Raw genomic sequence first — 72,089 nt, 5'->3', positions numbered from 1 at the left:
GTTACTCATAGGGTCGGATTGTGCATGCATTTCAGTGGGCTTGGCAGACAGATATATAATAGCAACTTCTGGCTCGGCGAGGAAAGCAACTGGAAACTACCTCACCACTCATTTCCCTAGTACGCCTCTTCAGTGATGCCTAGGCCATCTATGACAGCTGATGGCAGAGCTGTTGAGGATCCAACCAGCCTTAGGGCTGAAGACTGAACATACATACATAAAGCAGCCTACGAGGCGAGTGGCTGAGCGGTTTTCGTCACTTAGCTGTCAGCTTACATTCGGGACATAGTGGGTTCGAATCCCACCATCAGCTGCCCTGAAGCCGGTCCCGTGGTGTAGAGGTAGCGTACCTGCCTCTTACCCGCAGGCCCCGGGTTCCTTCCCGGCCAGGTCAGGGATTTTGAATTCCCCCCCCCCCCTCAAAACTTTCATGGATTGTACAGAGGTGGCTTTCCTTTGCTTCTTTTGTATATTTTACACGACGCGTGATTAAGTGGGTCTACGATAGAATAATTCCGGGATTAAAGGCGCCTACCTGTTGTGCACGAAAACTAGTCACGTCTAGTCTATAGCCGCAATAACGGAGACTGATTTATATTCAGGAAAATATTTCATGTGTGGGAGAGCGAATGTTGTTTAATTAGACCACTCGTATTTCCTCTTCGTCAATATTGCTGTGCAGCACGCGAGAATGCTGTGTGTTTAGCAAACCGCTGAGTGTACGTCGTCAATCCTTACCTACAGAGGAATAAAACGATCGAACCAAACAGCACTGTGCACAAGCGAGTTCACAGAGAAGCGAGCAATGTGCGTTTTCATTTCCTATATTAATCCCTGAAACTTGTGCAGCGTTATGAGTAGCAGTTTCAGATGTAAACAAAAATGAATGAATGGAACTGACTGTTAAGAGAGGAAGTGAATAGGTTCTCAAAATTCACACAGTGGGGTCGCTACTTTGGCCATTGTCGGAATTAACCGTTGATTTATTTTAATTTTAATTCGGTGTCACGTTCATGCGCGTGTATGGAAACGGCCGGACATCCAGCCTCTGCTTAGAACATGTTTGGAAGTTCAACACTCTATCCACTTCCATCTTCATGTCCTAGTGAATAACCAACCCGAAGACGTCAGAGTTTGAATTCTTGAATTCTCCCGTTGGTAGAGATAGAGTTGCCATTCACCACCCTATCCACTTCTATCTTCATGTTCTAGTGAATAACCAACCCGAAGACGTCAGAGTTTGAATTCTTGAATTCTCCGGTTGGTAGAGATAGAGTTGCCATTCACCACCCTATCCACTTCTATCTTCATGTTCTAGTGAATAACCAACCCGAAGACGTCAGAGTTTGAATTCTTGAATTCTCCGGTTGGTAGAGATAGAGTTGCCATTCACCACCCTATCCACTTCTATCTTCATGTTCTAGTGAATAACCAACCCGAAGACGTCAGAGTTTGAATTCTGGAATTCTCCGGTTGGTAGAGATAGAGTTGCCATTCACCACCCTATCCACTTCTATCCTCATGTTCTAGTGAATAACCAACCCGAAGACGTCAGAGTTTGAATTCTTGAATTCTCGGGTTGGTAGAGATAGAGTTGCCATTCACCACCCTATCCACTTCTATCTTCATGTCCTAGTGAATAACCAACCCGAAGACGTCAGAGTTTGAATTCTGGAATTCTCCGGTTGGTAGAGATAGAGTTGCCATTCACCACCCTATCCACTTCTATCTTCATGTCCTAGTGAATAACCAACCCGAAGACGTCAGAGTTTGAATTCTGGAATTCTCCGGTTGGTAGAGATAGAGTTGCCATTCAACACCCTATCCACTTCTATCCTCATGTCCTAGTGAATAACCAACCCGAAGACGTCAGAGTTTGAATTCTGGAATTCTCCGGTTGGTAGAGATATAGTTGCCATTCACCACCCTATCCACTTCTATCTTCATGTTCTAGTGAATAACCAACCCGAAGACGTCAGAGTTTGAATTCTGGAATTCTCCGGTTGGTAGAGATATAGTTGCCATTCACCACCCTATCCACTTCTATCTTCATGTTCTAGTGAATAACCAACCCGAAGACGTCAGAGTTTGAATTCTGGAATTCTCGGGTTGGTAGAGATAGGGTTGCCATTCAACACCCTATCCACTTCTATCTTCATGTTCTAGTGAATAACCAACCCGAAGACGTCAGAGTTTGAATTCTTGAATTCTCGGGTTGGTAGAGATAGGGTTGCCATTCACCACCCTATCCACTTCTATCTTCATGTTCTAGTGAATAACCAACCCGAAGACGTCAGAGTTTGAATTCTGGAATTCTGGGATTGGTAGAGATAGTTTGCCACCTTTTGTCAAAAGACATAAGGACACGTCACTGAACATGCGGAACATTTTGTGGAAATAAAGGTCACTGTTGATATACACCGCCCGACGATAAACATTAAGCACCGAGAAGGAGTGGTCCAATATTATTCCGTTTCGATATACATGCATACCGTTGATGTGTGAGTAAATGGTTAGATTTACAAGGATCTGCAATGTGTAGAACGCCCACCAGAGTGCATAGGTGATGGCACAGTCCTGTTGTTGATATGTTGTTACCAGTCAACTGCTGTGAATCAGACAGTTAAGCAAGACGTGTAGAGAGGTCTACGTACACTCCAAATCCTTAGTATCTCGTGATCAGAAATATTCATTTCAAGCAAGAAATAAGTTCAGCCCTCAGAATCACCCAGTACCTGCTTACACACACTCTCTCTCTCATTGGTCAGGTCCACCAGACGCGTTAAAACATGCACACATCTGAAGAGTGAGGGGAGGTAGAGGAAACGGAAGTACGAGGATATCTAGCATAAACGAAACACCCGCGGAGGGGAAGGTACTTGCTTCCCCGCCTGCCCACGCATCCCACTAGAACAACAATGAAGGAAGAGGGGAATGAAGGGAGGAACCACACGCCTCCTTCAAGGTAAAAGGCGTAATGTGTATGTCAACTGATTGATGGTCAAATTCTCCAGTTTCTTTTTTAATTCTTGTGTCCGAGGTCTGGCTGGAATGTTAGCGGTCTCGACTATGACTTCATTATCAGATGGCATCGCACACAAACACTGTAAGAATGAATGACCCTTATTTTCGTCAATATAGGCCTCGTTAAATACTATCACTACTACTACTGCTAATAATAATAATAATAATAATAATAATAATAATAATAATAATAATAATAATAATAATAATAATAATAATAATAATAATAATTGTTATCCTCGAAAACCAAAGTAAAATTAACCTGACATTAATAATTATGATTATCAGAGACGCAAGGGAGTTTAGAATACCGTTCCTATAGGTTTTGTAAGCGCTAATCAAACAATTAAATGCCATATATTGGGGTGCGATTACATCGTGCACACTTCATCGCAATCAAATTACAGTTAGTTAATTGTTTTTCTTGATTAGAAAAAGCTGGTAAAGCCAAAATGTTTAACCATAGAAACATCTTAATCAGTTCCCTAATAAATGGAGTTGGAAGTGTCCTCTGAGTGCGCAACGTCACAAGCCACACCTCCTGGAAGACGAACACGTGTGACATTGTCTTGTTTACTTGTCCTTCATCCTCCAGGTTGGCCAAAAGCTTCACTCAAACGTTACCTGTTTCCTTTTCCACCAGGAATTCTTGTGATCGCGATTGTACAGTACGATGCCTCGCAGACGCGTTACACAGCTTATCTACCAACTGACAGCATTTGACAGAGGCCGCATTGTGGGACTGCATGAGGCTGGTTGGTCGTACCGTGCAGCTTCCAGCCATGTGGGTCATTCAGATGTCACACTGGCCTGATATTGGCCTCACTGGGTATATGAGGGCACCCAATCACGTCGTGCAAGTTCGGGTCGACTACGAAACACCACACCGAGGGAGGACCGTCGTCTGGTGAGCCAAGCATTGTGGGATCCCATAACTGTGGCACCCGCCACGCACGAACATGTACTGGAGACTCTATAACATCCTATGAGTTTCCGCACAGTGTTTCGACGACTCGCATCCGCCGGATTGGGTCGTACCGCTCCATGCGTCGGTTGCCACTGACAACAGAACTTCACCGCCTGCGTTTGGAGTGGTGCCTTGCCGGGATGCATGGACAGTGGACGACTGGCATCACATCATGTTCAGTGATGAGTCCCGCTTCTCCATAACTCCTGATGACAATCGTGTGCGGTTTGGCGGCGTCCGGGGCAGAGGCCAGACCCTGCCCATATTGTGGAAAGACACATCGGCGTAATCCCTAATATCATGGTGTGGGGAGCCATAGGATATGCGTTCAGCTCACATCTTAAGAGTGCTTCGGCAGACTTTGACGGCAAAGCGATACGTCACAGACGTCCTACCTGTTACGGCACAGCCCCCTGGGACAGTGTTCCAACAAGATAATGCACGTCCACACACAGAACGTGTGTCTATGCGCTGCCTAGATCGTGTTGAGGTCCTCCCGTGGGCAGCAAGGTCCCCGGACCTCCGATCATTGAACACGTATGGGATGACATGGGAAAGAGACTCTGTCCAAATAACTACCTGCGGGATTTGGAGGGACAGCTGCAACAGCTGTGGACGGACTTGGCGCAAGAAGGATTCAAAGGCTGTTTGACACCATTCCTAACCGTATAAGGGCATGCATTGTGGCCAGGTATGGGGAGGGGTTGCGACACCCTACTCACCTGGCGTCAACATTCCACCTGAAACTGCCGACGGCCTTGCCTCTTTCATCCCATATTGTAATCAGTTCACTATGGTATTCATATACCATTCATTAAAAAATCCATAATTTTACACCAAAATTTCAAAATTCGTTAGTAGTTAACAGGAAGGAAAATGAAGACTGGTTTGCTATCAGATTGCCCAATTTATAATATACGGGGTGTCCAAGAATTTTTTGTTAAAAATGGCACTTTTGTGAGACTACCTAGCAACTACAAAAATGCATTTACTGTACTTTAATATTCTTTTCGCCGAACTATTATCATTAGTGTTCTTGATGTTCTCTACTAAATGTATTAGTTTATCACATTTAAACGAAGAATTATAACGCATTCTTTCAAAAATGTAAGACTTCAAAAATAATTTTTCATTTCTTCGCATTCAGTTTTTGAACGGGGATATATTTTTTTCTCAGTTCTAGTACAGGACATTTCTAAATGAATTATCTTCAATTTGGGACCTTTTTGAGGTAGATATCTGAATTAAAACTCGACTTTTTGTTGTTCGAACCTGAAAAGAAAACATCATTCTGAGTTTTGAGTAAATTTAGTTTAAAGTTTTGTATTATAATTAGACCTCTTTTCTTTTGTCTGAAAGTATTAGAATTCTCCCGCTGCGTAGGTGGGACCCTCATCTTCAAGTTTCTTGTCCTCTTTCAACTTTTTTCTTCCCCTGAGGTACCTCCCTTGCTGTCTGTGTTCAGCAGTGCTCTGAAGCTGACTCCTGAGTACACATGCCTCATCAGCTTGTGACACTCCTGATGCTCAGTACATACCAGGCACAATCTTCATTCTTCTTAAAACCTCTATTTCAACCTTGTTTCCACAATTAAAGTGTAAAACAGCATCCATAACACCCAGTTTGAGAGTGTACAGCCCCACATATACAGTATATCTATTCTACACCTCTTCCATACCGTAGCGTTGAATGACTCATTGGTATTTTGAGTCAAGCCATGAAGACATTTTGATAATATTTTTGGATCACAGAGCCTTTTACACACAGGCTTCACTTCTAGTGGTATTCCTGCTTTATGCTTATAATTGTCAAGTAGATAGCCAGCTTTGGCTCGTTGGTATGAACACCAACTGTCTGTTCCTATAGGGCATCTGTGATGGGAAGGCCTGTCTTTATGGGCAGTCAAATGATACAATGTTGCCCATATAGCACTTGTCATATCTTGTATGGAACTGAAGTTGGAACGCGAAGCATTTCCAAAATAATTCTGACACTTGTCTATCAGATCCCCAGTTAATTTGCCTCTACCACCCATCTTCATGTTACGTTGTACAATTTTTCTAAGAGATTTTTCTAAACGCTTTTGGTAGTGAACCACACATTCCAGCTTATTGACTTCTTTACCATTGTATGGACTGGAATCACACACCGCCTTGTAACTTTTGGAATCCCCATCCCCATAGAAATCTACATACTCCAGACCTCTACTCTCACTTGAGCGAGAAAATATTTTTTACTGCTCCATGAGGTTCCATATTAGGCGAAGACCCACTGCAATTTTTGGCACAGACTGCAGCATGATCTGCCTTCCAACCTAAATAAGATGGGGAATTCTTATCGTTATTTGAATGCTTCTTACATCCAATAGAGTTTCTGGACATTATCTTAACATCTAGAACTTTGCCTGTGTCAACAGATATTGCACATACAACATCAGAAAAAGAAGAATAGCCACGTTTCAGCCATGCACCATCTACGGAAACACTACATTCTTTACATTTCTCCTTAAGAACTTCTTGGACAGCAGACTTCATGCATTCATCGGCGTAGGAAGACAACCCAGAAGATAAAATTTTCACATGCTCATTATAAGCCTTAGGCAAGGGTGGTGGTAGGAGGTTCATGACGCAAGCAAACTTTTGGCATCACTGTATCCACAACCTACTAACCTCATGCTATAAACAAGGCGTCTGTTTACTTCAGGAATGTGTTCCTGCCTTTTTGAAGGGCAAATTGTCTTGCTTTCATAACCACACAATTCACACACCAAACCAAGAACTACAGCCCACCCAAAGCTTTGATTTTCCAAATTCTTAACCATCAAGGAAGAGCATTGAAAGCAGATAGAGCATGTTACAATATTTATTAAATTCTGAAGACATTCTGTGTCAATAATAATTGTGTGAAAATTATCACCTGGCCAGTCACAGTCATCTGAAACACTACTATCACCTGTAGGTCCGATCTTCGATTGTGATGCACAACTTTGTTTAGTACTTACGACATTTACATTGTTTTCGATTTGACTGAGTTTTGTGTACCGGTTACCACGAAAACTACGTTGTTTCTTTTTAACGTTTCGATATTTAAATTTCATGACAACAAATATACATACAATTGCACACAGGTAAACAGGCAACGTGACAATATTTTCACTGAAAACACGCAGTTATGGAAACTATGGAAGCTGCCATTACCAAAGAGTATTACTGCTGAATACAAAGAATATGCACATGGGCCCATCTTCTGAGAGCAATTATGAAACTACGAGCGCCAAACATGTATTAAAAACATCGAAAGGACCCATGTTATTCTCCGTGCAGCGATGCCACGCCCACCTCAGACCGAGACACGGGTAAACTGTTCCCTTTAAATCAATTTTCTGAGCATATTTATGCACGAAACATTAAGAACTATACATTTTCTTAAAGTAGAAGAATTAAGCTTTCATCAGGAAACAAAAATGAAAAAGTGAAAATTCCGTCCAAATATGTCATTTCAAACGTAGGTACATGGGGGGATTCGGAGGGGCAGCTGCAACAACTATGGACGGTCATGCATTGTGGCCAGACAGGTGGAGGGGGTGCGACACACTACTGATCTGGCGTCAACATTTCACCCGAAACTCCCATACTGTAATCAGTTCACTAAAGGCGCATGGTCTTTCAGCATATGTAGTTTCAATCACATTCAACCACTCCTTCTGGGTGCTTAACATTTTGTCAGGCAGTGTAAGATAATAAATATAGATAGATAATTTATTTATCCTGGCAAACTTAGGGACAGCAGTCCTGTCTTACACTTAACCAATATCAGAATTAGGTTGATAACTAATTATTAATTATTAAAAAGTAACCTATCATAAACTACGTAGAACTATTGAATTATATCTAACAGTAACTACATGTACATTAAAATATTACAAAAGAAAAGGGGAAAGAGCACAACATTACAGAAAAAGAGTACAGTTTTTAAGATATACGTGAACACTTAAGTTATAAAAACAAAAAGAGAATTACTAAACAAAATAGAATTGTCTGTGCAATATAACTCTCTTCCTGTGAGTTTCTAGCCAAGTGGAGAAAGGTAAAGGGGAAGGATAAAATAGACGTGTGGAAGAAGATTTAAAAGATAAGAGGGCGGGGAGTAGGAAAGTGATTGTGTTTTGCTGCCCTGCTATTTGCATCTTTCTGTAAAATATTTTGTGCATGCACTTTGAAATTACTTGGTCATTGATATCTCTCTGTCCATTTGATGCAGGTTGTTCCATTCACGAATTGCAGTAACTGTGAATGAATTTCCATATGCTGAGTACTTGTGATTGGGTATGATAAGAATATACATGTTCTGTGCTCTTGTGATCTTTACGTGGTGTAAATAAAGATAAGATAAGGTTAAAAAGAACCATGGCACTACAGCCCTTGAAGGGCCTTGGCCTACCTACCAAGCGACCGCTGCTCAGCTCGAAGCCCTGCAGATTACGAGGTGTCGTGTGGTCAGCACGACGAATCCTCTCGGCCGTTATTCTTGGCTTGCTAGACCGGTAAGATAAGGTATACTAAGAGAATACACGTCTCCCAACGTAAACCACAGATCCGGGAGAGGATATTTGGTATAGTAATATTTTCTTTGATATCATATAGCATAATTATAAACCGCAAAGAAAGCATAAATAAAGAAGTGTCCGGAAAGCATCATAAACCAATTTCAATACTGAATACATTTAGGACCGGGTGAGTTGGCCGTGCTGTTAGGGACGCACAGCTGTGAGCTTGCATCCGGGAGATAGTTCGAACTCCACTGTTGGCAACCCTGAAGATGGATTCCCGTGGTTTCCCATTTTCACACCAGGTGAATCCTTGGGCTGTACCTCCATTAAGACCACGCTTCCATCGCGCTCCTATCCCATCGTCACCATATGACTTATTTGTGTCGGTGCGACGCAAAACAAATTGTAAAAAAAAAAATTCATTCAGGAATTGAACAGAGAAAGAAGGACCTGACACGAACGTTATAAACATTTTGTTAAAAGATAGAATTTTGAAAAAAAGGAGAAATAAAACTTGAGACTTCTCGGGCATGCTATTGGGGTCCATCTGATACTCGGGAAATGTGGCCCTTCAAAGTGAATATAGAATATGACGGTTCATTATTTTTATTCCATAAAGTATAATCTACGTACCTAAATAGCTCTAAACTTCAACAAGACTGTTCATATGAGAACGCGATTAAATTACATGACCACTTCCAGGTGTATTTACTATTTTACCATGGAATTCTTGACATGACGTTTTCATATTTGTCGAAATCAGAATTCACCCTTTATTAGAGGAATTGAGCTTTTACTTTTCCTGTCAGTCCATCTTTTCTCATGAAGGAGAATATATCTTCAATAAACGGATTTGAACCAGGGAAAATAAGCACAAAACACTCAAATTTTTCCATTATGTTTTTTAACAATTTTACGCACTTCTGTAAGGCATCTTGATCAATTTCCAAGATGTGTGGTGGGATCCCTAAAAAATTCAAAACCTCTCAGAGATCTACATCAGTCTCCTTAGTTAACTGGAGATATTGACTGCAACTTACGCACACGACAAATGAATACTTTTCTTCAAAGTGAACACTTGTAGCTTAACTGCAACATTATCTTCTGAGGAATCGTAAAACTGGAGGATATATTTTACATCATAAACAACAGTAAAACTGATTTCTATAATGAAGTCCTCGAGCTTCTTCGCGTGTACGGTATAAGACCACTGTGCGGGCGCCACCACTTTATCCAAGATTATATTTGTGGAAAATGGAGCTGTACCGGTCCATTTTGGATTATGACGGGATTTTAAGACCGCATGGCCTTTCTGACGCCACATAATTTTTCAGGGGTAAATTTCGCCGTAGTATCCACCAGGATTCTCACCTGGGATTCTCAAGCCGTCAGTGTGGGTAAGCGACCACGAAACTCTTGGATCAATCTCTCATTTCTCCTATTTTCTTCATTTGGCTAATCACATTCAGCTTTCATTTCAAACGTTTTGGGTAACAATTGTTTTTTTGTCTTCAATCCCAGCGGTATTAAGAACGAAAGGCCTTAGAAGTCTTCTATTTTTCTTCCTTTCCTTTGCTGACCGTTCATTCTTAAAAAGGTCAGATCTCATCCTATTCGTCTTCCGATTAAAACTGAGAGGGAAATATTATCGAATTGTACTTCTCCTTTAAAGAATGATCATCACTTGTTGAGATTCGAACCTCGACCGTCTGAGTGGTAAGCTCAAAGCTGAGCCACGGTGTTAATTACGCTCTCGCTCGTTCAAATTGAATACACAATTTGGTAATTCATAAATTAATATTTTCATAAAATGAAATCACTTGTTCTCTCAGAAAGGGAAAAGTAATCCATTCCATAAGTTCTGCCAACAGACATTTGCACATTACCTCATGGCGGTTATTTTGGCCTTGGCCAGCTCTCGAAACCTCATATCTGTAAATTCTCATTCAAATGAAACTTTATGCTCTAGTTTATGACGACATAAGGAAGAACTTTAGCAGAGAGTTAAGATGACATTCTGTGCACCTCCTAACTCCCACCACGTGAAGTGGATTTACAAAACATTCATTAATATTCTTAGTGGCAGACTGTGCTGCTGCACTCCGACCTCACGTATTTCATTACTAAGGGCAAGCTGCTCACTAGGCAATCAGTGAACTAGCTGTAAACAATACGGAACACAACACAGCTAACACACCATTGAATGCACTATATTGATCATTCTACAGTGTATTAACACCATACTCCACTGTGGCCCAGAGGTGAACTTACAAGTAAACTGTTTCGGTTAGACCAGATAGATTTAAACGAAACTAGGGTTTTCTTTTAAAGTAGAAGACGTGATAGCGGTATCTGACGTAATGCACATGACGTCGTCATACGAAGGCCACCCAACTCAGATACTTTTAGCGGTCGAAATGTATGATATTTTTTAAAAGTTGCTCTACCTCGCACCGATATAGATAGGTCTTATAGCGGCGATGGGAGAGGAAAGAACTAGGAGTGGGAAGAAAGTAGCCGTAGACTTAATTAAGATACAGCCCCTGCATGCGATTGTTTTGAGAATGGGAAACTATGGAAAACCATCTTCAGGGCTGTCGACAGTGGGTTTCTTTTTCTTTTTTTCTTTTTTTTTTTTTTGCTCGGGGCTTTACGTCGCACCGACACAGTCTTAGGGCGACGATGGAATAGGAAAGGCCTAGGAGTTGGAAAGAATCGGCCGTGGCCTTAATTAAGGTACAGCCCCAGCATTTGCCTGGTGTGAAAATGGGAAACCACGGAAAACCATCTTCAGGGCTGCCGATAGTGGGTTTCGAACCCACTATCTCGAGAATGCAAGCTCACAGCTAGGGATGGAAAATTATATATCACACTTTGTAGAGACGAATGAACTCTAATTTGATTTGTCCCGACGAGATATATCAGAAAATATCAGAAAAATACGATAAAAATCTGACTGTAAACACAAACAAATCGGAAGAGTTTGGAAAACTTTGTTAAACTCTTGCAAACTTTTGGCTGTGAATTTCAGTATCGATAGTTAACGTTAATCAGATTTTTCTCTTGTGGTATATTATGTTTGTCAGTTGCAATGAGTACTGTGATGACTGAACAGTAAGTATTACATTTTTAAAGACAAACAATGTAGTCACAAGGGCTGTCAAACCAACTAACAAACTCACTGTATTTTTCCAGCCGAAGTCCATGTGTATTTCACTGCTGTCTTCTAATAAACATAAAATTACAAATCACACATATAGGCATGCCATTTATAAATAAGAACACCGACAGTTTCTTGATTACACTTTTATTTCACTCCTTAAAGAATACAATGTCCAATGTAAAATTTGGCAACTTACTAAAGTCACCAATAACTTCTTCTAAATCTCCAATAACCCGTAAACTGCATAACACAATCAGTAGTGGTAATATTGACAGAATGTGATAATAAATGAACTAGCAAATAAAACTGCATTGCATTCCTTTAATTTTGTCACGTGCAAAGTTTGTTAAATGTCAGGAAGACGTTGGGGACCGTTGGCAAGCCGTTTCCCTTTTGATGACAGCAACGAAGCGCCCTACTGCACTGCGTACGGATACCAGGTCTAGAAATCGGTGGCCTCCGACGGGTTCCTTCAGCTTCGGAAACAGGTCGAAGTCACAAGAACTCTTATCTGGTGTGTACGGAGGGTGTTCCAAGACATCGTTCCGATCCGCAAGAAACGCCTTGACCTATTGTGCAACCAACCTGTACGGTAATGCATTCTCGCCGCAGGCGTCACGTAATTCTCGATAACATTCTGATACATTTTTGCCATGGGAATCCTCGTTTTTAATCCACGAACGCTGATCACCTTTTGAAAACATGCTCTAAACAGGTGAAATAGACACTCTTCACTTTCAACGCCACACAGCAACAACACTCCTAACTGGATGCCCTTCATATACACACTACACGTCTATAACAGCGCCACCTGGCCGCTGACATATCCTATTTGCATATGCCCGATCTCTACGAGTGTACGGGCTACGTTGCCAAAACTTGATTTACAGCCCTCATGTTTAAACCTAGCAACTACAACTGGTGACCCCGACGTGATATTCAACGATGGCGAAGATCTCGAAAGTTTATGAAAGTCCCATTGAGTAAATACTAAGAACCGGATGACCTATTTTGCGTTGTACACATTGATATTATTAGACCTCTAGCTCTTTCAAATGGCATGATTACCGACTAACCTGCATTGATCTATTTACTCATGGATGGACGTTATACCAGGTCTATGCATAATTCTTTTCCGGTTTCACTAAGAGATGGCGCCTGCGAATAGTACGCAGCATATGAATTTGACACACACGTCAGTTTGTTCGTCTGATATTAACCTACCAACACACACAAGTAGAGTCCGCCAAACACTAGCGTCTGTGTTTTATTGTTCGTTTATTACAAATTCTTATTATTATCGTGAGTAGCCTCGCCACAACAAGCTCAACCGGGCAGTGTTCAATGCCTGGGGGGGAGGGGGTGCACTATACTTTTCATAGCTTATTCATTACTAATAACTATAGATTAGATGTATTCACAGGGCTAACGGCTCTCCGGAAGTGAGTTGACCGTGGGCCATTTGTTTCCAAATACTTATCGAATTATTATTTTGTCATTGTTCTTAAGCAGGGGAGTTTTTACATTCTGTACTTGCTCGGGATACTATGGATTTGAACACTGTATTAGGCGATGGCCTGTAAGTTTTAATAAATCCAGTAAAATTGTTGTATTGTTCAGTGATCATGTCCGCGTTTATGCCTGAAAAAGAACCTTTGTATCACGCATTGCTTTCCTTATTTAATCAAAGGAAAAGGCTGTGGAAAGTCATCGTTTGCTGGCAGAAGCATATGGTGAACACGCTCCAACGATTAGAACATGTGAGGCACGATTTCGTCAATTAAACATGCTGATTTCAGTGTGAGGGTCTGGATGATGACCCAACTCAAACTCAACAGGAATTAGCACAAGCATTAAATGTGTCACAAAGAACAATCAGCAGACGTTTACGAGCAATGCCTGGGGGGGAGGGCAAATGGGCAAATGGGACTAGATTTGAATGAATGGCAAATGGAAAATCGCAAAGTCACTTGTAAAATGCTGCTCCAACGCCAGGAAAGAAAATCATTTTTGTACGGAATTTTGACGGGTGATGAAAAATGGATTTATTTTGAAAACCCGAAACAGAAAATCGTGGCTGTCACGTGGCGAAGCCGGGCCTTCAACACCAAGGCCAGATTGCTTCGGCAAGAAGACCATGCTTTGTGTCTGGTGGAACCAGCCTGGCGAAACCGTTAATGCACAACGCTATCGCCAATAGATGATCAATATAAATCACGCATTGATCGAAAGTCGATCGGAATGGGCCAGAAGACATGGCAAAATGATTTTGTTACACGACGATACGCCGTCTCACACAGCAAAACCTGTGAAATACATCTTCAAATCGCTTGGATGGGACATACTTCCGCATCCGCCGTACTACCCCGACCTGCCGCCATCTACCACCTCTTCGCCTCGATGGGACACGCGCTCGCAGAGCAGCACTTCAGCAAATATCGAGGAAGTTGGAAAATGGCTCGACGATAGTTTGCCGCAAAAGACAAGCAGTATACGTAACTTACCTGAAGGATGGGCGAAGTGTGTAGAAGCCGATGGCTAATATTTTTTTAATACAAAAAATGAATTTCTCTTCAAAATTACGTGTTTTCTTTACCAAATAATCCGGCAAAAACTTATGCATACACCTGGTATTTTTACCAAATATCAGCGCAGAAACATTGGCCAAGGCCTCCTATGAGCATTGTAACACAGGATATGGATTTCCATCTCGTATCTTGACTAATCAAGGCATTCAGTTCAAGTCAGAGTTGAAGTGTCTTGCCAAAATGTCTCGATTTGAATTACAACGTACTACAGCCTACCATTAACATTGTAATATGTACTTATACGTTCCAGTGTTATATTTTTAGGTTGTGTGATTATAAAACTGAGAACAGTGATTTCTATATTTTTATTCCAAGACAATCAATGTAATTTGTATTCCTATGTTCCAGTACTACAGCTTTCTCACGGATAATTGGTGAATTTTCACGTACTCTACAAAAATGTCCAAATATATGACGTACAAGCGGTTAAAAGCTTGTATAAAACACATAAATATGCAAGAGGAAAGAAAACTTAATAAGGGATCGGAAATCAAACAATACATCTGCAAAGCGAAGGGGAAAGTCACAGGAGTAGCACAAACGTAAGCCAGTAGTGCTAGCCTCTCGTAAAGAAAAACGACAAAACAAGGGACAGAAACCAGAGAAGAGCTGCTGCAATTGGAGGTCAGCGGTTCGTAACCGCGTCAAATTTTAAGTAGAAATCCACGTGTTCAGTACGATATTTACTTCACGCGTGTTAATATTCTTAGGAAGCTGATCAAGAACTGATCTGAAAGATTAGCTTCGAAATTTACTAAAAATTGTGCAAAGATCAATATATGAATAAATAAAACAAAGTGAAATTTTAAAGTTATCATTTCTCATTACAATACACGGGAGACGTTTGACGTAAATAACTCTAGGGGCTGTACCCCTATTACAGAGTCCGGCTCCGTGGCTAAATGGCTAACGTGCTGGCCTTTAGCCCAAGGGGTCCCGGGTTTGATTTCTTGATTATAATACTGGAAATAATCCAAAGAAAAGTAGCTGAATTGGTTTTGGGTGATCCCACAAAAGTGTAGCTTTACGATAATGTTGCAAAGTTTGGACTGCGAAGACTCGGTTGACCTCCCGATGTTGAGTGGACCCCGTTTCCACCCTCGTACCACTGTCCTAAATTCGTAGCAGAGCCGGGAATCGAACCCGGGCCTCCGCAAATGGCAGCTATTTAGCTATTCAGCTAATCATACTAACCACTACACCCAGAAGCGGACCTTAAATATTTGAAGTTGACGGATGCAGAGAAGAGGATTTTTATTGCCAGTGGATTCAGCAGCTTGTTAATCATAATGGACAATAAGTGTTAAACAGAAAACATTTTTACTGATGAAAATGGGTTTCGTTGAGCCGGTTATATAAATAAATACCCGACTCTGGACATCTGAAAATCCACATGCAATTCGCGAAACAACCATTAGGCTTACAATTCTCTCCCCTTCAGTCTTGATTGAGGCAGTGGAGTGAGCGGATGTGCTGAGTAGAGTGCTGAATATAGGAGATTCACTACTTCAGTACAGGGCAGCGTCCGACTCGTTGGCTGAATGGTCAGCGTACTGGCCTTCGGTTCAGAGGGTCCCGGGTTCGATTCCCGGCCGGGTCGAGGATTTTAACCTTCATTGGTTAATTCCAATGGCCCGGGGGCTGGGTGTTTGGGCTGTCCCCAACATCCCTGCAAATCACACACCACACATAACACTATCCTCCACCACAATAACATGCAGTTACCTACACATGGCAGATGCCACCCACCATCACCGGAGGGTCTGCCTTACAAGGGCTGCACTCGGCTAGAAATAGCCACACGAAATTATTTATTTAGTACAGGGCAGCTATAGGAAGGTTGAATGGACGAATGAAATGTGAAAAATTGAGAGGAGAGATGAAAAATGGGCAGCAAATGGGTGTATTGGTAACCTTGTTGGTGGCCACAGTGATAGCAATCTTATTGGAAATTGGTGCAGTTGAGCTGAACCCGGACCAGTTGGTGCAATCGGATGGGAAGAATTCGAAATTATTAAGGAACTGATCAAAGAAGCATGTCAGGATGAGCAAACAAGAGACTTAATTAGAGAACAAACCAAATAAATAAATAAGGAAATACAAGAGTTAAAACAGTGTGTTAAAAAGGAGATGAATGTCATAAAAGAGAGTGTCTCATAACACGGAGGAAGTAGAACGACTGGAAACCAAAGTCAGGGATTTAGAGGAGGAACTGCATCAAGTAAAGTGGTCTGAAAACAGGAATAACCAAGAGCTCAGGAGGAAAAACCTTTTTATTTATGGTGTGCCGGAAGGAGACAACGAAAGCAAGGTGGTAATAGTATTTAAAGTGGTAGAAGTAATAAAAGTAAAATGAAGATAAACTTTAGTGAGGTGGACATAGACGATGTATATAGAGTTGGGGAAGTGAAGGGTGGGAGACCGATCAAGGTTGAGCTAATTCTCGCCTTTTCAAGTTGCTATGACATTGACCTTGTTAACATTCTATCTTCATGTAATATGTTATTACAGAATCACTGCGCTCTTAATCTCTCGATTAATTGTGTTGTGTTGATTAATTGTGTTGATCGATGTGTCCACTCGCATCTGACACTGCTGCCACCCGAACTGTATATTCGGATAGGTCACAGCTGCACTGCTCGCTTTGTAGAGGCATTTCTAACGCTTTGCACTAGTAGTAACGGTACGTCGTGGAGAAGTGCGTCGAAGTATAACAGTTGCAGTACACGATATTTTCTTTCAAACAAGCATTTCCATAAATAATGTTTATCGACGGAAAGAGCCAAAATCTGGACTTTATAAGTGAAAGGGCAGATGCCAATTTACAGCAGAGCACTAAACTGACAATTAACTGTTATCGTGCTCTAATTTAATAATGTGTGTGGTTGTCATACATCCGTATTAATACAGGTACTTCAAAGGTATTTTAGATAAATATATAGATAGTAATTCCTTCATTTGAAAATTAATTCCTAAAATAATTAATAAATAATTTATGAGATTTTCTAATCGTTTTGCTTTTTTCTAAGTCATGAAAGGTTAAAATATTACTAGTAAGTACAGGGAAACACAAATTAGGAATATTTTAATGCATATGTTTACTTGTGCCTTGAGCGTTTCTCCTTCCAATAGCCTACACTTCGCACCGTTCTAAAATTTCAATAAGTGGGAACGGAATTGGACAATCATCAAACATGTTGTCAAAGATCGTCAGGAACACAGCTTATGCGACACTATCGGTGAATAGGATTCTATGCCAATTTTGAGGAAATCATTCAGCATAATGTTGGGTCAATTTTTGCGCGCCTCATGTTATAATAGCTCTGAGAGCCGGGCCTCGTCATAGGCACCGACAGTGAAGGTATGACTCGTGCAACCTACTTCTCTCAATGTTAGTTGAAAGGTGGTGACCTGTAACTGCCCGAAGATCATTGTTCAGCTTGGTGGTATTTTCTTCAGGATTCCTCCGAGCTGAATTTTTAAGGTAACGGTCATGAATTGTTGTCGTGGCCCTTTGGCGACCTGTGAGTGGCAATTCATCAACAGTTCCTTTCTCCCTGTACTGCTTCCATGTTCGAACCACATCACTTTGATTACGGCCGACACGTCGAGTAACTGCCCTTGTTGACCATCCTTCTTAACGTATGTGATTATGCGTACATGTTTATATGTCGACATTGCACCTTGTGCTGTCTGAAGGCCGGTCTCCACAGATTAACATTTTAACAACAACATGTTAAATGTTAACTGGTGACACCATCAAAATGTTAAATGTTATGTTAACTACTGTTTCATTTAACATTATGTCCACACTTAATAAACATGTTAAACTTGACTTCCTTCTTTATATACAGGCAGTTCAGCATATCAATTTTTGGTAATATATTTAGGTGGTGTCTTGTATTTTCAAACAAGTATAATGGATTCAGATGAGGAGGATTTGGCCTTTGTTATTGCCACTGTTGCTTCTTCTTATGATTTAGAAATGGGGTTTAATTAGGCACATTTCCTCCCCTCATCCTGCTCAATGCTTCGAAAGCAAACCACTTTGAAGTATAAACTTCGTTCGCTCCCGCCACCGACTTCCGACTTTTCTGAACCTTTTGCAATTCTCGACTTTACTCGGAGCGGAGGGACGCTAAGTTTTTTTGATGCACTGGCGGGAACAATTACAGATAATTTCGAGTTCCTGGAAACTGTCGACTTTTTCGCTTTATCTCCTTATTAGTTTGATGAGGCATCCCACAAACAAGACCTTTCTATTATATCATTAATTAATTCCAGAGTAATCTCCTTGCTCCACTCCATTTCTGACTATAAATTTTAGTATAGTGCAGAGAAATGATTCAAGTGCGCGTACTGTGTTTTTAGCTTATAACGAAGAGAATGAGTGATGCCGAGTATTGTAACTATAATCCTACATCACAAGAAGCACGTCGTTTGCGTCATTTAGGATAACTGTTGGTATGGAAACAGCACGGAAGTTGCCGGAGATGTGCCGACATCTCACGAACAACGTATTGACATGACATGTTTTCCAATTGGTGCGGGAAACACGCCAGCATATTAAAAGTGTTAACCTCAACATTCTGAGTTAACATGCAAAGTCAACTGGAAGACACAATCACAATATACATGTTAATTGTAAGATGTTTAATTTAACATGTTGGTGTTAAATTTTAATGAGTGGAGGCCGGCCTTTAGACACTTACTATACTGCTTGGAACACACCTTTAATACTCCCACATTAGTGCTACAACTTAAACTGCAATAGACCACCGTTTGTGTGAGGCGTTCTTCCGGGGAGTTGGGGTACTTTCAGTTGTGAGAATGGTTACAAACATCTAAATGGTCGTCTTTCTGTTTAAAAATATCCTAAGGGTAGGCTTTTCGGTTCAGGTAGGACAGTCAAATGACACCCAGCAGTGACGAAAAACGTTTTCGATGTGTGTATATTCAATTATCAATGTTGGCGTTCGTTAATTCCGCTGTTATCAGTGCAATTGAGGAGTGCACAGTGAAGCTGTATCTTGTGATTCTTGCTAAATAAATGCATTAATAAATATGTACATAGGAACGATATATTGATTGCTTTCTATTCTATCGCCGCCATGATGTCATTGTCAGAATGGAAAGGTCCATGCTATGAGCTGCGGCAAAGGGTGGCGCGCTTTTTAGTTCATGATTTTCACCCTAATATCCGTCTGCCACCGTAGTGTTGAGCCCATAATTCTACATTGCAGAAGAACCACCGGAAGACTATGTAGACGCAGCTGCGAGAGGGGAAAACGCACATCAAATTTTGTAAATAGCTAGGGTGATGTTCGTTGTTTGTTACTCAAAGCAGGAGGTGACCCAAAACATCGATCGAGAACGGAACATTTCGGAAGACCTCAGTAAATTAAAATAAAAATTTGGCTAATAACCCCTATTGAGATTTCTGCAATGTCATTACAAAGGAATTTATTAATAAGACGTTTGGAATAATTTGATGAAGCTCACTTCGCAGGGAGTAATATATTTGATTATGACCAGAGAGAGGTTCGCCTGTCTATTGGCAGAGTGGGAATGATACGATGCAAGGTCATCGAGTCAGAATACGAGGGAAATTCACCCACAGAATTAATTAATTAATTATGCCCTGAAAGAATTAGCATAAATCAACAAATAACACCACTGTATCGGAAAAGTAGGTGGAATCTTTGGTGTGAGTTTCAGAAAAATTGGTCTGACGGTTAGAAGATGGGATGATTGCACAATAGCAGGGGGCGCGTTACCACGCGTCCCGAGATTTCGTATAAATACCACCTCTGACCACGAGAGAAGCACTCATCATTCATCGGCCCGAGAGGGTGAACCTGCAACAGTCGACACTTACAAAATTTAAAGTGTTTGAAGGTAGACTCGGAAATCTCAAAAGCCTGTTGGGTTTAGAGGTAGAAAATTTATAATGTACTGAGGAGAAATAGAGACAACTTTGATATTAAAACATTTTATTTATGACATTCATGCTGGTAGGTGGGAATATCATAGTGGCTATTTCTAGAATTTATGAACTTCTGCGAGAGAGACAGTGAAGTCCCAGATACCTATTTTAAATTTTTATTAACACGGTTCCTTTGACAATCTGTAAGGGAGAACAATTGGTCTCTTGTGAGAAATAGTATCGTCGTCCAGCGGCTACGTTTAGCAAACAACTGGCAAGGGGTAGGATCTTTCTGCGATTTCCATCAGCCGACTGGTTGAGAACGGAGTGGTGCGGTCCATTTTGTGTTATGTGCATCATCAAATCTAGTATTATGTTAGTTCGGGCTCAAGGAAATTAATTTGTGTTGCATCAAGACGAGTGTAGAGTTAGTGTAATCGATAAGTTAGTATTGAAGTGAAGAATGACACATATCATTATAAGGATCTAAGTCGGAGTTTTCTGGCTTATTGAATGCAGCCAAAATGAAGCCACATCAATCAGCACAATTACAGGTCTGTCTAATTCCAATATTATGCCTTCGTAGTGATAAATGTAAATGCTTGTCCTCTTAAATTACTTAGTAAATCATGACACTGCGTTGTATATGTGACGCGTGTAAAATTAAGTGTGTAGCGATAATGATTTTGTGTCATGTCCCCAGGAAGTGCGCCAGGAAACACTGTAGGTGCGAATTTCGGCCATATGTCGCCGCGAGGCGTGGAACTGTGTTAAATTTCTTAAAATAAGAAATTAAATATTACATTAAAAATCAGTTATATATCTTCACGCCGGTAACATTTGTAATAATGCTAAAGGAAAGATAACAATTATAAGCGTGATAAAGTCATATAACAGTACAAAATAATAATAATAATAATAATAATAATCGCGCTAGGAGTAAGGTGAGACAAGAATAATGCATTCAGCAGTTGCATGAGCGAGGTTTAGAGTTTAATATCGAAATCTAGTAAAGTGAGATAATTTTTAGAATTTGGAATTTTAATTTTGTGACACTGTGTATTGGAAAGAGAGAATTACGGTATGCTATTTTGCTCTTGAGGTCTGGGAAAATTTAGAGAAGCTACTTTGGGATCATTATGAAGTTGTTTGGTTTTGGGATAACTTGATCATAAAATTTTATCAAGCAAGAAGAAATGGATCGAAATGAGGAATGAAACACTTATGAGAATAATTAGGAAGAATGTTTGAAACTGAGTAAGCCCTCTGTTTTATGAGTGGGAAGTTCTAAGCAGGATGCCGAAGGAGAAAGTCTCTGCAGTTTGATGGAGAAGAATTATTGTGACAGGGTGTATATGTTGATGTGTAATATTTCCGAGACAGGCTGTATAAGAGGAGCGGCATCTTTTAGCGATCCTGAATTATGTTAAACAGAGCGATTGAAAAGTGTAAGGGTTGCTAAATCCAAGTGAGTGCGCATATATTAAGTAAATGTGATATTCTGTCATGGTTATTATTTTACGTAAGACTGTAGATAGCGTCAGTTAAGTCAATTTGAAGAATCTATTTGATACCAGCGAAGTGCATTTTGTTATAACCGACCTCACGAACAAAATACATTCTTTTTTTGCTAGTGGCTTTACGTAGCACCGACATAGATAGGTCTCATTGCGACGATAGGATAGGAAAGAGCTAGGAGTTGGAAGGAAGCGGCCGTGGCCTTAATTAAGGTACAGCCCCAGCATTTGCCTGGTGTGAAAATTGGAAACCACGAAAAACCATATTCAGGGCTGCCGACAGTGGGATTCGAACCCACTATCTCCCGGATGCAAGCTCAAAATACATTCTTACACATGCTCGAGGAAATACTTGGTTACTGGGCACTGAATTTTATGATCTTTACGAGACGAAAAACATCGCGAATTGGAAGCATTGCGGGTAAGAGATTGAGTTTATCAGATTGAGAGTTTACCCTGCGTATGTTGATGAAAGTTTGCTTCACTGGAGAGTTTACAGTGACACATGTTTGGAGTGTTGATATTGCAGGATATTTGGAGTCTCAAACTCTAGGCTATGCCGCGAATATTGTGGTGGTTGTGATTATTATTTACGTTGCCATTGATGCTTTCATTGCCCCTACTTATAGACATGATACTGTATAGGCTTTTGGGCTTATGGCGTGTCAAGAGAATAAGGTGAAATTCTTTACGTTTTGCACAGAACTGTGCTCTGCGTCCTCAGAAGAAATCTCGACTGTCCACGAGAAAGGCTGTAAGATATACATCTGCCAAATATGCCGGTCCATTGGTACCCGTATCAAGGAACATGAACATTCGTCTGAACCAACCAGACAAATCGGCAATTGCTGATCACGCTGCATCGTCGGGTCATGATGTCATGTTCCAAGATGCTCCAACTCTCAGCCACACTAGACACCACAGGTCCAGGATTATACGGGAAGCTGTGAAAATACGTAGAAATCCTAACAATTTCAACAGGGACACCGGCTATCAGTTAAGTAATACCTGACTGCCAGCCATTAAGAATTTACGTAGGTAGTTCCCTTCCCTGTCCCTTCACTGTTGTTATTTCTTCTCGGTGTTTTTCAAACTCGTACGTTCCTCATCGCCAGATGTTTAATTCCAGGCTTGTGCCAATGTTATACACTTGTCAGTGTCATTTGTTATGTACACATGTTATGTGAACCTCTTAGACTGATTCTGATGGTTCGGTCAGCTTCAGATCCGAACGCTAGCGCTGTGCCACGTCCTGGGAGCCATCTGGTGGCGAATGAACGTACCATTTCCACTTCTATTATAACGTCTAAATTTAAAGAGTCATTGTTTAAGAAGCCTTTCTCGTGGACAGTCGAGATTTCTTCTGATGACGCAGAGCACAGTTCTCTGCGAAACGTAAAGAATTTCACTTATTTTCTTGACACGGCATAAGCCTATACACTATCATGTCTATTATCATTTTCATTAATATCACATAATATCAGACGAGATTTGAGTTTTTATTTAGCGTACTTCACTTCAGGTGTTTGAATTTTAATGGGTGATAGATTGAACTATTCAAAATCCGCTATTTAATTTCGATTTGACACTTCATCGTAGGAAATGGACATAGTTCATTTTATTCCACATTCGAGTTCATTTCTGTAGTGGATTTTACTTCTTGTGTTTGAATTTCAGTGAGAATTATGTTGAAATATCCGGTCATTGTTTTAAATTTTCTATTTCGTCCGACAGTATCAGTGATGTGTAGATACCATAGTGTTTGCTCAACGGTATGTTCGGGATGCCGCATGTACATGATTACTGTTAGTGAAGTGTATACACTTAAGTGTTGGCTCAACGATAGGATCAGCACGCCGTTTGTACATAGCCAAGTCATAAGTTAGGCATATTCATGAATGGACTTGAACCATGATGCAGGTATGGAAGATATTAGGAGGTACTATTTATGCCACGAATCGGCATAACCTTAACTAGCTGGAAAGTGCTTCCATCATAGCAGGCTTAAATGTAATGGTTGTCCCACGTGGAAACCTGGCTAATGGAGACTGGTCCCTTTTGCTTAGCCGCGTGTGCTCAAGCTCAATGAACGTTCATTTTCTATTTTAGATTGATTTTTCTTTTACTTTGAGATTTGTTGTTCGGGTGTACAGTATGTTGCGACAGTGCAGTGTGTTGACACTCAGTTAATTATTTTGTATTGAGGAATTTACACTACGAATGCGGTTTAGATTCATCAGCTGTTATAATATTTTATTTTATTTTAGGTTTAGGTGAGACGTTGGTTGTTTAGATTAAGGGGACAAGTGTAGGTAGACAGATTTGTAATTGTAGTTGTAGTTATGTAGAATGGGAAAGATTTCGTTTTGGTCCTTTTTTATATTGTGGACTTATACTTTAACAAATGTAAGCACGTAATTGTTCCATAACTTTAAAGTGGCTTTAGTAAGAAGACTTTTAGAGTGATTTATCATTTTTATTTAACTTCAGTGTTTGGCGTTTTTTCTAAACGCAGAGTGAGTTGTATTTCGTATTTTCTTTCAGAACGATGTAAGATCCTCTCGGATCAAGGGTTGTTGGTTCATTCTGAACATCTGTTTAGGGTAATGCATATTTTGGCATCGGGATGATGACAACACATGGTGTAATTATTTCCGATTTTGTTAATTACTGTTAACTTGTACCAAACACCATGCTTTCAAATAATATTTCGTAACCTACCCAGAGCAACTGATAGTTAATTTGGTTCGATTAAGGATCCATTCGGAGGATATTGCGGTATCCGGGAGGATATTCGACTGGTGGATAAACTTAATTAAATGTAAATCTGGAATTCTATTTGTTGAAGCTCAGATTTTCCAAGGATCACGTGGGTTAACTCTCAGTTATGGTTTGGGTCAATATTACCCGATTTTCAGGTTTTCTCTTCCTTTTCTGGTTTTGCTGTCCACACATTTCATACTGCATTTATTAACTTGGGAAGAAACTAATTAAATTGTTTCGAGATGCTTTCGCCTTTCACTGTGACTGATTTATAACATCTGTATATTAGAAGAGTTTACTAAAAACACCTTTGGCAAACCCGTCTGTCCGTTCTGTTCGAAATTACCTGCTGGTGAATGATGAGATACTGATAAGTCTCTAAGTTGAGCCAACTTCGAGAAATCATAAAATCATGTCATTAAATGATCACTAATAGTTAATTTGGTTCGATTAAGAATCCATTCGGCGGATGTTCCGGTATCCGGGTGGATATTAACTGGTGGATAACCTTAATGTTACCCTAACCCGCAATACGTTATGTAGCATTCTGAAGCAGGTTGCTAAGCAACTAACGCTTTCATTAATATTCTGATATATGTGATTTTTATCCTTAGTAATGTCATTCGATGCAGCCAGGTTTGATTATTGTCTGTCAAGCCAGAGAGTGCACACTTCCTCTGATCACGGAAGAATACTATTCCTTATTAGATACTCTTTGATTTTTAACACTTCCCAGCGTCCAAATATATTCAACAGATGGCAGAGCGTTCGTAATAAGTCACATGCTGCTAAGAGAAAAAAGTCTACGTGCAAACAGACCTCATCATGACATACGCCTTAGACATTATGTGGGAACACCTATGAACTCACAAGACAACCGTTCTACTATATAGAAGAACTGCAACTAAGATACCATTGCCTTCTACGACACAATACCAAGCTTTAGATCGAGAACTGCAGGATAAGGAAAAGCGAATATATGGATAGATTTTTACCAAACAGATGGCATGATGACGTCAGAATGGATGAATTCTGACTACGAACTGCGGCATACCATAGCGCGCTTCTTATTAAATGTTCATAAAACCATTGAAAATGACAGGCAAAACAATATGGCTACGACAGGCCTATCAAGACGAGTTATCTGACCTATTTATAGCGGATGCTGCGGAACAGCACGGATCTTCTAGTTTTGTGATAAATTTAATTTGCTCTTCTTGGTTATTCATTAAATATGATTGTCGTGATTGCTCCTCATACGAAGTAGTTATGCTCTTCTCTGAACCCTATCGATCGGTCAATGAAGTGGCTAAAATGAATTCTACACGACCTCAAAGTCTAGGAATCAATATTGTTCTACCGAAGCAGCCGTGGCAGACGACCGGCGATGGAACGGTAAGTTCAAGGGTTTCGTGTAACGTTTAGCGCTATTAGCTGCCATCCTCGGTGGCCCAGGTTCGAATCCCGTACTGTTATAAATTTAAAATTGGGAAGAGGGATGGTATGAGGTTATAAAAGGTACACGCAGCTCACTTCCAGTTGGGGGTGGGGTTCCTGAATAGAGCTCCATCGTCTCGGGAAAAGGAGACGCATTTATATTGTTATCATGAGAGCTGTGTGACAAACGTATACTCCAGGTCCTGAAGGTCCTGCCTGTCAAAGGCGATGTGATATACGCCTCGCTGTTCAGAGCACCAAAACGATAATATTGTTGACATAATTCTGCAATTAATAACTTATTCACGCACATCGTAGGTATTTCTCCTACTATAATTAATTACGTTAATCCCCAGAAAATACTTTTACAGATATAAAACTCTAGTTTGCTCTATACGACCTTCTACTGTGTCCACAATTCACGGACTAGTGTCTACTAGAAAGTGTGTATAGATAAACAAGTACGCAAATTGTATCTCCCAATGAATGACATGAACGAATCCTCATATTGTTTCGCTATATACAGCGCATTGATTTATGCATAGCCATATTATCACCTCTCTTCTCTCTACAGCTCACTATAGAGAGAAGAACCGGATACTTTGTATCAACATCACATTGTGATGGAACGTAAACAGCCTTTATTATTCCTGAAATGCGATTTATTTTCTCTTGCCGGAAAATCGCAAAACACAATATTGCTGAATGTGTGCCAAGTTACAACACAAAGAACAGCATGAATTAAACTTTGCCTATAGAACATGAACGGACATTAGTATTTCAGCATTCAGTGAAATACACGCATTTCCATAAGAGTATACTAAAGTTTCAGGTCCGGCTCCTCGGCTGAGTGGTCAACGTTGTGGCCTTCGGTTCAGAAGGCCCCGGGGTCGATTTCCGGCCTGGTCGGGGATTTTAATCACGTCTGATCAATGCTTCTGGCTCGGGGACAGGTTGTTTCTGTTTGTCCTAAAACTGTCTTCTTCATATTCAAACAACACACTACACTATCAACCACCACAGAAACACGCAATGGTGATTACATCCCTCCATATATTTTCTGCGTCGGGAAGGGCATCTGGCCGTAAAAAAGAGACAAATTTACATGCGCGACATAGAGCTCATTCACGACCCCACAGGTTTGGGTAGAAGAAGAAGTCTCCTAAAGTTTACTAAAGACAATCCGGTCTCTTTGTAAGCTTTTCAGAACATACAGTAGATAGGATTTGGAAGAGTTTCTGAATTGTTTGTATACTCAGGGAAACTGAAATTATGAACTTAAAAAAATACAACAGCGAAAATAGGGTAGCCAGCATCGAGTAAAATAGGCTCAGGAGAAGGCATCACGATGGGAAAAATGGATAAATTAATAAAATGAGAGATTGATAAATTTGGCTTCTTATTTGTCTACAAGTGGAGGAAGAAATTAGAAATTTTCTGAAGGAAGGTAATCTTAATATTTTATCTATATTTAAACGAAAAACCGTTCATTCAACAGGTCATAGTAATACTTTTTTGTTGAGAATCCTTATTCTAATCATGATACGTGAAAAGCCAACACCTTTTTGGGTCCCCTTATTAATACAAACCAATACAATGAAATGAATAACAGAAACAGTAATATATAAGAGACTCAAATGCAGTGTCATCTAAAAGTAACCCGACTTATTCAGACACACGTCTCACGGCTTACTTAAACGTAGTACACCGCCCAATAAATGATCGGGGTTACTGCTTGAACCATTCCAGTACCGCAGCACCGAGCCCATAATTGTTGTGCATTTCCCTGAGACACCCGAAATAAATGGAAGTTACAAGATGACCGGTCTGGTCTGTAGTGTTGATCGTCAAGAATCACCTGTCATTTCTTCACTAACGTCTCTTGCACGATTCTCGCAATGTGGGTACCATAGGCGACATTGGTGTGACTCGCCTGACAGCCTTCTGTTGTTGAAGACTGAATCACATTTTGAAGGGTTAGGATCACCGTCAAATTTGCTTACCGCTCACATAGCCAATTGATGCACGACAACTGACAACTTCTGCTGGAGAATGATGGTATCTCTCTCACCCTGTATCACCGACACATGCGCCGCAGAGTGAGCAGTAGGACCCGAAAGGATTCCTTCTAATCCCATCTCTTTTGCTGGATAACTGTGAGGGCAAACATGGATGCACGTATCCTTGCTTTACCTTCAACTGATGCTGGGCGAGTTTATGTTCAATAATTTATGTTAGCTGTGTTTGCTAATAATTGTTATTAGAAGGTTGATGGAGTTGTAGTTGCAGAAATTTAGGCCAATTATATCTTAGGTCAAACGTAATGTTTGTCACATAGGTAATTCTTCTTCACCTAATAGCGGCCATGCAGTGGACTACAGAACACGACGCTCTGCCACAGCATTGCCTGCATATGCATCGTTAGCGACGACAGGCGGGTGCAAACAAATATAGGATTGCCTACTTGCTTTAGGGTGATGGTGAGGGGTAGGATTACTACAAACAGCGCACTCACTTCTTCGTTCAGTGGTGGACAGTTATTCTACAATCAGAATGAAACCAACGCTTTTGCAAATGAACCGGCTTGAAACAGTTTAGGGATGGGTGCAACCTTGGAGAGGAAGCTCTGAGCAAGCCTTACGAGGTAAGTAAAGGGGAAAAAGGAACCGTTCCGTACAGTCATCAGCATGATTGTAGCCTGGTGTTATGTCTTGAAAGATGCAGTATACTTTCATATGTCTCTTGCCACAGGCCAGAAAAAAAAAGCTTCCACAGAAGTCTCAGTCTTATTTACGGCTGCTGAGTTATGGGTGATGATCAATGATGACGTTCGAAACACAAATAGTGCGTCTGGGTGCTGTAAAAGGTGTCAATCAAAGGGTCAGTTATGCTGCAATAACAATTTTTGTCCCAGCGAGGAAAGCAATGGCAATGGCACTACTCATTAAGGTGCCGCTATCGACTTTTACGGTTTCTCCACAATCACGTAAGACTTGACAGTGCCGTCTGAGTATCCAGCCAGTCGTTGGGCTGGAGACTTAATATAATGGGATCTTTCCCATTAACACCTATAACTCATGAGACCATGTGACGACGCAAATTTACCAACCGGGTCATGAACACATGGGACCACGCGCCACAGAAATTAACAGTCAAGGGACGTTTCCTGTCTAGTGACAAATGCCGCCATATTTGGTTTGAAATGACTAATTCGAACACATGAGACGACAATTGCCCTTATGACATAGCGAGGTCAACAGCTACACTTCCGTTTCGAGATATGAGCACGAGCCTCTCATGGCCATGGTGCGTCCGCAGCTATGAATTACAACTAACTTAAATCTAGCTTACAGGCATAAAATTAACGGAAGAGATAAGGATGCTATTATCGGCAAAGATAGGCACAAATAAAGTTTTCTAAAGGTTTAATTATCTCTCGTTGCAACATATAATTTACAATCTACAACCCTGATGATTAAATTCATTAATTTTCATAAATATATTTGACACTCAATAAACCAACGGAAAATCAATTCCGTGCTGTCAATTAAGTAATTTTTCAGTCCACACCTTCACAAGTGTCTCTATGTGGATTATTGAAATCACGGTGTCGTATTTCACTTAGTGACAAAACAATCCATACATATTTTAATTAAGCACACGAGTGTTCCTTCACTCGATTCAAATAATTTGAGGAAGGTTGAATTACCTTTATAAATTTTTAACTTTGTATAACTGGTTTTGTTTTTGATCGAACCAACATTTCATTCGAGCTGTTTAATACGACAAACAAATTTACCTTTCACCATATCATAATAAAACATTTGACTATTTACAGTGATAAGTTACGACCTTGCGAATGAGCAACCCCTGAATACCCCCATGACTATGTGCAGGGATTTGTACCCTTTATTTATAATGATATTTATGTGATTACCCCAATGAAGATCAATCCTTATAAATAAAGACCTAAGTACATACAATGATCCCCAAAAGGAACTTTCAACCCATCAACGCCGTAATTAAAACTGAGAGAACCTTTCGTACTTCTGAAACTCACAACCTGAATTTTAACCACGTTTATCATCATACCATTGCCTACTGTCCATCACACAACATTATCGTGGTCATTTTGCAGTTGCTCAGAATCTTGTAACTTATTTATTACCCTGTACAGAATAACATCATCTGCAAAATAGCCTTATCTCTGATTCCACTTCTTTAAACATATCATTGATATATATAAGAAAACCTACAGGTTCATTAATACTGCCTTGAGGAATTCCCTCTTAATTATTACAGGGAGAGAGATAAAGCTTCAGCTACTCTAATTCTCTGAGGTCTACTTTCTAGAAACATACCCACCCATTCAGTCACCCTTTTTTCAAGTCCAATGGCACTCATTTTTGTCAGTAGTCTCTCATGATCTACCATATCAAATGCCTTAGACAGGTCAATCGCGATAGTGTCTATTTGAACTCCCGAACCCAGAATATTTGCTATATCTTGCTGGAATCCTACAAGTTGAACTTCAGTGGAATAAAATTTCCTAAACACAAAGTGCCTTCTTTGAAACCAGTTGTTAATTTTGCAAACATGTCTAATATAATCAGAAATACTGCTTTCCCAAAGCTTACATGCAATGCATGTCAAACTGATTGGCCTGTAGTTTTCAGCTTTATGTCTACCACCCTTTCCTTTATACACAGGGGCTAATATAGCAACTTTCCATTCATTTGGTATAGCTCCTTCATGCAAACAATAATCAAATAAGTACTTCAGATATGGTACTATTTCCAACCCATAGTCTTTATTATATCCCCCGAAACCTTCTCAATTACAGCTGCTTTTATAGTTTTCGAATTTTCTACCTTGCTGTAAATGTCATTGTCGTCATAGATAAATTGTAATACTTCTTTAGTATAGTCACCTCCTCTATCCTGACATTATACTTGTAACCAACAATCCTTACATACTGCTGACTGAATACTTCTGCCTTCTGAAGATCCTCGGATACACACTCCCCTTTTTTCATTAATAGTTCCTGGAATATCCTTGTTGGAACCTGTTTTTGCCTTAAAGTACCTATACATACTCTTGCATTTTACACTAAAATGTGTATGACCATCAATTATGCTTGCCATCATGTTACCGTTATCTGACTTCTTTGCTATGTTCAATTTCCTAGTAAGTTCTGTTACCGAGGTAACGGTTTTAGCCTTCCCCATTTATGTTTTAGACTGGCGATCGCTGTAGAAATTAGTGTCACATCATGCTTATCTTTCAAACTAGTTTTCTACGACTACTTCTAAGTCATTGGAGGCCATTCTCCTAACTTGTTATTTCTACTTGCCTAAGACACTCTGTTTATTTTAACTCGGGAAGTGGTTGTGTTTCCGATGTTCTCTGCCGGACGGCGCTGGACTGGTATCTGCCTTCTGCGCAGGCGTGTGCGACTGCTAGCCGTGCCTTTGTCGCTGGCCAATCAGTGCTAGCGAGGATTGTTACGTAACGGAACTCTCTGTCTGGCTTGTAGTAGCCGTTGTGTCTTGGAAGCTATCATGGCGAGTAGGAGCATGTTTCTTGGTGGCTCTGGGCTAGCAATCAGTGTAACCATGGATTACGGTTAAAAGCAATATTGTGCGAGGATGTTGTTCATCCTGGAGAACTCCATATCTTTCTAATCATATTTTAATTCTTTCCTGTGGATTAAGTATGACTGCGGCGGATAAATGATTGGGAGTGTGTAAAAACGCGGCACTCCAACATGGATTCTACATTGAAACTCTAAGTTATCTTTTCCTCATCAAATTTTCATCATCAAAGACTGCGACCTCAAGTAAATAACCTTCTCCGGAAGTTTTCTAAATACGTGGTCTGTTGGAAATCGTCTGATTCTTGAAATTAGTGTGTAAACCTAAAAAAAAAGAAAAGAACGTTTTATTGTAAATTCTCCTATTGAAGTAATGGTTTCTTACTTGTGTAATTTAAAAACGCTTACTCCCAAATTTCGGTTTGTGTTATTACTTAATGTTTAATGTAAAGTTCTCGGGAGTAACGTGGTGTTTGGTTATGATGTTAATGAAAAGTTTTATGATTAGTGGAATGCCTGAATGAGTTCCCAAAAGCTTTTTTTTTTTTGTAATTTTCGCTCCCTAATGGATTATATTTCCTTGGGCTGGTTATCCTTCTCTTAATTTTATCTTATTTTTGGGGATTCATTATTCTTGATTCTCTTTTGTTTTCTCTCGTATTCCATTATTGTGGGTCCTTTGGGATTGGTACCTTGTAATTTTTGCCTGCACCGTTACTATGGCGATGTCTGCAAAAAATGTGATGATTGATTGACTTGATGTGGGTGGATTTTCTTTTGGAGCATGAATTCGAAATTTTGCGCTATTATTTGACTGTACTGGGTTTCTTTACTAATATTTTAATTACCTTTTTCGGTAAACTCGGTTTATTTTTCGTCCTACTTCGAAAGTGGTTTTCTTTGCCTTTTTCTGGCTCTTTATTGAAAACTTTTAAAACTTTGAAGCTTATGAAAACTCATGTCATTAAACCTGAATCGGTAATTTAACTCCTGCCGTAGGTCTACTTAAGATACCAGATTGTTTTCTTTTAATTTTATTTAAATGACGGCCGTCTTCTGAATTTTTGAGTTAGGTGTTAATTTGTTTCATTTTCCCTAGTAACCTTACCTTATTGAGCCTAATTTAACTGTATTGTTGTTAAACACTCTTCAATATTTTAAAATTAAATATATTTTAAAACTCCCTATCTGGTTGGTCTTTCTTTCTTTCAATTAGTCGTGCCAGTTAATACTGTACCAGTTTAGTTCTAAGTATCCACGGGAACTTCTTGTTTCCTGAAGGTAAGTTTTCTTAACTTTGCTAATTATGTTTGTGTGGGGTATGTACCCAGTGATTAATTGCATCTTTATGTATTAATTTACCTTGTCTTGTACTCGTACCAGCTTAAAGGACGGTACCGGGTGGTGCAGTTCCTTCAATTTCTCCTTATTTCCACAGCCATTTCTAACTCTATTTCCTTCCAACCTGCACCTCCTTCTTAGTCTCTGTTATTATATAGTGGATCTTTACCATTCCTTACCACCTTTAAAGGTACAAACCTATTTTCAAATTCCTCAATAATTGTTTTAAACCCATCCCGGAGTCTGTTTACATTTTTTATTTATCGTTTTCCACCGATCATAGTTACTTCTTAAAAACTCCCTCATACCTGGATTCCACTTCAAATCCAAGCATTGTCGGATTGATTCTAATAATAACAATGTTATTTTACGACCCACTAACCACTTGTACGGTTTTCGAAGACACTGAGGAACCAGAATTCTGTCCCTCAGGACTTATTTTACGTGCCAATAAATATACCGGCACGAGACTGACGCATTTGAGCAACTTCGAATTCCGCATGACTGAACCATGATCGATCCGGCCAACTTAAGGTCTGAAAGTCATCGATCTACCGTCTGACCTACTCAATGGTTTGGTTCTTAGCCCATGGGGAATTGCCGTTCTCTTCCCAATGTAACTCCCGTTTCGTTACAAGTGCAGACACCATAGCCACACAGGTTATCAGGCAATCTTGACACACACATTACGTACACGATCATCTTGATAAATTTATCCTAACACGACGAAACAACGAATAAAAGCCCACAATAGCAACAAATATATAATTTTATCATCAACAAAGAAGCAAATTCGTGGCACCATAGTCCATGCCAGCGGCCTTACCATGTTGAATACATCAGTTCTCGACCAATCACCGCAGTTGCGCAACATTGTGTGTGGTCAGTAGGTCAGTAAACACAGCCTATTAGAGCTGTGACCTGCGAAGATGACCACAACCCATACAGGGCTACTTGAGTTCAACGTGGTCAGCATGACTACATCAGCTATATTGCGTGATTCTCTTGACCGGGTCTGCTGCCTCTCTTAGCAGGTAGCCCCTCAGTTATTATCACGCGGCTGAGTCAACCCTGTACCTGACCTCAAGTCCAGAATTAAAATACAGTGCTAGTCCAGTTGCCGGTCATTCCCTGTGCCATGTTTGGGCGAGTGGATGATGGAATAGCCGGCTGCCCCATATACAGTGCGTTTCTCTCATCGGTTGGCCGGCAAGCGCGCCCATCTTGTCTGCCTCCTGTTGACTCGTAACTTCCCGTTACACAGCGCAGCGACAGCACGGGAATGCCCGCACTTCGCAGTTCAGGTCCGTGCTTAGAACGTGTATTAAGTGTTGATCTGTCGCTCCAATTGTCTTCGAGTTGTGAAGTGCATAATGCCTCCACATGTTTACACCGTAGATGAAGGAGTATTTATGTGCGATAGTTATGTGAAAACAGAGTCTTTCAAGGAATTCGTTAGGAGATTTGTAACACAATTTTCAGGTATACGCCCTCCACATACAGAAACCGTGCGGAAACTCGTAAACAAATTGAGATTAACAGGTTCTTTACTCGATAAGAAGCGAAGTGTTAAAACACGTGTACTTAAAGAGGAAAAAGTAAATGAAATCGCGAAGACCTTAGAACATACGCCTACAGAAACCCTAAGACGACTCAGAGCTCAAAGCTCAGCACAGTGGGCTACGAAAATATTAAAATTGGAACCATACAAGGTAACTGTAGTATTAATTCATAATTTTATAACTTCTTATTTTCTTAATTCTTATTTCCTTAATTTTAGTTGTTATCTCATGTCTTCCGGTAGCCTCCATGGCTCAGGAGGTAGTGCCCCGGCCTCACACCGCTGGATTCCATGGTTCAAATCCCAGTCACCCCGTGTGAGATTTGTGCCGAACAAAGCGGAGGCGGGAGAGGTTTTTTCCGGGTACTCCGGTTTTCCCCTGTCATATTTCATTCCAGCAACAATCTCCAATATCATTTCATCTCTCATTCCTTAATCATTGCCCTAGAGGAGTGCGACAGGCTTCGGCAGACGGCATGATTCCCATCCGCGCCGCTAGATGGGAGCTTTATTCATTCCATTGCCGACCTGGTCGAATGGCTGGAAACAGGCTGTGGATTTTCATTTTTATCTCATGTCATTCGCGGTTGAAGTGAGCGAAGTGCTCTCCTTATTGCCATGTCGCGGAGCGGGGAGTGATGAATCAACGGGTGGCAGATAAGCCGGGCGCACCCACTGGCCAACCCATGAGAGAAATTCACTGTACTCCGCCCAACGAAGTCATAGTTTCTGGCAGTCTGCGATAAGCTTCCGTACAGCGTGACTGCTTCCTACACAGCAGTAATTGGTCGATTTCATTCGTTTCAAGGCTTCTGCATTACGTGTTGGACAGCGCATTTTCTTGTGCTGTAGATTTTCGAGTGCCACTCGCACCGAAATGTTGAAGATACATGAAGATGAATAGCACAGTGACCCGGAATTTCGTCACACACTACAACGTTTGTTCACAGACTGGGGGAAAGCATTTTTAACACTTACTCTAATTGGGTAGTATTTATTGTTGTTCTGTCTGATCAATCATTCATCGAAGTTGATGGGTTTTCCACGGGCGTAAGAGAACTTTGCTTTGGCGACCGCGTTCTCGTATACCGACACACAGCATATAGGCAGGACAGTAATCCTTCTTGCAGAACTATTCTTGTAGCTAGACTAATCGGGAATCGAAATCTGTGCCTCCTAGTAACAGGTAAACACAATACCCTTACACTACGAGGCTGGCACTGAAAACCTACAGTCCCCTTGAATGTAGGTATGTTGAGTATTCAGCCCGAAGGCTGGTTGGATCCTCAACAGGTGCACCATTATGATCCGAATATCACGCGAATCGATTCCTCAACCTTGAACATAGAAATTTAGCCTTTAATGCACCACAATATGGAGCATTCGTTTTAAAATTATCTAAAGTTTTTCTTTACGTTGCACCGATACACATAGGTCTTATGGTGACGATAGCATAGGAAATGTCTAGGAGTGGGAAGGGAGCGACTGTAGCCTTTATTATTGTACAGCCCAACTTTTGCCTGGTGTGAAAATGAGAAACCACGGATACCATGTTCAGGGATGTCGACAATGGGGTTTGATGCCACTATCTCCCGAATGCAAACTCACAACCAGCTCGCTCGGTACGGTACAGTTTTACACCTAACTAACTTTGTGTGTAATATGAGTAGTTCAATTTGGAAATCACTCTGTATATTCAAGACATTTGTTACAATATGCTGATAAAAAAGCTCCGCAGGCAAGTCCTTTATGAGTTCACATATTGCCGGCGTTCTGCTGTTGTCATGCGCCTGTAAAACCAACCCGCTTTTTTCTCCAAGTCCCCATCTCTCCACCACGTTCCTTCTTGTACGATTATTGACGCTGTCACTCACCATCTCACAGGTCCCATCTGCTCCCAGAAAGCATGCTCTTACTTTCTTAATTAAGTTTCAGCTCCAAAACTACAACAGCGTAACTGAACGTGTGCAACAGCAAGATTTCATCTCCAGCAGAATACCAGTTTTATGAAACAACAAATAACATATCTTTTTTTTTAGTTGCACCATAATTTGAGATCTCACTGTCGAATACAATTTACCAAAGACACGGGTACTATAAACTCAATAATAAATCGTCTTTAATCCCGAGAACCACTGTTGGCTACGTGGTTTGGGTCACGTAGTTGTGAGCTTGTGATCGGGAGATGGTAGGTTCAAACCCCACTTTCAGCTGGCCTGAAGATGTTTTTCCGTGTTTCCCCTTTCTCACATCATGTAAATGCTGGAAAGTCTAACTCGTTGGCTGAATGGTCAGCGTACTGGCCTTCGGTTCAGAGGGTCCCGGGTTCGATTCCCGGTCGGGTCGGGGACTTTAACCTTCATTGGTTAATTCCAATGGCCCGGGGGTGGGTGTTTGTGCTGTCCCCAACATCCCTGCAACTCACACACCACACATAACACTATCCTCCACCACAATAACACGCAGTTACCTACACATGGCAGACGCCGCCCACCCTCGTCGGAGGGTCTGCCTTACAAGGGCTGCACTCAGCTAGAAATAGCCACACGAAAAAAAAAGTGCTGGAAAAAGTCGAATTGGTTGAAATGACTGCACATGAGCATTATGCAGCCAATTGCGTAGAATTTACGCTGATACATTGATTCCAGTCGCACTCAAGAAATCCTCTCGTAATTGTTGAGCAGTCGAAGTTGGTCTCCTCTGCGCTGTTAAAGGGATATACTGATTTTGAAGTGGCGTCACCCTTGGTTGACCTTCCTTCGGTTTTCCAGCCACATAATTCATCTGATGGTACATTTTCCTCGTTTTTTACAATATACTGTACGTTGGGTAACTTTTACGATGCGGGATATTGCTGTTTGTGCATGTCCACCCTGAATGAATGCCACAATTCTGGTTCGGTAAAACTGGGAAATGCGCATTGCACATAATATGTACTACACTGTACACACTAATACCACTCTGCACTTGAAATGGAATATTTCACCCCAGGCTCAATGCACGCCGTGGCCAGCAATACCAGCTGTCTTGTAAACAAGCAATTGAATACTTTTGTATAGGCTATACAATGCTCTCTAACCGGCTCCGTGGCTAAATTGTTAGCGTGCTGGCCTTTGGTCACAAGGGTCCCGACTTCGATTCCCGGCAGGGTCGGGAATTTTAACCACCATTGGTTAATTCCGCTGGCACGGGAGCTGGGTGAATGTGTCGTCTTCATCATTATTTCATCCTCATCACGACGCTCAGGTCGCCTACGGGCGTCAAATCAAAAGACCTTTACCTAGCGAGGCGAACATCTCTTCGGACACGCCCGGCGCTAAAAGCCATACGCCATTTCATTTCAATGCTCCCTACCACTTACAACAGGAATGCACATACCATACAACGTAACGTGCCTGATCCCACAATATTCCAAGTTTTGTTCAAGGCGTGTGTATATGTTTAATTAATATACTAAGAAATTCGTTATATTAGTTGTTAATACGGAGCGGATTTTTATATAATTACTTATTTCTCTTGCATACGTTTTAACACAGTTTACAAAGTTTGTTATTCCTATTGCGCATCTCCAAGCGTACAAATCCTAATCTTATTTCACATAAAAACATATTCATTTTAACAAAATAATTATGTAAATAAATATTTTAAGAAAATCCATGATAAGAACATAAATCGGCAACATTTACTATTCGATAAAACTAAAAATTCTTCTGTATTATAAAATGATGCTGTTATTCACATTTTACAATTACGGTATTGTTTTAATAGTGTATCTAACGTATCTTTTCTGAATATTGTGGCTATTTATAGACTTTCTTCCAGAAATTCGAAGTCTTGCTGGTCACTGGTTACGTACTTACCTTTAGACAGTAGTTTGATTTGCTGCACAAGTTGTTTCCCTACATGACTGAGTTCATTCTAATTCGCTCGTATTAGTCAGCCCGATCGGATTTTGTTTACAGAATCCCAGTGAAGGGCAATCATGGAGAGATAAGGTGAGGGGGAGTACCGTAGACTTAACTACGCACTGGAAAGTTATTCCCCCAACAGAAGATAGTGGAATTGTGTCACACGTAAGGTAAGTTGTTCGGGTCCGTATACCATTCCCGTGGCCCTATGATTTTCACTGAAGTTCTAAGATAGGACCGCCTCTGTGGTGTGGTGGTTAGTGTGTTTAGCTGCCACCCCCAGAGGCCAGGGTTCGATTCCCGGCTCTGCCACGAAATTTGGAAAATAGTACGAGGGCTGTTATGAGGTTCACTCAGCCTCGTGAGGTCAACTGACTAGAGGGGGGTTCGATTCCCTCCTCAGCAATCCTGGAAGTGGTTTTCCGTGGTTTCCCACTTCTCCTCCAGGTAAATGCCGGGATGGTACCTTAAATCCTCGGCTGCTTCCTTCCCTCTTCCATGTATATCCCTTCCAATCTTCCCATCCCCCACCAAGGCCCCTGTTCAGCATAGCAGGTGAGGCCGCCTGGGCGAGGTACTGGTCATCCTCCCCAGTTGTACCCCCGACCCAATGTCTCACACTCCAGGACACTGCTCCTGAGGTGGTAGAGGCGGGATCTCTCGCTATGTCCGAGGGAAAAACCAACCCTGGAGGGTAAACAGATTTAGAAAGAAAGAAAGTTCTAAGGTAGAAGAAATATTTCCTTTAGTGTCTATTGCCTTTTTTTTTTATTGAAAAAGTGATTCCCTGTAAATGTCTGTGCCCTAACGTGCAAAATAATGCCGAAAGTGAAGTCGAGTACAAGATCGCATCTTCAAGTGTACGTAGAGTAATTTTAAAATATTTTCACTATGGATGGAAAGCTATTATTTTACCAACCTTGTGGTAAAAAAAAAAACAGTTTGTGGAGAGCAACGTTCTCAAGTAGCAGATTGCCGCTGCGTTTGTGAGAATTACTAATATACAGTATGAACCAACTTCTTCAAATATAGGGCCATAAAAATACTCCCAGTGCTATTTACATTTATGTAGATCATTTCTTTGCGCCGACATTCCTCTTGGAAAAATAAATAATCCGAGACTGAGAAAGTTCTTAAAATATACATTAATTTTGAGTCCCCAGACAAATCCACATCAAGGAAAACGATCTCTCAAAATGTTACGAAGAAGCCTTATTAAGAATTCGGACAATATGTGACAGCGAAAAACTGTGGGTGAGCACTGTTGAAACCAATTATTCATGTGGCAGAAATGTAAGAAGTCTCGTAGTTGGTGTGCTGAAGAATGAACACCCTCACCTGCTAGCGTGGCAATAAATTCCTGCTGCCAACCATGTCACTGTAACTAGTTTGTTTAGTGAAACCATGCACTTACTTTGGCCAAAACGTGTAAAATATGACAATGTATTGCTTCTACTTAGTGATAGTGCAGCTTATATGAGAAAAGCAGCCGAAGTTCGTTCTATTAGCTTTCCGAAAATGATACAAGTACCTTGCGTTGTTCATGCTCTACACAGTTTGTGTGAAACTGTAAGGGCTCAGTATCCTAAAGACCGGGCGAGTTCACCGTGCGGTTAGGGTCGCGTAGCAGTGAGATTGCATTCGGGAGATGGTAGGTTCGAACCCCACCGTCGGCAATCTTGAAGGTGGTTTTCCGTGGTTTGTCATTTTTACACCAAACACATACTGGGGCTGTACCTTATTTAAGGCCACGGCCGCTACTATTCCATCCTCCGTCGCCGAAAACCTTCAATGTGTTAGTGTGATGTTAAACTCCACGCAAGAAAAAGTATCCTCAAGTGGATAAATGAGTGCCTAATGGGTAAAATGTCTTTGTAAAATGTGCCCTCAAGAATTGATATGTTTAAAGAGAAAACTCCTGGTCTGGCGCTTCACTCTGTGCCTATTGCCACGCGGTGTGGTGCCTGGCTTTGCACTCTGGTATACTTCTTCTTCTTAATCTCTTTACCCTCCAGGGTTGGCTTTTTCCTCGGACTCAGCGAGGGATCCCACCTCTACCGCCTCAAGGGCAGTGTCCTGGAGCTTCAGACTCTGGGCAGCCTCACCTGCTATGCTGAACAGGGGCCTTGTGGGGGGATAGGAAGATTGGATGGGACAGGCAAGGAAGAGGGAAGGAAGCGGACGTGGCCTTAAGTGAGGTACCATCCCGGCATTTGCCTGGAGGAGAAGTGGGAAACCACGGAAAACCACTTCCAGGATGGCTGAGGTGGGAATCGAACCCACCTCTACTCAGTTGACCTTCCGAGGCTGAGTGGACCCCGTTCCAGACCTCGTACCACTTTTCAAATTTCGTGGCAGAGCCGGGAATCGAACCCGGACCTCCGGGGGTGGCAGTTAATCACGTTAACAACTACACCACAGAGGCGGACACTCTGGTATACTACGCAGACAATTTCGAAAGTTTCGCACCCGTAGTGAATGCAGGGACTGTCAAAGCTCAAATATCAAAAGAGGAAAAAAAAGAAACATTAGAAATTAGACGAAACGCACGTTTTTAAATATGTGAGAAGTTGCTGAAGTACTTGCGGGTGCTCATATTGGTGAGATTCCTCTCTTTACTTATGTACGCCCGACGTCCTGTGATGTGGAGTGATCGTTTTCGTAGTACAATACGTTCTTTAGAGATAATCGGCATGAATTTGTGATGGTCAATTTGGAGATGACCTATTCTCAGACTACTTAGCAACTAATATTCCAGTGTGTAATTGGTGAGTACGAACTGGTACAAACTTTTCAACGATGCTAGGTAGTTTTACCCATATGTAAACTAAGCATTACATTTTTTGTTGTAAATACCATAATATATACTCTGGTACGTCAGAAATGAATGTACCATACTATACTTTTCCATATACCTTTTCCTTAAGGAGCACGTTTGGTAGCACCTCTTTTTAATATAATATTTTATACTTATTTACCTCTTGAACTCCAGTGTTTATGTGAATTTTAAAGCAGAATATTTTAACTTTTTATCAAATATATTTTAGGATTTTTATTAAAGATGTCTGTTTGGTGGTCATTGGTGTACGCTGTTTATCACCCGCTGCCTGTTCTAGTGTACAACAGACACCCGGGATCTTTCCGAGACTGCGGCAGAACTGCTTGCACCGTTGCAATTCATGCACTAAGGCTCCTTTCACACTACACGGTTTCGACCGTACGGCAAAAAAACCGTACGGCGACATTCCTTTAGTGGCGTGAAGAAGAGCATTAGACCTTTCACATTACACGGCACGGTAGCCGTATCTTGCCACTGGAATGGACGGCTGCCGTTGACTCAGTGGCGCACACAGCTAATTTCGTGCTTTCACACTGTACGGTTTTTTAATCTGCTCTCGAGCAGGGTATCTAGACACAACTTATACGCATTAGTATCGTTGCGTTTTATTGTTTTACTTTGTTGTAGGATTTATCGTTGGTTTTATGAAATGGCTGACGTAGATTCTGAAATTCTAATTACTCTGGTCCACACTGGGACATAACTCTAGACATTTATACAGTAGCGGCGATTGGGTATTAGACGTGTGTTGCGGGAGTGAGGGGGGCGAAATGTACAAACAACAAAACGTACCCGGGTTTGTGGTGTATAGCGGGGTGGGGGGGGGGGGGAGGAGGTATATACACCAAAACTTCTAATAAAAGCTCGAAGTGGTAGGCTAATTTCGACAGAGAGGTAAAGGTTGTCAGACTACCAACTTAAGTGCGGTAATAGTTTTTTTAGATATTGATTCAATACCATACAATAGAAGTACTGTGTGATAATACAATTAAAATTCGTTTAGTATTTGACTACACACTACGAAAACAACACACTAAAGAGATGCCAGATAGACGAATGCGCGCGGCAAGCGAGTGAATCATACCTCAGTGTCTATGACCTTGGCAATAAAATATACCCCTGCCACCCTTTCTCACAGGACATGCAAAGTCTCCACTACTTGGTATGGCGCTATACAAATCGGTTAGCCGCGACAAACTATATTTTGTGCGTATTCCCGCTAATAATTGTTTTTATAATTAAAGAAAATGAAAGAAAGATTTATCTGATAAGAGAATAGGGCTTGTACAAATTGTTTCTAAATAATTGAAATAAGTCCTAGTTTCAGCCACCTAAAACGGAATAATAATGTAATGTTTTCTCCACAAATTGGGACGGGGATACCGCACCCCCTCGCGCCACTAATCGCCGCTACTGCATTTATAAAGATCGAAATGCGACAAGAAATGCCTGACATGAAGTTTACTTAGAAATGAAACCAGATTTTGATCTAATTTAAGACAAAGAAAAAAATGTCTTTGGTAATTTAAGTGTATTTTCAGTATATTATATATATATATATATATAGTGTATATTATTACATAATACAGATTCATAAATATATACTTATGATACAATTTCACAGTTTAATGTTCAGCCACAAACTACTAATATTAAGGAATCATCCTATTATTAAAATTACTCTTGTAAGACATGCACTGAGCTTCCCACGGCAAAAAATCCGTACGGCAAAAAAAAAACCGTTGTAGTGTGAAAGCAACATCTCCATGGCAAAGAGCCGTGCGGTGTTTTTGCCGTACGGTCGAAACCGTGTAGTGTGAAAGGAGCCTAAGACTAGCGGTCATCACTTCGAACAATTACTATGGGCTACGTTGTTGTCATGGGGTGTGCGCTGTGTACAGCTTTGCCATTAGATACTAATAATTAGGCATTGGTTCCCTACCTCATTTCAATCGGGTGTGGACCCACTATCATCTGTTTCAATTCGACCCAAAAGGTTTGAGACACCCTGTATGTACAGAACTTTCTAAATTGAACGTTTCTACGATACTGTCCTGAATTGCAATCATAAATCATTTTGTTTCTGGGATTTCGTTAACCAGACATTGTTTTATTATTATTACCTAAAGTTTAAAGCTGAGGGTAATGAAAATATTAATAAAATAAAAAACGTAATGGTTAGATTATAAAAATTTTGTACTAGGCATAAAAGCTCAAAAAATAAATTTTTCTATGACCTATCACCGGTATTTTTACGTGTTCAATCCGATTAAATGGAGATATTTGAGAATTCTCTTTTAGACTTTACTATTAATTATAACTGTGGTTTGCACTAGCAAAATAACTTAGAATCTAGCTAGCATTCTTCGTATCCCTCAATTTAAATGCTGATTTTTATAGAAATTTATTTAGGTGCTCCAAAATTATGGCATTCCAGGCCATAAAAATGAAGCAGGACTAACACAATTACAGGCAAATATATTCTGAAATTTTGCTCTCCTAACCTGAGATGGAATCCATAACACTGAAATTTACAGACAGAAAGAAATATTGAAGACATTCAGTGAGATGGATAGATTGGTAGTTTTCATGCTTTTACTACAGGTAGGACCATATTCATTCATATGATTCGTTGGCTGAACGGTCAGCGTACTGGCCTTCGGTTCAGAGGGTCGCGGGTTCGATTCCCGGCCGGGTTGGGGATTTTAACCTTAATTGGTTAATTCCTACGGGCCGGGGGCTGGGTGTATGTATTGTCTTCATCATCATTTCACCCTCATCACGACACACAGGTCGCCTACGGGCGTCAAATAGAAAGACCTGCAACTGGCGAGCCGAACCCGTCCTGGGATATCCCGGCACTAAAAGCCATACGACATTTCATTTTATTATGAATAAATACACTGTAGAACCCCTAACATTATTATCTCAGATGTTACTGTATTTGAAGTCCATATTTTAACGGAATTAATATGCTAGCAGTATGTTAGCAGACAGAACCCGTCTTTGACAAGTAGGTTTTTCGCGCTATCACCGACCTTTGTCTCAGAATTTGCCGTGCTTTTTTATCGAGGAAACGATCAATAGCGCATTTTTAACCAACGTTGGATTATTTCACATTTGCGATATGTGTACTGTGTGACAGTATTCTTCTTATGAGGAAGTAATTTATTGATTTATTCGAGTGTGTATCACCTGATCTCCATCTTTTGTTTATGGAACACGGTCTATTGACCATGACAAGCGAGGTTTTATTTGTTTTACTTGAGGAGCTAATTTTGTCGCTGAGAGGGGACAGAGCCGCCCGGAACAAGAGAAAATAATAAATCCATGCACCCATATCATCTAACTCTGACCTGATAAATGTAAATGACAAAAGTAATGGAACATTCTATCAACGAAAGAAGTTAAATGCGCTATCTGCAGTAAATACGAGTGCTTGTGTCAAAGCGAAATTAGGTCACATATGTGATAACGAAGTCATGTTTCAGTTACAACATTTAGGAGATAATTTGTGCCTAATTTTATGACAATCTACGAGTGTCTTTAGTCTTAAATAAATCAGACGATAATATAAGAATTCAATATCACAATTGAACATGTACTTCCGGAAATCGGTAGAATGTGCTCTCTCATTCTGATTCAGACCGTCACAACGAACTCTCACTCTAATTTTGGCCGTCGCAGTGGACAGTGGAGCTACATTTCGACGCCCGACTGGAGCTACTCACATTTTAGTCAAACCGTTGCTTATGTAAGTGTGCTCGCTTACATGATTCTATTATTTCAAAACGTACATTTTCTAAACAGACGTCGAATATTGTTAGTCAATTGTGAGAAAGTACGTATCATTCCATGATATTGAAAGGAATCTGCGTCCAGGACTACTTGTAATTGTCTTGTAAAAGTTCCAGTGCATTACTACGAAACTGCTGCCGTGTGAATAAGACATCTACAGTCATCGGAATACGAGGATGAATTTTACCGCAGTACTAAACATTCATTCCACTATGAGCTGCTAAATCAACAGACCGTCACCAACGGAGGAGAATGCAGGGGCATCCGCCTTAAATATTTCAAATAAGGACGACTTTCCATCGCTCAACATGAAGTCTGCAGTCTAAGTTAAGTCGATTACATCTTATACTGGATATCTGTTTCATGTAGTTGTATTTTTCCTTACCTTTGTGGTGTTGTCTGGTAGTTAATCATTTGTCTTTATTTCCTTTATACTTCTTCTATTAATTACTTCTCCATCTGAGTTGTGTTGAAATTTAGATTTCCAACATTGGATATTTTAGTCATATGGAATAGCACGTTTTCTTAACCACGTGTTACGTTCTTATGACAGTGGTGGATCATTGACAGTTTATCCGTGTGTTATCTTGGTCATCGTTGAACATTTAAAGAATGTTATGCTATTTGAGAACTGCCATGAATAATCTGAATCTAACATGGTAATATTTTTTTTTAATTTCGAGTAATATTTCGGTGATATTTGGAGCTTACATTCACGCCTTGTGGGGATCGATGTTAACGTCATCGAGATGTTAATTCAGATATCAAGTAATCATTCAGTTTTGGAGTGCTTTTGTAGAAGTGTATGACAATGAATGTTAGATTGGATCTTCGATACCGATTTCAAAAAATGAAGGTTTATTTCAAGAATGTGGTACTTTGCGTTATTTCTGACCACATGTTTTCTTGTGAAATACTGTAATGGTTTACAGTAATTGATATTGTTAGTCTCTTGGGGTGGACTTCTTGGATTAATTGATATTGTGAGTGTTATAATTAGACCTCAGATAATTGAACTCTGACGTGTGTTTAGCGACGTTGTGATGTATTAGACGCACATGCGGCATTTGAATGTCAGAGGTGATAAATAGCAGTGTCTTCGTGTATACGTTATCGTGGTTACATGGGCAGAGTTTTTGATATTAACAAGCCTTTTAGTTGTACTCCTGGACATAGAATTTTTCACTGTGAGAATGAAATTATTCTGACGTGAAGTTACTGATAGTTGTCAAATCTACGAGTGTTTGTGGCTATTTAGCGATAATTATTTGGATTATGGCATATATTCTTCCATATTAACCTCCTGAGGCCCGGTGTCCTTTTAAAAGGACACTGTTTAAATGTGGAATATCCCGTAAAAGAACTATTTTAAAAATTAAATAAAAATTGACCTTTTTTTGGTGTTCCTCGAACCTAGGGCCACCCCCTGCGGGTGGGGGACGCACATGTAGAATACACACACGGTACCCCTGCCTGTCGTAAGAGGCGCCTAAAAGGGGCGAGCTAGGCGCGGACATGGATTGCGGTTGGATATCAAGTGTTGGACCTCCTGTGGATGGGAGGGGCTGAAGACATTCACAGGTGTGGCCATCGTCCCCCCTTTATTTTTTTTATTTTTTTTTTTTGGCTTTTGAGGGTTAGTTGTAGACCTATTCAAAATATTTTATGTGCGTGCTGCTCGAAGATGGGCTTCTTACGTGTGCAGTTACGCCCGAAAGCCCGTATTTGTGACCACCCAGGGATCTTGCGGGTAGGAGCGTCATGTACACTTGCAGTAGTATTCGCCTGACAACACAGGTCCCCACACAGCCGAATGCCAGAAGGACATATTATTAATTGTTTATTATTTTTCTATATTTAGTGCTCTGTACACGCTATGGGGTACATGCTATTAGGGTGACTGGAGAAAGGGAGTGCTCACTGCCTCAGTCATCCCGTATTAGGCATCGTCCAACATCAGACCTCGGGCAGTACCGGCTATGACCAGGTGGGTGTTGCTTTGGCAGCTTGGTTCGGCTACAGAGACCCCTGATCGGAGTGGGTAGCATTCGGGTAGGACGATTTTCGGGCATGGCATCGAAACAACATCGACCTGCCCAAGGTGGTACCAACACCGAAGCCTTTCACGTTTGCTTCCTTGGGAGGTTCAACTCCCTGGGAATATATATATGTTTCTCGTTGTTACCAGAACCGATGGGCACGATTTTAAGCTGGTAAAATCGATCCTTTTTAGTAGACACATTGAAGGCCTCTACGGCGAACTTGAGGATCTCAAGAAAATGCGCAACGGTAGTTTGGTTTTGAAGACTCGTACAGCACTGCAAGCCGATCGGTTGCTGATGTGCGCCCACTTTGGCGAAATCCCCGTCAAAGTGGAGGAGCACAAATCCTTGAATCTGGTTCGCTGGGTCATTTTTCCACCGCGACCTTATTTTGAATACTGACGAAGAGCTGATGGAAGACATGAAGAACTGTGGCGTGACACACGTCCGGCGCATTACGCGCAAGGTCAACGGTGAAGACGTTGCCACTGGTGCCTTCATTGTCTCTTTCAAGTTGTCAGTGTTACCAGGCAGAGTCAAGGTAGCAACTTATCGTTGCGATGTGAGGCCGTATATCCCGCCTCCTATGCGATGCTATCAATGCCAGAGATTCGGATACATGGTATCTCGTTGTTCGAATCAGTCTGTGTGTGGTATGTGTGGAAGAGTACCTCAAGGCGCGGAGGAGTGGACAATTCCGTACAGGTGCTCTAACTGCTCTGATCTTCATTTTCCTCGGGATCGGAACTGTCCGACATTCCTGAGTGAAAAGAGATCTAGGAGATCAAGACCCCGGATGGTCTCTCCTACCAGGAAGCGCGCCGTAAGTTTAATTCCACGAGTAAACCTACCAGTACACTAAACTACAGCATGACAGCTCAGAGTCATCCAGATTTCGTATTTCACGACATCGTACCCGTGGTGATCCCTGCGCCCAAGACGACTGTTGCTCCTGAGAGCAAAGTCGCAAAGGGTAATAGCTCGAGGGGGGGGGGGACCAACCTTCGACCACAAAGAAGTCTGTGCCGGCTGGTAGACTTAAGCCGGCCCAGCAGGGGGGAAGACTAAATTCCCCCCTCCCCCCTATGAGGTCGGCGAAAGCCGTGCCCACGACGGCGGAGGCGGCATCGTCGACCAGGGCTGGGAAATTATCTTCCAGCCCATCTAAACTCGAAAACTAGGAGGAGAAGAGGAGCGCACTTCTCCTACGAAGGGGAAATCATGCCCTCCATCCGGAGGGTATGAGTCTGCGCCAGCAAGTACACCTGCTCCAAAACCTGCGCGCTCCCCTCGTAGGGGGACTTCCCGACCCCGGAAAGCGTCGAAGTTCTGGGCGTCAACCCCGCCGTCTGTCGATGACGGGATGGACGTCGAGCTGTCATCTACTCTACATCTACGGATATAGATGTTGATATTGATAGTGTTTAGGTTTAAGAGCATCTCGTCGCTCATAACTTAAAACTTTTATATTCCACACTATGGCACTGTTACAGTGGCACTGTAACGGGTATGACAGGCATCTTTCTGAGCTGCGTCAGCTCATTAGTGAGTACTCGTATTCAGGAGAAAAACTTCAGACCAGGTCTTGAGAAATTTCACACTATACTCGACAGAACGATATTATGCTCACCGGGCGTCTGGTGGCGTGGGTATTTTTGTTCGTTCTTATACCTATAGCGAAGAAGTTCATCTAAGGACCCCACTGGAAGCAGTTGCGGTGTGGGTAACGCTGCCTGTCTTAGCAACATAGTGCAACGTTTATTTTCCACGAGGCCAGCCTCTTAACATAAATTATGTCACTGATCTTATAGATTAGCTTCCACCCCCCTTCCTCTTATTGGCCGATTTTAACGCCCGTCACCCCAAATGGGGCTCTGAGACGCGTTGCCCCAGGGGAAGAGAGCTGGAAACATTAGTAACAGAGCTGGATTTACGCATTTTGGACACAGGGGTACCAACTCACTTTAGTGTACGTTACGGCACATATTCTCGCACACGCGTAAGTCTATGCAGTCGCACGTTGGTTCCGCTGTTTCGGTGGAATACACACGATGATCTCTGTGACAGTGACCATTTTTCCATCATCCTTACTCTGTTGAAACAAAAATCGGTCGAGGCTCCTCCTCGATGGATCCTTAAACATGCTGATTGGCCAAAGTACACATCACTAGCTGTCTTTAACGACGATACCAGGCGGATCGTTGTCGGGGAAATAACTTACATCACACAAGTTAATCTTGCTGCTGCTGTGCAGTCAATTCTCTCCTTCTCAGGGACTCCTCGTCGACAACTCGTTCCTTGGTGGAACTCCAAAATTGCAGCAGCTACCAAAGAACGCCGTCGCGCTCATAAACGTTATCGTAGGCAGCCTACTGTAGTCAACTTGGTAACATTTAAAAAACTCCGCGCTAAGGAGCGAGTTCTTATTCGGCAAAGTAAGAAAGCTTCGTGGGGGAATATGTGTCGTCTATTATGTCACATACTCCATCATCTCAAGTGTAGACTAAACTTCGACGTATTTGGGGGGATCCTAGCATCATGTTCTCTACCGGGTATACCGGGAGGTACACCTCATCACGTGCATTTAAATGAAGCGCCTTGAAGAACACTATCTAACACATCAAGTTTAAAACAGCTATTTCAAAAAGTTTGGACTTATCTCCATAGATGTCTCTATTAAAAAAACTGATGTCATGCACTCTGGGGTAAAGAGGAACTACCAAAAACTTAAAGAAATTTTGTATTTATAGGTTCTCTAATCTGAATCGATTATTATTTGTTTTGATATTTCTAAAGTTGCAACACTTCTAGCTCTTCCCGACAACTTGGGATCTCAACCAATAGAAAAAAAATCATGTATTTATTTTTCTGTCAATCACATGCTTCTTGTAACTTTTCAATTGTTCAATAAAATGAGAGGGTGTGTATGATCCTAGTCCAGAGCCTTCTCAAACCTTCCTCTCCGGTATAGAAGCTGACGCCTTTTCGAGGTAACTTGCCTTATTGATCGTCCTTTTACTGAGTGTGTGTGTTAAGAGAGGAGACGGCGGCCTCATCCATCGGCAAGCAGAACATCAGCTAAGGTAATGGTCACCATTTTCCTAACTGAGTAGTTATCTCCGCAAGCTAACTCGAAGGGAAGGTTTTCTATCTTTAATAATGTAACCGTAAATTTCCTAAAATGTAAACTTTTCTTTCTTATCATGTAAAAGTTCAAGTAAGTCAAGAGTACTTAACTGAAATCCGGGGATAGAGAGTGCGTTACCCTCTCGAATTCCCCTTCAATTTAATTTGGAGGTGACTACGATTTTGTCACTGTTTTCACTGTTGTAAATTGTAACTTACCTTTTCCATCTAGACACCTCAGTAGTTTGGGATTAGCCTCTGTATCGTCGGGCCACAAGCCCAAGTAGGGTTTTAATCTTTGATTTCAAGGAGCGCAAGATTCCACCTCCATACATTTTTGATTTTTGGGCCAGTAATTGAACCTGTTGCTTTCCACCAAGGCCTGGTAGAATGGGTACTCATACCCGTGTATTATTTCTTCTATGTAGAATTAAAAACACCTAATACGGTCTTGTTAAATGTAGGTTGTGCTTAGAGAGGCCAGAAAGTCTAAATTTTGTTGAGCAAGGACGCTCTAATCACAAATGTAAAAGTAAAATGTTGCCTTGATTAGGCGGTAAGGGTATTGGAGTGCAGTCTCCTAGGTAAAATTACAGAGCATTGGGGCTCATTCATGTAATGCAAAAGAGATTTTTGGTGAATATTGAACGATGCCTTTGGAAGGCCGTAACTTGTATCTTTAGAGCAAACGGTGCTCTTGAAAATTGTGTGATTTAAATTGGGAGATTCGTCTCCTTGAGTATCAAACTGAACCCAACAGTTGTGATTTAGGGACTTTGTAAATCGGGAGCTTGAAGCTCAAATTGTCGCTGATCATTTCTTGGTTATTCCTTTCCTACATTGTACCAAACTAGCTCTGTACCTGAAATCTTATTCTGTCGCCAAGCGAGTTGTTGTGTTAAAATATACTATCTGAAAAAGTTTAAAGTTTTAAATTAATCCTTGACTGTCATAGATAGACCCATTCAAGCCAGCACCTCTTTTCACCGCTCTGTTCCACGAAAACCCGGTAACACCGGGAATTTCCATTGCAGGCAATATCGTCACTGAACCACTCTCGATTGCTAACCATCTAGCTAGTCATTTCGCGGATGTATCTGGCTCCAGCAATTACCATCGTGATTTCCTCGCTCTGAAGCGGGAGGCAGAACGTCATCACCTTAGTTTTGCCACTCAAGCTTCAGAGGACTATAATGTGCCCTTTACGGAGTGGGAATTCCGCAGCGCCTTAGCGCTTTGCCAGCCACTCGCTCGACCACTGACCACTTGGTAGGTACGCCTGGGGAGCTCTATCCAGGATGCGTTTCTCCGCAAACAGCATTTTGTAGCTGTTTTCCTAGACTTAGGAAAGGCCTATGACACCACGTAGCGATATGGTATCCTTTCAGTCCTGCATCAATGGAGATTCCGAGGTCACTTGTCGGTATTTATTTTGGATTTTTTGGTCCTCCGTCTATTCCGTGTCCGAGTAGAGAGGGCATATTCACAATACCACGTTCAAGAATCAAGGGATCGGTACTCTGTTCGCGATTGCCATAAACGGTATTGTCGCTGCTGCTGGTTCAGCAGTAATACCGTCACTATGTGTGAACGATTTAGCTCTGCACTATAGCTCGCTGTCGCAGAGTGACAATTACAGCAAGTTATTAGGAGAGTGGAAATATGTACCTTAGAACATGGCTTTCGGTTTTCCACCGCAAAAACCTCTGTTGTCCACTTTTGTCGGCAAGGTACTCTTCACCCTCATCCTGAACTTTATTTAGGAAATGTCGCTATTCCCGTAGTTAACACGTACCAATTTCAAAGGCTCTTTTCGATAGTAAATTATCGTGGAGTCACTCGTGCGGCAGCTAAAAGTGCTATGCACCAAGAAGCTTAATCTTCTGAAGTTTCTTAGCAGCACTAACTGGCGTGCTGACCACGCGGTGCTCCTACGATTCTGTAGAGCACATATTTTATCCAGGTTAGGCTATGGCAGTGCAGTATATAGCTCAGCAAGACCAAACGCCCTTGCGAAACTGAACAGCATCCACCATGGCGGGGTTAGGTTGGTGACGGGAGCTTTTGGAACAAGCCCCATAGCTAGCCTGCTCGCTGAATCTGGTGCGCCACCTTTACACCTGAGCCGCCAGCATCTCCTTCTTTCGTATGCTGAAAATTTGCCACAGATGCCACTTCACCCAAGCTATCCTTGCGTATTCAACAATGGACACTGTCGGCTGTACGCTGCTTGTCCTCGAGCAACGCGGGCGGTTGGAATACGCTTGGATAGCAATCACAGACTGTTTCACGTACCTTCAGTTCCTTGCCTTGTCAGACAACCAAGTTGGGCACCTCCGTGGGTTGTATGACGACCTGAAATAATCCTGGATCTGCACACTGGCCCGAAGGAAAACACGCACCCTTCGATTTATCGGAGGCTCTTCTTGTCCGTTTGTGGCCGGTATCCAGGTTCAGTCGTCGTTTTCACGGATGGCTCGAGAACAGACACGAAAGTGGGCTGCGCGTTCGTTGTCTACACTGATAGGTTTCTTTCTGCTCTTCTTGAAACTTGTAATGTGTACATAGCATAGCTCTATGCTATCTGTGAAGCTCTGCGGTACGAACTGTCCGATGAGCGCCGACACTTTTTTCTTTGTACTGACTCCTTGAACATGCTACAGTCTATTGATACCTGATTCCCCCGGCACCCTCTGGTGCAGCGGACCCAGGACCCGCTGGCCGGGTATTCGGATGCCGGCACCAGAATCACGTTTATGTGACTCCTAAGCCACAGGGTGTATAGGGAAACGAGTTAGCAGATAAGGCTGCCAAGGAGGCAGCAACACTCTCCCCGTTGCCTTACAAGGATCCAGCAAGTGATATTCGCTCTCAGCTGAGACATCTTGTTATTTCCCATTGGGAGATGGAGTGGCAGGCCAATCCACTTCCAAATAAACTGAGAGCCATAAAATGTACAATGAAGGTATGGAGGACTTCCCTTCGAGCATCTCGGAGAGAAGCAGTGGTATTATGTCATCTTCGGATCGGCCACGGTATAGTAACAAACTCCTGTTTACTGAAAGAAGAACCCCCTCCGGTGTGTAGTTACGGCGTCATATTACCGTCTGACACATCCTTACGGAGTGCGTGGACCTGGTAGATCTGCGCCGTAGTCTAAAACTCCCGAGTACCATCTCCCTTATCCTGCGAGATGACGAGCAGTCAGCAGGCATCGTAATCCGTTTTATGAGGGATAGTGGTCTTTTTCATCGCGTGTCTTAGTGCATTTGTGTTAACTGCGCTTTTATTCCTTTGACTCGTTCATGTTTGCGTATTTTAATGTGTTATTTTAACTTTTGACATGAATTATATATATATAAATATATTTGTATTTCCAGGCACTGCCTTATTCCATACTCACTTCTATTTTCTATACTTTTATTAGACAATAAGGCATTGCGAATTAGATCCATTGATTGTTTCAATCTCATAATCACTTTTCATCACCATTTATTTTAAACTCTAGTCAGTGGATACATTTTAATATTTTAATTATGATCTCATGTCGTCCATTTCGTACCATGAGAGGCCGAAACTTAGATGTTAGCTCCTTTGAACAATGAGCATCATCAGCAAAACCTAGGACCACGTGCTAAATTTCATGTTCATGGATTGTACCTGCCACTTACGGAGTAAATTGATTGGAGAGTGTGTGTAGTGATTTCTTGACGTGTAGATACTGTAGTATATTTCTACTGTACATTATTCTCAGTAGTTGAATTGTGGAACTGTGCTACATTTGTAGTTTTTGGAGATGTAATTGGGAAAAGTTACTTATTTCAGACGTATGCGTGTGCCATGTGGACAGATTTATTTGTGTTCCAATGAGTAGGGATTATGATTTACATCGTTGTCCATGTTCCAGCGTTGATGACCAATTTTCGTCATTAGAAGAAATGTTCATTCATTCCAGTTTACTTGAAGTGACCACTTAACGTTAAGTGATTAATCAATTAATTAAGTGATAATCTATTCTGAACACATATAAAGTTAATGTGTCGATTTATGTTGGATTACTTTGGAAGCATATTCAGATAAAACTAAATTGTTATCAAAATTAATTTGTAAATTCCAACGATGTAATTTCAAGTTAAATTTTCGTTACAGGACAATTTATTACTCTGAATGTTCCAAATTTTCTATAAATTTTTAAATATTTAAATTGTTTTACAATTAATCTATGTATTTTTTCAGATGTAAACGAGATTTTTACATCGACTGCCTAGTTTATCAAGAAATAATGAAATAATTTTATTATTCAAACCCTGCAAGGACGAAATTATTGTCACAATTCAATTCAGTTAGAAAGACTACGATGAAATTTGCCTGTACCATCCGATTTGCTTGAACTACCTTTAGGTTACCTTAAAGTATTTAAATTCAAATGAACGTAGCGATCATTCACATCATCAAATTTTCATTTTTATTTCTGAATAAATCATGTGTACATTTTCTACTTATAATGCAGTTTTCATTGCCGAACCTATCGTTATTTTCCCCTGTCACTTGTGGCTACTATAGTCATTTAATGCCAGTCCTTACTGAGCAACCTTGAGAGGTGTCTCTTGCTCTCTGCTGACCTTGTACGGTGACAATAGACACACGTAATCTACGTTACCGCAAATTGCAACTTACTCCTCTCAGACGTCCTGGGGTAGCTCGAAATTTCCAAAACGTTCATCGTGCCGAATTTTTGTAGTGAAAATGAATAGCTCGGAATAAATTTTGAGCCATATATTCATCAACATTTTTTCTAAACCCATTAACTGGAGATTTTTGTTTAATGCCAGCTCTGAAAACTCGGAAGTTACCCAGGGTTTATGAAACGATATGTACCTAAAGATGTACCCTTGAATGTGTGCATTCTACATATAAAGTTGTGTTGAAATCCGTCCAGGATATGTTTCGTCATAAACAAGCACACAAGCACATAGAAACGCAGACATACAAAGCATACTTTTTCACGCATCGATAATTAAGCAGTCTAAAACGTTAAAAAAGTAATTAATGAAGGAGTTCAAGAAATTATGGACGATTGTATTTATATACATACAGAGTGTTCGGAAACAACGTCAATTCGGTATATGAGCATTATAGGGTTCGTCATACTGATAAATATTTTGAAATATATGATTAGGTATTTCGCGCCATTGTCATTTTATTAGCTACTGAAGTTAGCCAAACAGATCGCTTCGGGGGTGACTTGAGATGCGCTTTGCGAGGCGGTGTTGCCAAATCTGCATGTGGCTTATGACCAGCTTGATAGCACCAATAGCAGAAATAAACTTCTCCAGGGGAGGGACTGAAAAAGAACCTCCCTGCTTATAGGCTCGGCACGTAGCAAGCACGCTACTGTGGCACTGGCTGAAAGCCACGATGTGTTAGTGTTTGATGCTCATTTGTCGGCTTGGCTTTCAAGCCCTACCAAGCCAGGAACAGATTTTGCAACACCGCCTCGTAAAGCTCATTTGAATTCGCCCGCGAAACGCTCTGATTGGCTAAATTCAGCAGCTGATAAAATGACAATGGCGCGAGATATCGACGTATTTGTTGTATCAGTACGACCAACGCTCTAACGCTAACATACTCTGTTCACGTTGTTTCCAACCACCCTGTATATTGTATTCTACAACTGTTACAGCTGCTGTGCAATTGAGAGAATGTTGTAGTTATTCTCCCCTCGAAAATTACAATGACCTCTTGAAAATATAGTTAGTCTTTACTTTCAAAGAACTCAAAAGCAGATTAATATTTAGAAATCAAATTTAAGGCACGAGTAGTACCGCTAATAGTTCAACCTGTAGGAAATGTAGTGGTTTTTTGCTCGATATATAACAGCGTAGCGGGGTGAGATCATTAGTCAAATGTCAGCGAGGAGCCCTGGGAACAAGTTTAAGTGAATTACCTCAAGTAAGAGGACGCTATTAATTCAATACAAGTCTTCGCGTGACTTATTGCACGTTTGAACACTGCCGGGGGTCCACAAAATCTTAGCGTGTGCAATTAGCATACCCCTTGATATACGACGGTTGTCTCCTATAATGGCTGTTCACATCCATTTTCGACTCCCACAACTTTTTCTTTCATTTCTGAAGAATCTTACCAACTTTTTGGTCCGCTACATCACGTTTCTACATTCTCTGTCCCCAGTTTAATAGAGACATCATTCTAACGTTGCTTTAAAAGACACAGAGCGGGATTCTGGACAGAAATAAGGAACAGTTCAATCTTACCTCTTGTAGACCTCCAAGTCACAAAAGATAAGTAGGATGGAGGTTCTTAAAGAATGAAAGGGTTTCGGTGTACAGACACCAAGACATAGCCTGAAACGAGGTACTGTACGCTAGAAAGTCTTGTACATTTGTGATGTAAAAGAAAAGTATACAGAGTGGTCGGTAACCAGGTATATGAGCGTTGAAGGGAGACATTTTGTCAGCCAATCAGATCGCTTCGCGGGTAAATTCAAAAGGGCTTTGCGAGGCTTTGCTAAATCTGCTCATGGCTTAAGACCTGCTTGAGAACCAGTGAAGAAGACTTGCGTTGCAATTTGAGTTCAAGTCCACTGCACGCATGTTACAAGGCTGATTAACGAACATTTCCGTAAATGACCGATCGCCTAGCAGTTACCAATGCCGGGAAATCAGCATTAGACACATACCATGGGTTTCAGCCAGTGTCACCTTAGCGTACTTGCTGAGACGCTATCCAGTCAACTCCGAGCTCCACCTCCGTGTTTAAATTCCTGCGCCTGGCGAAGTATTTTCTTGGATGGGTGTTCTCAAGCTACGCAGCTGTATGATTGGCTAACTTCAACAGCTGATAAAATAGCAATGGCGGGAGATATTGATTTATATTTTTTCAAATTATTTATCAGTAAGATCAACCCTCTAACTCTCAAATACCCGGCTCACGTTGTTTCCGACCACCCTGTATAACACTCCTTCATTGAAATACTGCAAAAACACTAGTCTATTTTTCAAAACGTTAACTTTTTACTTATTATTATTATTATTATTATTAGTAGTAGTAGTAGTAGTAGTAGTAGTAGTAGTAGTAACTACCATATACCTCGTACTATATCTAAGCACTATGTATTGCATGATTAGCAAATGAAATTGTTAAAAAATGCATGTATATACATAAAATAAAAAATTTTGTCTGTGCATTTCTCAGAAATTGAAAAGAATTGTATTTCTGTATCGATCGTGTCCATAGTAATAAGGAAACGCTCCTTTTACTTTTCCGTAATTTCTGTCTGTCTGTCTGTCTGTCTGTCTGTCTGTCTGTCTGTCTGTCTGTCTGTCTGTCTGTCTGTCTGTCTGTCTGTCTGTCTGTCTGTCTGTCTGTCTGTCTGTCTGTCTGTCTGTCTGTCTGTCTGTCTGTCTGTCTGTCTGTCTGTCTGTCTGTCTGTCTGTCTGTCTGTCTGTCTGTACATGCATCACAAAAAAAAACGCCTGAAGAAAATTTAATGAAAATCGGTATGTAAAGTCGGGGGATGAGCCACTATAATCTAAGCTATTAATCATTTTATTAGCGCTGAGTGAAATGGTAGTTTAGGGGAAGGCCTAAAATTTAATTCTCCAGTATTTATATTATGAGTGGTCCTATCGATAAATACTGCATAAGTAAAGTTATGTAGAACTAAATTTCCGATCATATATGTCTTATACATTTTTACCGTACCGGCTATATTTTTGTTGCCAAGTCCATATGAACGCCGAGCCACGAGAAAATTGGTTAACAGAATTTAATGTAGTCGGGGAATAATGAACTACAGTCTAAGCTATAAACAATTTTATTCACGCTGGATGAAAATGTAGTTTAGAGGAAGGCGCCTACAATTTAATTTATATACCTATGTTATTGGTCCTGTCGTATAGTGCTAGATAACGAAAGTTATAGAGAATACAATATCCGATCAATTAGGCCGATGTGTTATTCAGTTTTACCGTGCTAACTATGTTAAGAGTGGTATTTCAGAGTCGGAAGAAACCCAATGTGAAGGTCTACAATATCGAAAACGCATAACGTTCATCAACAATATCATTACCTTGACCGTTGTTTGTTGTGATGTTCTTTGTCTCTTATTCTGCCGCTCAACCCCAATAGATGGGATTACTGCTGCGTACCGAGTATAGGCCTAACAGCCTGACTGAATATTGGCGGGAAATAGCTGGGGAGTTAACAAAACTTTCTTCTTTAGCATGCCATTCCTCTGGTTCATATATTTTCTGATACAGCTGCTACGTAACACACTGGTTCATCATAGTATTCCAGCTATTCGATCCCTACCCTGACGCGCTGTTTTGAATGAGTAGTGTACACACTTAGGCCTAAGACAGAGGCTCACTTAATAGTAGTATAATCCAGTATACAATTACAATTTATGTCGATTCCAAATTATAGCACCACAATTCACTAAATAACCAAAAATTCAACCCTGAAAAGAGTCGTTTCTTAAGAAAAGCCTCTTCCTCTTCACTTTTATCAAATTCTACATTCATTTTATTCCAAATTAGCAGTGAAGAGAGGGTTGTTTCTTTGGCTTGGAGGAAAAATTTGCCCCCCAAGTCAGATTGATTTTTCCACCGCCAGTGTAGTGAATTGAGATTTTCCGACTCATCGGGTACTCCTAGGAAACATATTACTAATAGGGCATAGTTTTTGCCCTGGGACTCTCCACTATTCGACTCTTTATCATCCCCAACCCCCGCCGATAAAAGACGAAGAGTGTTCACGGATCACGGCTGTCTGCGGCTTGGTCATCTCAGCTCTTTAGACTGTTAGATTGAGAAAATGTGTGGTTTTCCTTTTGATCGAGTACTTCATATGAAAGGATTGCTTTTAATCGCACCATTCTTACTGACGTCGTTTTAATGTGAAAAATCCCCAGCATGATTTTGATTTATGGTAGGCAAGCGGGTCTGCCATTACAATGAAAATTCCCTAACCCAGTCTTCATATGAGAAAAGCCGTTTGGTGACTTCCCGGTCGCGTTTCTAGGCTAACGTTAAGGGCTATGCATTTTCATACAATCTTGCTCACAACGTGTACAGTACCTAACCTAGAATTCTGTATAAAATTCTGTATAGAATTCCGTAGTGAAGCTCGGGTGGATCAACTGGTACTTTTATATAACAGTCTTGCTACAATCTTGTCTCCTCCTTCAAAGACCATGTAGGAAATTATCTCTCAGATTTTTTCTTTTTCTACGATTTACTTTACGTCGCACCGACGGAGATAGCTCTTAGAATTCAGAGCGCACATGTTTCAAGTAAGTTTCGTGTATGTAACTTACTCCAAAGTTTACGCCGCTTCAAACAGCTGGGTACAGTTAGAGAATGTGAACACCTCATTATTACGGGCAGGATTCCAGGATTTGAAGGGAATTCCCACCCAGTAGGATTACTTTACCACGAGATGGTGTGCCTTATTTTGGTTAGAAGTTGGCTTGATAAGTCTGTATACTGCTAAAAATGTGCATGCATGATGCATTGGAGCTTAATTCCTCACTACTATATAACAAGACTTCTGCTTCAAGAGTTGTTTTCTTTGCATTCTAAGTAAATTTTCTTCCTGCAGGTAAAAATCGTGGTTGATGTTCTTGAAGGCACCAGTGGTGTAGCCCGATCCCCCTTTCCTTGCATTATATGACAACGGTACCGAGTAATCAAACGTTTTACTTCACATCACGTTCCATTTAAAAAGAAGCATTTCCATTTATAAGGATATGTTTGATTGTCACATATTACATCAAGACCTGCATTAACAGCTATTAGATGTTCTTCATTTTAATCTTGCTCTCTAACTTTAGCTTGCTTGTACACTGCCAGATGAGTGCATTCCTAGATTATACGTCCGCAGCTTCACATGTACACGGTAGAAAAAAAAACCCATGCAACATCCACAAGGACAATGCAATTTTGTTTACGAGCAATGTGACAGGAGAATATGATTAAAAATTCAGACCAAACGAAACACACGTGTCACAGTAAGGAGGTGCCCAAACAGTCGCATCAATACAATGTGTATCCCCCTGTTGCGGAAATGCATGCGTGTATTCGCGCAAGGAAAGGATAATAAAAGTGCCAAATGGCATCCTGCGATAGGTTTTCCCAAGCGGAGCATGGTTGTACCCTAGAATGAATGCTGCAAACACTGTTCACCTCTAACCTCAGCACAGTTACTGTCTGCAGAATCAAAACAGAGTACGCACGGACAGGCCTCCTGAGCGAAATATGATCGCCGATGTACGTGGCAAATGAAAATCCACAGACTGTTTCCAGGATAGGAATTGTGCCGGCTGCCGAAGCCTGTCGCACTCTTCTGGGGCAATGAAATAAATAAAATGATATTGGAGAGTGTTGCTGGAATGAATGATGACAGGGAAAACCGGAGTACCCGGAAAAAAACCTGTCCCGCCTCCACTTTTTCCAACAAATATCTCTCATGCAGTGACCGGGAACCCAGCGATGAGAGGCTGCCTGAGCAACGAAGGCTTCTTACGTTGTTACAATTGTGAGTGTATATAGAATAAAACATGTTTCAATATGCAGCAATCCATAGAAGACAGCAAATCATATGACGTAATAATTAATTTTCATGGGCAGGCTATCCAATAAGAACGAGGCGGGGACCAATGAGAGCTTAGTGGAAGGAACAAGAATAATAATAATAATGTTTAACCAAGACCATATATTCTTTCTACTTGAAAGATTGGCATTCCGTAACATAGTAAATCAATAAACCAATCATTCTGAATAATGTATTTACAGGAAATCCCTAGACCATTTACAAAATGTTGTAGTAAGTGCGGCAGTTCAAAAGAACGTAGCAAACTGCAAGCCTCAGCGTAACGGAATAAATGAACGCAGTTTGGAAAATAAACAAGAAGAGAAGGAAGGCAGTAGGGAGGGGCGAGTGCGGGATCACAACAATGGGAGTCACCTAAGCACTTTGAGATGCAGAGTACAAAGTCAGTTCATAGTAAAGGTTGTTGAGTCCAGGCCTCATGTTCGATCATTCAAAAGCTCTTGAGTCTATTGATTAATTGTAAGGCATACTTTGTTGAAAAGAAACACTCATATAAAACTGAAAACTGGCCATAGAAACGAAGTTAAGTTTAAGGCCCTGGCTGCCAAAATCCATTAGGCAAACAATAATGATAATAATAAGTAAAGCTCTCTGTTGCTCACACAATGCAGTAGAAAATAAACAGAGCTTCCCAGCAGAATACTGGGAACCCCTTGGAAGAACCTCCAACCTCATTCGGTATCAGCGCTGGACTGAAGACCGAGGGATTGGGGACGAATTTATACCATCACAGAAAGTTCGTGAAAGAAGCCCACATGAGTACTAGAAACATCAGATAGTGACGCAGCGAGTGACGTAACCCAATGGTAGATCAGTTTGCGATGAGCTGTGCAGCAGGTCGGGCGCTAAGCAAGGCTGCAGCGATAATACATGAGTGCTGATAGCGGCAAGTAAAGCAAAACATGTGGAGTTCTTGATAACGGCAGCCGTAACTAGGTGAGTAGCCGTTACATATTCCCCCGACGGAGAGGAATCCGAAGGATTCCGGAAGCGAAGGGTCAATGCAGATCCGACGAGTGGCGACGGTCGAAGAGGAAGTAAGAGAAGAAAGGCTGGAACTAAAGCAGACTCGGCAAGAAACAGAACTAGGACAAACAAATAGTAAAAGGTAAAAGGGGCGGGGGTCAGGAATACAACAATACAATAAACAAAGATGAATATCGTCAAGGGAAAAACACCATTTACATGCTTTTTAAAAAAGAAAGAGGGTAAATATTCTCTATTTTTATCATGGATGGGAGAGTCCAGTTGACCCGGGTGGGTCTGGAGGGTTACTGGGTAGAGCAAAAGAGAAAAGAAAAAATACTGCAGAGTGGCGCAGTGGAAGCGTGCTGGGCCCATAACCCAGAGGTCCGTGGATCTAAACCACGCTCTGCTACCATTTTGTTACAACTGTGAGTGTATATAGAATAAAACATGTTTCAATATGCAGCAATCCATAGAAGACAGCAAATCATACGACGTAATAATTAAGATTCATGGGCAGGCTATCCAATAAGAAAGAGGCTGGGACCAATGAGAGGTCAGTGGAAGGAACAAGAATAATAATAATAAAGTTTAACCAAGACCATAAACTTTATTATTAGACCATAGTCCGACTCGTTGGCTGAATTATCAGCGTACTGGCCTTCGGTTCAGAGGGTCCCGGGTTCGATCCCCGGCCGGGTCGGGGATTTTAACCTTAATTGGTTAATTCCAATGGCCCGGGGGCTGGGTGTTCGTGATGTCCCCAACATGCCTGCAACTCATACACCACACGTAACACTATCCTCCACCACAATAACACGCAGTTACCTATACATGGCAGATGCCGCCCACCCTAATCGCAGGGTTTGCCTTACAAGGGCTGCAATCGGCTAGTAATAGCCACACGAAATTATTATTATTATTACCATGACCATATATTCTTTCTACTTGAAATATAACCCTAAACACAACTTAGCATTCCGTAACATAATACATCAATAAAACAATTATTCTGAATAATGTATTTACAAAAAGTCCCTAGGCCATTTACAAAATGTTGTATTAAGTGAGGCAATTCAAAGGGACGTAGCAAACTGCAAGCCTCAGCGTAACGGAATAAATGAAAATATTTTCGAAAATAAACAGGAAGAGAAGGAAGGCAGTAGGGAGTGGCGAGTACGGGATCACAACAGTGGGAGTCGCCTAAGCACTTTGAGATACAGAGTACAAAGTCAGTTCATAGTTAAGGTTGTTGAGTCCAGGCCTCGTGTTGAATCCATAGAAAAAAGTATGTAGTAAATTTTCGTCACCTGTACCCCGCAGGACTCAAAACGTTCGTTGATTTATGTAAGTGCATATCGTGAAATTATGTTTTCATAATATCTGCGTAAATAACTTCGGATATTCCATCTCTATACTGATTCAAATGTCAGGGAAGGTTTCCTGTTTCTATCTAACTACAGATTATTGCAAATTATAACTTGCCACATGTGTGTGAGATTCTTTAGTTAATGTATCACAGTACATTATTCTTATCTCCTTGAAGATATCCACGTTGTTTTCGTGCTTCCAGGAAGGGCTTGCATGACACTCTATTCATAGATTTTATACCTTCAAAACCCTTGGCTCTCTTCTCTCTCGTTAGTAACACTCGAAGAAAATAACTTTCCCAATCCTGAATAATTATTACAGATTTTCTCTCGATTACCCTTCCTCCCCGTTGACCCAATTTCCATGTTTTTCTATCTTTATGTACACATACTAATTCAGTAGGTGTGTATAAGCGCTCGTTCTCCACTTTGTTGAAGTTATAATCAAGCAGTTAGTATTGCATTCTGAAGGTGACGTTGCGATTGTCACTCGTTACTATCCTTCTTGAAGACTTATTTTTTGTTCATGAAAATGCACTGTTAACCTTATTATTGCTTTTCTCAGACGATGAACTCAGATTCTTTGTATAGTTTGCGGCGAACTTGCTTATCTACCATAGAGGAATGTTAACATTTCTTCATAATCGAATATACCAATTAATATCTTCACCTTCCAGCTTTACTGATGCGTGCTAATGTATCATTTAAGGCACATATGCAGAGCTATTTGAAAATTTTAATAGAGGCGTAAACTTATATATTGGTATCAACGTAGAATTCGTTTAATGATCACGGATTGTACGGATCTACTTAACTACCCATGGATTGTTAATGCCTAAGTGACCAACTTTGACAAGAACTATCTCCTCGAGTAAGGCTGTTCCTCTGAACTCTTTTAGGCAGTTTTACAATCCACATCTTCCATCCTAAAAGGCGAATTTTGATTAATTAAGGCCATGGGATTATCTTACCATCTCAAAGATATTTGGTTGTTACTCTTATAAAGTATTTCGGTACTAACACACTTGGTGAAGTCAGCTCTTGGGTGAATTTTTGAACCAAAATCTAATGTAGGTAAAATATAAACAGGTGGGATCCATCGCTTTTAAAATGTAATTACTTAAATATATGATTGAACGTTTATATGGATGTTCACATTCAAATATAATTCCAGAGTTATGTTTTCATTTTGCGAACCCGCGCTACCATATCTGACCCTTTCTTTTTTCAGGTCTTTGGAAATCTTGCACCGTTTACAATCTCACGTCACATGGATTTATAGATGGTATTAAATGTATCTTCTGATCGTTAACTATTGGAGGGACAATCGTATTCAGTTATGAAGATAATTTATTTAAAATAGGTACAGGATAGGCTGTAGACGCTATAGTTTGCAAACTATTTGTGGTGTACAATGGCACCAAAATATTGCCACAACATTATTCACTTATATGGTGCTAAGAAAATGTTAAACTCTATTCCTTGTCAAAATGGCAATTTGAAAAATTCGGAGATTCAATTTCGAACTCCAGAATTCCAGGCGAGAGCCAACTTCGCTTATCATTCGGGCATGAGAAACATTGGCTTCACGCAACATTCCCAAAACTTTTAATGTGTAATGTCCCTACAATAAGACCATTCCACGCTATAAGTACTGACACTCGTATTATTTCCTTGACTCCACATACAGCTTGAATTTTTACTGACAAATCTATAAACCGAGATACTTTTACTGTGTGTGTTGATGCAAGTTATGTAAATTAGGATATGCAATATAAATGATGTAGCAGATGTCATTGGTTTTATCAAGGAAGGTGGCATATGGTCTACTGCATAGTAATGTCATTAGAGTTCTGTTCCAATAAAGCTTACAGTATTCATTTTGAGGAAGTGATTGTCTAGTTATGTATAATGCCTACAGATAAGAAATTCTTTAATATCTCTAAAATTGTTCGTCAGATTTACTAAATAAGCACATCACTGAACTTTTCGCTCGATTCTTAATTGTTCTGTTTGGTAAAATTAGTATAGCCTAGTCCTATTTAAAAAAGCAAAGTTCCACCGGTTTATCGGTAATTGCACAAGTGACGGAGACGAATTGGACTGTATTTTATGAGCCTCTTAATACAATTTAAGAATTTAAAGTCATAATATCTATATCTTTAACGGATCAGAAGATAGTTGAGGTGGACAACTTAGCTCAATAACCCTGTCTATGAACTCCTGGAGTGAATTCTCCTTACCAGCTTGGCACAGTTCTTTAAACATTTGATTTCAGTGTATGTTCAGTATGATTTGTGTGTTTTCGCTCCGTGGAAAGAAAGGAATTAAACCGACATTTATTAAGCCTTCATATCATGTTACCACATTGTATTTCGTGTTTCAATATCGAAATGCTAAAATATATACACTTAACGAAAAGGTAAATTTTGGAAACTAATGTCCCACAACTCCGTACATTGCCTAATGCTATAGTTTGCTGCCATATTACCACAACATTGCGTAATCGTGTTTATAGAAGTCCGTTGGAAGTGAATAATGCTCTTTCTAGGCAAACGCCTACCTACTCACCACAATCAGTTAATTAACCAGCCGTTCAATGTCAGGGATCATATCGGACATTGTAATCACAAGCCTGACCAAATTGTCCTATTGGGGAAACCAGTATTTTCCGCACGATGTAGGCAACCACGTTTGGCGTGTAATCTACACTGTTTTCGCTTAGCGTTGTGGTTGAGGGTCAACGTTTGTCAGACGTTTCATGTTCTCTATCTTCCTTTTCTGAGTGCGAGGTTGCAATGGGGAGAAAACGAACTGTCTCTTTTATCGACCTAATATACGATGACCCAATTACTACACACACAATTATATTTAAGAATGAATGCCAACAGTTGCCTAATTTGTGGATATTTACAACGTGTCTGGCTTTCTCTCAGCAGGTAATCCGGATCGCTTATATTACCGGGGACGGGCGATAGTCCTGTTTGACAGGTCTCACTTTCACTTGACTCCGAACGATCAGTCGCTCAGTATGCAGCATGCATACAGGTTCGAACACACAGTCTGCTAGCAACGACGGCGCACGACGACCGTTCCTTAGTCGACTCCAGATACATCCGTAACTCATATGATCAACACAGTCAACTAAATTAAGTCACAGTCAACGTGACTACTCCATACAGTGAACTACTCACCTATGACAAATAAACAGGAAAAACTCAACAGTTCTAACAAGCAAAACGGCAATTAACACTTCTCCAATTCTGGTCACACTAACTGTTCCACACAATGACTCCATATTGGAACACATACAGTACTCAGTACTCCAGTGCAGTACACACACATTACTCCACCCCGTACTGCTGTTCACCACCCCAAAAACGACTTTCGTTGCGGCGAGCTTGTTTTATGCCCACGGTGATGAGGTTCTAGACTTTTCGGGGTGCTGCCGGAATGGGAATATTCTGGTTACGGAAAGCCCACGAGAAACAAGATGAAGAGAACAATAGAGACAGTCACTATGTCCTCCGGCTGGGAGGTTCCAGCCGACTCACTAGTTACTGACTGGAAATACCGAAGGTGGCTACTCACAGAAAGCTGGTACGTACAAATATTATCGAATTAAGTATTTAATCTGTATGGATTTGAAATTGCATTGCCGACATTATATTTGTTTATTCTATTTAGGTATCATAAAGACCGCGAGGTCTAGAAAACTTTCCACCACTGGGCGAAGTTGAGCGCGGCTCGATCTTCAACAGCGTGGAACACGTCTCTCGACGCTTCCGATAAAACATTCGATCTTCGACATCAGTGAATTTGGACATTTAGGAATTCTGAAAAACCGCACTAATCTCTAGAATGACGTTTCGTTAATTTTGAAGCCCTTTATCTCGTGCCATGAAATGTTACAGAAGGAAGAAATATGTTACACTTCTTCGCACCAACTTTTCTCAAATGTTCGCTCTTTTGCTTGTTTCTTTCCGTATGCATTTATATCTCACCGAGTTGAATTAAACTACATCTCACACTAGAGGCGTGCAATGAGCGAGTCTCAGCGCATCTGTCACCACTTCGACTACCCAGCTCGTTTGGTCAGAGAGCCTGCTGCTCGAACAAACAGAGAAAGACTCATAAATGAACAAGACTGGACAGACTCGAACCAGACGCATTACTGCTTAGTCAAAATGGGCGAAATTTGAACAGTGAACCGTGTGAGTCAACCTAAACTCAAAATTCTATAACAGGCTCAGTATACCAGACCACTCAATTGTTCAGTCACTTTGTGGTCATTTTTTAAAGATAAGTTCCAGACTTCAAGTTCCTAAGTATTTAAAAAATAAACATAAATATTTATTTCTAAATATTTGAGTGTGAGTACTTTCAAGAACCAAATATGTCATTCTATTTTAATTAAATTGATGCTTTACTTTTTTGCTGGTACAAAAAGGCGGGAACAATGGCAGGAGGGTACTCGGAATGAGAAGATAAAGGTTAGTTAGGAATGAACTCGATGGATGAAGCTGTACGCATAAACCGGCTTCGTTGGTCGGGACATGTGAGGCGAATGGAGGAGGATAGCTTACCTAGGAGAATAATGGACTCTGTTATGGAGGGTAAGCGAAATAGAGGGAGACCAAGACGACGATGGTTAGACTCAGTTTCTAACGATTTAAAGATAAGAGGTATGGAACTAAATGAGATCACAACACTAGTTGCAAATCGAGGATTGTGGCGACGTTTAGTAAATTCAAAGAGGCTTGCAGACTGAACGCTCAAAGGCATAACAGTTTATAATGATAATGCATGTATGTATGATTCTTTTTTTAGGTGTAATACTGTTAATATACTGGAAGGTTTTTATATCAGGTCGTTTGTAAATGTTATTCACTGAAAGTTCGTTTTGGTCAACTGAAGAGCCTAACAGTTATTTTAAAAGAACCTTAGTGGGTGATGAAATTGCTAGTTGCTGCCATGTTTCTGCTTCTGGTATATGCCCTTACAAGTGTAATATACAGTGGATATGCAACAAAGATGTGCGGAGAACCGATTCATATGACAATAGTGCACCAATGTGTGGGTCACTTGAACTTAGAGTTTCCGAGCTGCTCTATCTGTCCAGACTCGTTTCTGCTCATTGTAGTCAGATCCCATGGACAGTTCGGTAGGCTCGTTTGCTCAATGAAGTTGAGCGCCTTTAAGAGTTTGGTCCTTCCAAACACACATTGAACAGAGTGTTTGAGCAGGAAGCTCTGAAGAAGTCAGTAACTTAGTTAATGGCCAGCAGGATTTCTTTTGCATATCAGAGTAAATATACCGATACTAGACTGACGTATTTGAGTAGGCTACATACAATTACCACCGAACTGAGCCACGATCGAACTTGTCAAGTTGGGGTCAGAAGGCCAGTGCCTCAACGAGTCTAGACTTAGAGGGACAGTCTTCTTGTAAATTAGTGTGAGGAGACTACACGCCGTTCTGCACAGAATCTACTTGACACGATGTGCTACCACGCCAGAGTCCAGAGCTACATTAATTGACTGTCCCACGGCACGGTAATTTTAGTACCTCAAGATGGCAGTACTATTGAATCTCCGACGACGCCATACTACATATACTGCTCCTTAAAATTTAATATGAGGTGTTGAACACTGTCGTACGTGTTGTCTACAAATTACTTCCATTTTAAAACTTTCGTCTTTCATAACGCTGACCGGCCCGTATATGGTTCCGTGACTAGACATATTCTTCGCCAAAAAGGTACTATTTCGAATTTCAAAGATTCAAGGTCATCTCTTCTTAAAATGACACTGCTCAGGCCAGTAAACTGAAGAGCGCAAAGTATGTGTTTTTGGTAAGTCAGCAGCTTAGACGATATTTGCGAAATTCAAGCGGAATACTTTAACTTACGTCAGGCACATAACTCCGAAATGTCTTCAAAAGGGAATCTGAACTATCATCTCGTAAGTTAGCACAGTCTGAATATCTCCGACAGTACCGTCGATGAACACTTAATTAAGCTCGATGTTAAGAAGAACTGCGCAATAAAGGTGCTGGAGACGTGCACCCTTCACACGGAACGACCTAGGTCAAGAAGTGGAGTGATGGACGGACAGCATCCTGGAAGACGTGCAAGATGTAGGCTTTAACCCTCAAGATGTCTAACACATGTTCGAAATATAGCAAGATAGTGGATCCCGTTTGCCAGGATAAGTGATAGGAAAGAGTGATTGACTGATTCCATTTTTATTATAGAACTAGCCGCAGAACCCGTCGTTGACGAGACAATCATACAGTATGCGCAAAGTTATCTAACTCCCAGCTACTTTCCGACGATATTCAGGCATGGTGTTTTACTCGGGGCAGTAATCCCCATCCATCGGAGATGAGTGGTAGCAGAAAGGGAAAATCACACCACAACGATGGTCAAAGTTAATCAGTTTTGTGAACTTTCGATATTGTAGGCCTTCACATTCAGTTCCCTTCCGACTGTGGGTTAAAGCATCTAATATAAGGGCAGTCCTTTCTTCTTTCATTATTCTGTCTTGCTTTATTCTTTAAGCGATCGTTCCTTTAGAACTTTTTCCTCACTTTTAGAATTATCTTCACAATTCTCCTTGTCGATACGGACTGATGACCACGCGGTTTTACACCTTTACATAATCCTGACAAAAACCATCACCAGGTAATACGACTAAACAATATTCCATGTTAGCAATACTCGGCGTGGGTATGGGCTAAGCAACGAAAAACTTAATTTATCAATTCTATTATCATAGTCGGTATGGTTAAACTGTATAAGACATAAATGAGTGGAAAATCTATTCTCTATAACTTTTGTTATGTATTACATTTCGATAGGATAACAACATACGTATTTTGAGAATTAATACCAGACACATTTCCCTAAACTATCATTTCATCCAACGTGAATAATAAATATTTATAGCCTAGACTGTAGTACTTTTTTCCCACACTTTACATACCGATTTTCATTGAATTCTATTCACACATTTTCTTGTGGCTCGACGTTGATATGGACTTAGCAACTAAGGAAGAAATTCATGAATATCTCTGTTATCATAGCCGGTACGGCAAAACTACCATTTCACTCAGCGTAAATAAAATGATTTATAGCCCACAGTAGATTGTAGTGGCTCATTCTCCGACTTTATATGCCAGTTTTATTAAATTATCTTCGACCATTTTCTCGCTATCCCCCTTCATACAGACAGACAGACAGACAGACAGACAGACAGACAGACAGACAGACAGACAGACAGACAGACAGACAGACAGACAGACAGACAGACAGACAGACAGACAGACAGACAGACAGACAGACAGACAGACAGACAGACAGACAGACAGACAGACAGACAGAGATGACACAATATTAAAAAGTGCATTTCCTTGTTACTGTGGACACGACCGATAGAAAAATACCGTTCTTTTTAAATTCTGAGCAATGTACAGACAAAACTCTTATTTTATATATACATAGGTTTTATATTCTGTTTCTTTCACTAACCATTCATTCCAGATGATTTCAGCATGCGATAGGTATTTTGTTCTCTCCGTCGTGCACAGTCCAGTTAGTAAAATTTCTAAATTATAACCCTCAGCCTTTTATTGTCCATGACATTGAAACTCTCAAACGTATTTGTACCGTAGGAACTTTATGCAAAACACCATTAAACAAGTTCTACATCTTATTGAAAGAATGCATTCATATAAGATTTGTGTAAGGAAAACGCATCATAATCACAAGTCATTTTACTCATTTCTGACAGTCATGACCCCATTAACTATGCTTCAGCATCCTAGATGGTTTTCATCTCCCCTTAAGGTCAGCTGAAGGTGTAAACCAGCGAGTTTCTTAAGGTGGTCGATCCATCTGTATGCTGCTTTTCCCCGTGGCTTTGTACCTTTCTGAAGGATGTTCTGATTGCCATGAGAAAAAAGACGTTTGGAGATAAGTTACTGACGATGAACATGTAGCTTTTAATTTAGGACAGCTTAGTTTTGTTATACAGTTTATTGCGACATCGCTTTCAACTACGTACTGGATATAACGGAGAAATCTAACGGTCCCGTCTAAATCCTATATAAACACTGTATTTAAAGAATCGCCTAGTACGACATCGCTTATAACAATATATCGCATAAAGCGGCGTATTTTGTTTCCTCATATTTTCGAAGAAATGTACCGACTGTAACGTCCAATGGTTTTTTTGTTTTTTTGGTTTTTTGTTTAGGGGCCGATGACCTTCGATGTTAGGCCCCTTAAAACAACAAGCATCATCATCATCATGTTTTTTGTTTGCTACGTATTTTGGAATTACTGACAACAATCGAAAGCTAATTTCCAAACACTTCCTTTCAGTCTATTGTAGATTTCAAATCAGTCTGTCTCTTTAACACTTTAACATCGCCGTGAACATGTTGCAAAAGAAAGGGGAAGTGTTAAAGGTCACGCATAATATGGCGATTACAAAATGGGGAACCAAAAGTCAGCATCACCAAGGAATTGGGTGAATCACACACTCAACAGTTTCTACAATACAGAAGGAGAGGGAGTGTTGTATGTCCGGCGCTCCCTTCTCGCTCCGCCAGCCAGCTACACGCGCGCCAAGTGTCATTCTTCTAGCCTCGACGCGCAGCCCTCAGTGCGCGTGCCTGAACAGTCGTGTGTGTACTATAAAGAGAAACTCCCAGCCTGTCCAGATGCCCACTTGCCCCGGTGTCCAGCTCCAGAATACACCCTACGTCGAGCACGGAGGCTACTCCTCTTGAAAATGTGCTTCGACCAGGTGGACTGAATTTCTGGCAGTACGAGGTCTCACCTCTGGTCACCGCTCCTCTTCCGCTGCCCATATCCAGTCATACTATTACATACCGTCATATTTCCTTAATTGATGCAAGCTCCCTTGGTTTCGCCAAGTAAGAATTCTTCCAACATTGAACTTGCCTTTA

This window comes from Anabrus simplex, chromosome 5 (assembly GCF_040414725.1).
Source record: "Anabrus simplex isolate iqAnaSimp1 chromosome 5, ASM4041472v1, whole genome shotgun sequence".
Lineage (NCBI taxonomy): Eukaryota > Metazoa > Arthropoda > Insecta > Orthoptera > Tettigoniidae > Anabrus > Anabrus simplex.
This window is presented reverse-complemented; position numbering follows the sequence as displayed.